The 72,089-nt window shown below is 46.7% G+C and overlaps 1 protein-coding gene and 1 long non-coding RNA gene across 3 annotated transcripts; one reads left to right on the top strand and one right to left on the bottom strand.

Annotated features, from left to right (window-relative positions):
* The first annotated feature begins 23,890 nt into the window (after nt 1-23,890).
* On the top strand, nt 23,891-47,331 carry LOC139247161 (uncharacterized). Of its 2 annotated transcripts, XR_011590835.1 has the most exons (5): nt 23,891-24,175; nt 32,051-32,179; nt 36,984-37,317; nt 43,027-43,066; nt 45,427-47,331. It is a non-coding gene; the product is annotated as an uncharacterized lncRNA (long non-coding RNA). The 2 variants fall into 2 exon arrangements; XR_011590837.1 differs by lacking the exon at nt 43,027-43,066.
* Nucleotides 47,332-52,813: 5,482 nt separating this feature from the next.
* Nucleotides 52,814-54,273, bottom strand: rpl18 (ribosomal protein L18). Its single transcript, XM_070864999.1, has one exon. It carries the CDS (start codon nt 54,271-54,273, stop codon nt 53,743-53,745), a length of 531 nt encoding a protein of 176 aa, XP_070721100.1. The 3' UTR covers nt 52,814-53,742.
* Nucleotides 54,274-72,089: the final 17,816 nt, after the last annotated feature.

Raw genomic sequence — 72,089 nt, 5'->3', positions numbered from 1 at the left:
CCGGTGAGCCCCATGGCTTCCTCCACAGCGCCAGCATGGTGCTGCTTGATTGGCCCCCCTCAGCGGACTCTGAGTTCCAGGATCCCTGGGCAGAGCCACGTTCTGCAGGTTTGTCCGTGGTGGGCGCTATCCTGTGGACAGTGCCTGCCGGGTTCGAGACTGTGTGGATCATTTCCTTGGTGCTGCAAGTCGAGGTCATATATGCCCGGCTGATGGCGATGGCCTTTGTCAGAGTGACTGTGGGTTCCGTGGCCAGCAGCTTGTGAAGGAGGCCCTCGTGACCAATCCCCATAACGAAAACGTCCCGCAAAGCCTCGTCAAGGTGTGCCCCAAAATCACATGGCGCCGCGAGTCTCCTGAGGTCCGCAGCATATTTGGTGACATCCTGGCCCTCAGGTCTGCAGTGATGGTAAAATTTGTATCTGGCCGTGAGGATGCTCTCCTTCGGTTTCAACTGGTCACGAATGAGTTCAGTCAGCTCCTCGTATGACTTGTCCCTGGCGCTCCCAGGTGCCAGCAAATCCCTGACGAGACAGTAAACCTCATCTCCACAACTGGAGAGCAATATCGCCTTACGCTTCTCTCTCATTGCGTATGTATCCTCTGTCAGGTCATTTGCTGTGAAGTAGTACTCGAGCCTTTCCGTAAAGGCCTCCCAATCATTGCCCACGGTAAAATCCTTTAGCGAGCCCAGAGTAGCCATGGTTGCGTGGAGTTCGTCCGCTTCCTCGTCGCCAATGTGGTGTATGTAGCACACAAATCACTGACTCCACACGGTCTGGTGTAAGTCTAACTGCTGTGACCTTTATTGTTCAGTTCCAGAGTGCCTCCCAGGTGTGGTGGTCACCCTTATATAGTCCTTGTTACAGGTACTACCAGGGTTTCCCACCACAGCGCCCTCTGTGGTGTGGCATAGTGCTTACAATACATTTAAGGTACTGGGACGATACACGCATCATTACATAACACTGTGTGTTTTTATCTATCTTGTCCCACCCTTCATAATTTTAAACACCTATATCAAACCACCTTGCATTATAATCCCTGGAGATATGGTGATTAGATATTTTAAATAATGAAGAAAATGAACAGAGTTGATAGGAAATAATTTTTCCCTTTAGTAAAGGAATCTAGAACAAAATTAAATAATCTTGAAATTTGAACTCAAGCTAGTTAAAAATAAATGTTCTTAAAAAGGATTGTGAGAATGTGTACTGTACTAACCTAGATTATGACAGGTGTAGAATAATTTGAGCAGTTTAAAAAGGAAGTAGCTACTTAATAAGAAACCTGCAACCTCCACCATCTAGAAGGACAAAGGTAGCATGTGCATGGGAACACCACCACCTTCAAGTTTCCATCCAGGTTATCTACCATCCTGACTTAGGCATATATTGACATTCCTTCATTGGCGCTGGGTCAAAATCCTGCAACTCCCTATCTAACAGCATTGCAGGATCACCTTCACCATACAGACTGCAGCAGTTCAAGAAGAAGCCCCACAACAGTCTCAATAGCAACTAGGGATGGCCATTAAATGTTGGCCTTGCCAGTGATGCCCCCATCCCAATTGTTAAAAAGGGATTTACAGAAAAGGTGGAGAATTGTCATTATAACGTACAGCTGCCATTGCTAACAAAATGACAGCGCAGGCTCAAATAGCCAAATGGCCTACTTCTGTTCCTAATATGTTGGTTGCCCACTACATTCTCCTCTCACCTTGAAAACTGAGAAATTGCATCATGAGGCTAAAACTACAGTCCGGGATTTATTAACAGATAAATTAATACAGTAGAGAAACATTGACAAGTTATCATACAGTACAATAATCTAAAGTATACTTCATACAAACTGTGCTGACTGTTTTAAACAAGTCCATAGTTCTTATAGATTCTCCCAGGAAACTCTACATATACATTAAAGGAGATTTTCATCTTTAGCATGTGCATAAAACGTGAGGTAGTGGATTAGCCACCCATTATACACCTGCCTGATTTTCCTTTCCATTAACTTCATATACATGCCGTGTTTAAAGTTTCGGCAGTAGTCTCTGGTAGTGCACACAAAAGATTCCTAATATGGAGCTCTATCCACCTCTACCCCTCATCTGATGGTGGAGGCACAATTAATAGAGAACCAAACACAAAAAAATCCCTTGCTTAAAAAGATGTTTTACTGTTGAAGTTCAAGCATATTCCTTGAAGAGGGTATAGCTCATTGGCTTGATTACATTAGGCATTAATGCAATAATGGTGTCTTAAATGATAACAACAGTGCAAGCCTAACCACATTTTCTATGCCTCTCCATTTGCTCAGCAATTGTGGGAACAAAGATTGTTTGTATCCAGTAGTTAATTCATAGGGTGTTGCCATGAGACCTTGTACTTGTCTCTCTGATGGAACAAGGTGTTGGCTATGACAAGACCATGTTCTAAGCATTTTGTCAGTGGGAAGGAACCGTTGGAGTTGGTTTTCTCTACCCCCTCTCTGCCGATCACTCCTCCCCGGAGGTCTGTGTCCTTTCCAACTCTGGCATTAAAGTTGCCAAGGAGGATCAGCTTGTCACCCGTTGGAACTCGGGTCAGGGATTGTTCAAAGCTGGAGCAGAATTCCTCTTTGGTCTCAACTGTAGCTTCCAGTGTTGGGGCGTACGCACTGATGACCATAGCGCACTGGTTCTGGGCTAGGGTGAGCCGAAGGGTCATGAGGCGATCATTTATCCTGCAACGGAAGTTTCTGAGATGCCCAACTATCTACCCCATGGAGGCGGCGTTCTTCCTCTGGTTTACCTTTCCAGAAGAAGGTGTTCCTTGAGATGGCCTTCCCCTGCCCGCTGAGTCTCGATAAGGGCGGCGATGTCTCTGTCAAATCGTCTGAGTTCCCGGGCAACGATAGCAGTATGGCGTTCGGTCTGTCGCTCTTGGGGTTGTCCATGAGGGTCCTGACGTTCCATGTCCCGAACTTAATTTTAAAGGTGGAAGATGCCTGTGCGCGAATTCTTTTAATGTGGGGTGGTAGAGCAAGGTCTTGGTCCAATGGCAAAGGGATCCAAGATGATTTGAGACCAGGCTCTGCTGCATGGACCTAGTACACACACACACACACTCCTACTGTCCTCCTCCCTCCTTCCCATAGGTCCTCTCTCCCTGGGTTTCAAAGGGCACAGTGTAGGTCTCCTAACCTCGCTGTCGGCTCATGCTGCACCTTCTCTGGGCCCTGACCCCGCTATTGGTCCATGCTGCGCCACTTCTGGGCCTCAACCTCACTGCTGGGCTCGACCTCGCTCCTGGGTCCCGACCTCGCTCCTGGGTCCCGACCTCGCTCCTGGGTCCCGACCTCGCTCCTGGGTCCCGACCTCGCTCCTGGGTCCTGACTTTGTTCCTGGGTTCTGACTTTGTTCCTAGGTCCCGTCAGAGAGACAATTACAAGGCCTCATGGCAACACCCTCGCTCCAAGCACTGGCATCTGCTAGATTACGCCATCGTCCGAGCGAGGGACCGCGCCATGACAGGAGCTGATGACTGCTGGATTGACCACTGCCTAATCAGCTCTGTCATTTCCATCAATGTAGCCCCAAAACAGTGGCGGCAACAGAAATGCTGCCGCAGGAAAATCAACGTTGGAGCACTCAAAGACCCTGCTAAGAAAAAGCCCTATTCAGCCAGCGACTCACAACTAACCTGACGACTTTCAGTGAACCGAAGACACAGAATGTCCACAGTGTCTGCCCTCAAGGCAGCCATAATTAGCACCTGTGAAGAAACTCCACCAGGAAACATCAAGACTGGTTCGACGAGAATGACCAGGGGATCCAGGAGCTAATAACCCACAATGCAAGGCATTCTTGAACCGGAAACAGCAACACAACTCGAGAGCAAGAAAGCAGCTCTACAGACATCTGAAGGCCGAGGTCCAACATAAAACTCACGACCTAAAAAACAGATAGTTGGTGGAAAAAGCATAGGAGATCCAGCAACTAGCTAACAACCATGATGTGCGTGGATTATTTAGCACAGTCAAGACCACCTATGGCCCAAGCACCCAAGGTCCTATCCCACTGAGGGTCAAGAACAAAGAGGTACTCATCAAGGACAGAGAGGCAGTCAGTGCCCGCTGGAAGGAGCACTTCGAAGATCTCCTTAACCGAGTCTCTGTCTTCGACGCGAGTGTCCTCGACTCCATCCCGCAGCATGCTATCCGCCACCATCCCAGCACAACCCCAGCCTGGCAATGACAACTGAAGAACAACAAGGCCTCAGCAGCAGATAGAATCCCCGGCGAAGCACTAAAGAATGGCGGAGAAGCACTATTGGCACGAATCCATGAACTCATTTCTCTTATTTGGAAGGAGGAGAGCATGCCAGGGGATCTCAGAGATGCTATAATCATGACCATCTTCAAGGAAAGTGACAAGTCCGATTGCAGTAATTACAGAGGAGTTTCCCTGCTGTCTGCCACAGGGAAAGTCATTGCAAGAATCCTCCTCAATCGCCTTCTCCCAGTGGCTGAAGAGCTCCTCCCAGAGTCGCAATGCAGATCCCACCCACTAAGGGGTACAATGGACATGATCTTCACCACACGTCAAATTCAAGAAAAATGCAGGGATTAGACCAACCTCTGTGGTCTTCTTTGACCTCACAAAGGCCTTCGACACTGTCAACCATGAGGGATTATGAAGTGTTTTCCTCAATTTAGGCTGCCCTCAAAAGTTTGTCACCACCCTCCGCCTGCTTCACGATGACATGCAAGCCGTGATCCTGACCAACGGATCTACCACAGACCCAATACATGTGCAGACTGGGGTCAAGCAAGGCTGTGTCATCGCACCAACACTCTTCTCGATCTTCCTTGCTGCAATGCTCCATCTCGCCCTCAGTAAGCTCCCTGCTGGAGTGGAGCTAAATTATAGAACAGATCCAAGGTTGTACCATCCTCTGTCATTGAATTACAATGTGCAGACGATGCTCACGTTTGGGCACACTCGGAGGTCCAACTCCAAATCATCGTCGACATCTTCACCGAAGCGTATGAGAGTATGGGCCTTACACTAAACATCCCTAAGACAAAGATCCTCTACCAACCTGCTCCCGCCACACAGCACTGCCTTCCGATTATCAAGATCCATGATGAGGCCTTGGACAACGTGGTCCTTTTCCATACCTCGGGAGACTACTGTCAACAAGGGCAGACGTCGATGATAAAGTCCAACACCACCTTCAGTGTGCCAGTGCAGCCTTCGGTCGCCTGAGGAAGAGGGTGTTTGAAGACCAGGACCGCAAACCCGGCACCAAGCTCAAAGTCCACAGAGCAGTAGTGATATCCGCCCTCTTATATGCTTCAGAGATATGGACTATGTACAGCAGGAACCTCAAAACACTGGAGAAGTACCAGTAACACTGCCTCTCCAAGATCCTACAAATCCATTGGCAGGATAGGCACCAATGTCAGTGTTCTCGCTCGGGCAAACATCCCCAGCATCGAAACATTGACCACGCTCGCGTCAGCTCCGATGGATGGGCCACATCACCGCATGACCGACACTAGACTCCCAAAACAAATGCTCTACTCAGAGTTCCGACATGGCAAGCGAGTCCCAGGTGAGCAGAAGAAATGCTTCAAGGACACCCTCAGAGTCTCCTTGAAAAAGTGCAACATCCACATTTCTGTGGTTGACCATTGGATAGCATTTAAGTGATTAATGTTTGAACAAATTTTCTGGGACTCTAATACAAGTCATCTCCAAGCAACCATTTCAATTTTTCAATTAAGCACTTTCAAGTTCATTTTAGGGTTCCCACAACTTTAAAATGATAGATATACAAGATAAACAAATCTCAGTGAAAAATTATACTTTTGATATATCAATTATATGCATATTTCATAATTTAATACTTTTTAAATCATTCAAATTAGAAGTTTTATGAAATTCTGGCTCTCTAAAGCTTACATGACAATTTTATGGGGGAATAATTAATTGAGCATATATGCTTCTGTATAAGGAATTGGCAGAAGCTCAGAAGTAATTTGCTTGTCTGCTACCTGAACCTTGGGATTGGTGGAAAGGACCAGAAGGTCAGAACATTTTAATGGAGGGGGTGAATACTTGTGCCATTAGGTAGGGAATTTCATCACTGGACAATGGAACATTTTCAGCATCATGGAGCCTTAGGGTAGATATAGCCAAGGCCAAATACAGAGCAGTCTAATAATGTACCTGACCCTTGCCATGATTAATATCCACCCCCTCCCCCTCCAAAACAGATACACTACCTTGGGTGCTGTTAGGGGTGGGGGAATGACTCACCAGGGGAGGGCAGCAGCAGCCAAGTTCATAGCACCATGGGTGGCTCTGCTGCACAGGAGGGCAGGAAAAAGAGCGGGAGAGCTATAGTGGTAGGAGATTCTATTGTAAGGGGAATAGATAGACGTTTCTGTGGCCGCAATCGAGACTCCAGGATGGTATGTTGCCTCCCTGGTGCAAGGGTCAAGGATGTCTCAGAGCGGCTGCAAGACATTTTGGAGGGGGAGGGTGAACAGCCAGTTGTCGTGGTGCATATAGGTACCGACGATATAGGTAAAAAAATGGGCTGAGGTCCTACAAGCTGAATTTAGGGAGCAAGGAGTTAAATTAAAAACTAGGACCTCAAAGGTAGTAATCTCAGGATTGCTACCAGTGCCATGTGCCAGTCAGAGTAGGAATTTCAGGATAGCTAAGATGAATACGCGGCTTGAGGAATGGTGCAAGAGGGAGGGATTCAAATTCCTGGGACACTGGAGCCGGTTCTGGGGCAGGTGGGACCAGTACAAACCGGACAGTCTGCACCTGGGTAGCATTGGAACCAATGTTCTGGGGGGAGTGTTTGCTAGTGCTGTTGGGGAGGGGTTAAACTAATATGGCAGGGGGATGGCAACCTAATCAGGGAGATGGAGGGAAATAGATTGGGGGCAGAAGCAAAAGATATAAAAAAGAAAAGTAAAAGTGGAGGGCAGAGAAACCCAAGGCAAAAATCAAAATGGGCCACATTACAGCAAAATTCTTAAGGGGCAAAGTGTGTTAAAAACACAAGCCTGAAGGCTCTGTACCTCAATGCGAGGAGTATCCGTAATAAGGTGGATGAATTAACTGCGCAGGCAGCTATTAACGAACATGATATAATTGGCATTATGGAGACATGGTTCCAGGGTGACCAAGGCTGGGAACTCAATATCCAGGGGTATTCAACATTCAGGAAGAATAGACAGAAAGGAAAAGGAGGTGGGGTAGCGTTGCTGGTTAAAGAGGAAATTAACGCAATAGTAAGGAAGGACATTAGCTTGGATGATGTGGAATCTGTATGGGTAGAGCTGCGGAATACCAAAGGGCAGAAAACGCTAGTGGGAGTTATGTACAGACCACCAAATGGTACTAGTGAGGTTGGGGACAGCATCAAACAAGAAATTAGGGATGCATTCAATAAGGGTACAGCAGTTATCATGGGCGACTTTACTCTACATATAGATTGGGCTAACCAAACTGGTAGCATTATGGTGGAGGACGATTTCCTGGAGTGTATTAGGAATGGTTTCTAGATCAATACATCGATGAACCAACTAGAGGGCTGGCCATCCTAGACTGGGTGATGTGTAATGAGAAAGGACTAATTAGCAATTTTGTTATGCGAGGCCCCTTGGGAAAAAATGACCATAATATGGTAGAACTCTTTATTAAGATGGAGAGTGACACAGTTATTTCAGAGAATAGGGTCCTGAACTTAGGAAAAGGTAACTTCGATGGTATGAGATGTGAATTGGCTGGAATAGACTGGCGAATGATACTTAAAGGGTTGACGGTGGATAGGCAATGGCAAATATTTAAAGATCACATGGATGAACTTCAACAATTGTACATCCCAGTCAGGAGTAAAAATAAAACGGGGAAGGTGGCTCAACTGTGGCTAACAAGGAACATTAAGGATAGTGTTAAATCCTAGGAAGAGGCATATAAATTGGCCAGAAAAGCAGCAAAACCGAGGACTGGGAGAAATTTAGAATTCAGCAGAGGAGGAGAAAGGGTTTAATTAGGAGGGGGGAAATAGAGTATGAGAGGAAGCTTGCTGGGAACATAAAAACTGACTGCAAAAGCTTCTATAGATATGTGAAGAGAAAAAGATTAGTGAAGACAAATGTAGGTCCCTTGCAGTCAGAATCAGGTGAATTTATAATGGGGAACAAATAAATGGCAGACCAATTGAACAAATACTTTGGATCTGTCTTCACAAAGGAAGACACAAATAACCTTCCGGAAATACTAGGGGACCGAGGGTCTAGTGAGAAGGAGGAACTGAAGGAAATCCTTATTAGTCAGGAAATTGTGTTCGGCAAATTGATGGGATTGAAGGCTGATAAATCCCCGGGGCCTGATAGTCTGCATCCCAGAGTACTTAAGGAAGTGGCCCTAGAAATAATGGATGCATTGGTGATCATTTTCCAAAAATCTAGCGACTCTGGATCAGTTCCTATGGACTGGAGGGTAGCTAATGTAACACCACTTTTTAAGAAAGGAGGGAGAGAGAAAATGGGGAATTATAGACCGGTTAGCCTGACATCAGTGGTGGGGAAAATGTTGGAATCAATTATTAAAGATGAAATAGCAGCGCATTTGGAAAGCAGTGACAGGATTGGTCCAAGTCAGCATGGATTTATGAAAGGGAAATCATGCTTGACAAATCTTCTGGAATTTTTTGAGGATGTAACTAGTAGAATGGACAAGGGAGAACCAGTGGATGTGGTGTATTTGGACTTTCAAAAAGCTTTTGACAAGATCCCACACAAGAGATTGGTGTGTAAAATTAAAGCACATGGTATTGGGGGTAATGTATTGACTTGGATAGAGAACTGGTTGGCAGACAGGAAGCAGAGAGTCAGGATAAACGGGTCCTTTTCAGAATGGTAGGCAGTGACTAGTGGGGTGCCGCAGGGCTCAGTGCTGGGACCCCAGCTATTTACAATATACATCAATGATTTAGATGAAGGAATTGAGTATAATATCTCCAAGTTTGCAGATGACACTAAGCTGGATGGCGGTGTGAGCTGCGAGGAGGATGCTAAGAGGCTACAGGGCAACTTGGACAGGTTAGATGAGTGGCAAATGCATGGCAGGTGCAGTATAATGTGGATAAATGTGAGGTTATCCACTTTGGTGGTAAAAACAGAGAGACAGACTATTATCTGAATGGTGACAGATTAGGAAAAGGGGAGGTGCAACGAGACCTGGGTGTCTTGGTACATCAGTCATTGAAAGTTGGCATGCAAGTACAGCAGGCGGTGAAGAAGGCAAATGGCATGTTGACCTTCATAGCTCGGGGATTTGAATATAGGAGCAGGGAGGTCTTACTGCAGTTGTCCAGGGCTTTGGTGAGGCCTCACCTGGAATATTGTGTTCAGTTTCGGTCTCCTAATCTGAGGAAGGACGTTCTTACGATTGAGGGAGTGCAGCAAAGGTTCACCAGACTGATTCCCGGGATGGCAGGACTGACATATGAGGAGAGACTGGATCGACTGGGCCTGTATTCACTGGAGTTTAGAAGGATGAGAGGGGATCTCATAGAAACATATAAAATACTGACGGGACTGGACAGATTAGATGCAGGAAGAATGTTCCCGATGTTGGGTAAGTCCAGAACCAGGGGATACAGTCTAAGGATAAGGGGTAAGCATTTAGGACCGAGATGAGGAGAAACTTCTTCACTCAGAGAATTGTTAACCTGTGGAATTCTCTACTGCAGAGAGTTGTTGATGCCAGTTTGTTGGATATATTCAAGAGGGAGTTAGAAATGGCCCTTACCGCTAAAGGGATCAAGGGATATGGAGAGAAAGCAGGAAAGGGGTACTGAGGTGAATGATCAGCCATGATCTTATTGAATGGTGGTGCAGGCTCGAAGGGCCAAATGGCGTACTCCTGCACCTATTTTCTATGTTTCTATATTAATATGAACATCCTTTATGTGGACAACAACAATTTGCATTTATATAGCGCTTTTTATGTATTAAAATTGACACTGAGGCAAAGAAGAAGACCTTATGAGAGGTGACGAAAAGCTTGGTCAAAGAGATAGATTTTAAGGAGTATCTAAAATGAGGATAGGTCGTGAGGCGAAGAGGTTTAGGGATGGAATTCCAGAGCTTAGGGCTTAGATGGCTGAATGGTTGCCAATGGTGGGACGAAGGAAGAGAGGCCAGATTTGGAAGGACGCAGAATTCTCAGCGGGTTGTAGGGCTGGAGGAGGTTACAGAGTGAGGCCCTGGAGGGATTTGAACACGAGGGTGAGAATTTTAAAATGAAGGTGGTGGTGGACCAGCGAGCACTGCGGTGATAAGTGAATGGGATTTTGTGTAAATTAGAACATGCAGTATGAGCTCAAGTTTCTGGAAGGTGGATGATGGGATGCTGGCCAGGCAAGCAATGGAATAGTTGAGTCTAGTGATAAAAAAAGCATTAAAAAATAGAATATAAACTTGTTCCTCATTAGTCAGTCTCATGTATAAAAGCTGTAGAAACTGAAGCCTTTTATTGTAAAACAGCTTTTACCAAATTTTTCGATTTAGTGAGATTTTTAGGGGCGATATTTGGTTGATAAAGCCAGCTGATAACACGGGTGTTAGGCATTGACTGTGCAGTAGCAGCTTCGCGCCAGTATTAGGCGGCATTGACGCCTGGTACGAAATTTGGTTCTGGTTTTTCGAGGGCATAATAAATTCTTGCCCTGCCGACAACCGCCATGGAAATCATGACAGCAGTTCGCGTGCAACGCCACGTTGGCGCCAGTCTTGCCAAATTCACTTTTGCCACCTCACTTACCGGCTGGCAGCCAACACGCCACAAAAAGTTGGCGTTCTGAATCCGGGGTAAGGATTCTGGGGCGGCATTTAAACGGAGTTGCAGCTGGGGCACACAGGTCGCGGTCAGTGCAGCATTTGGTCCTCGCACAGTGTGTAGGTGTTGGCATGCTGTGTCTGCTGACGACTCAGCTTGACTACTAGAATTTCTCAAACATTGGTGGGCTTCAGGTCATTGACATTGGCAACTCATATCACGCTGTTACCTCTGCAACTCAATGGGGGCAGTGATGGCACACCACGTCATCCTGCGGCGAAGACTTCAAAGGCGCTGGCTACAGAGATGGCTTATGGTGAATGTGGGTCCACGCCAGAGAGGCCCCAGACATCGGGGCAGGAGGCCGTACCCATGCAAGGTTTACCATGTGCATTACTCTTACCTTGATATGTCCGAGGAACAATGCATAAGACGGCTCCGGTTTGGCAACGAGGTGGTGATGGAGCTTAACACTGCTGTGGCTGGAAGGGCTGCTCGTCAGAAACTCATCGCGCATCGATTCCAGTGAATTACACTAGTTGAGCCAAATGGTCACCCTGTACACCTTGGCATCTGCTGAACACATCGCTCCCCACCCACAAGCCTCCCTATAAATAACTCTCAACACAATGCCAAAAATCAAAAATTCATTTATTTAACAGAAAAACCATAGACTGCTGTAAAATAACGCAACATAAACACATAAGAACCTAGAACAGGAGTAGGCCATTTGGCCCTTCGAGTCTGCTCCGCCATTCAATAAGATCATGGCTGATCTGATCATGGACTCAGCTCCACTTCCCTGCCCACTCCGCATAGCCCTTTATTCCCTTATCGCTCAAAAATCTGTCTATCTCCGCCTTAAATATATTCAATGACCCAGCTTCCACAGGTCTCTGGGGCAGAGAATTCCATAGGTTTACAACACTCTGAGAGAAGAAATTCCTCCTCATCTCAGTTTTAAATGGGCGACCCCTTATTTTGAGACAATGTCCCCTAGTTTTAGTTTCCCCTGAGTGGAAATATCTTCTTTGCATCCACGTTGTCAAGCCCCCTTCATTATCTTATGTTTCGATAATATTAACTCTCATTCTTCTGAACTCCAATGAGTACAGGCCCAACCTACTCAACCTATCTTTATAAGTCAACCCCCTCATCTCCGGAATCAACCTAGTGAGCCTTCTCTGAACAGCCTCCAATACAAATATATCCTTCCTTAAATACGGAGACCAAAAATGTACGCAGTACACTAGTTGTGGCCTCACCAATACCCTGTACAGTTACAGCAGGACTTCCCTGCTTTTATACTCTATCCCCCTTGCAATAAAGGCCAACATTCTATTTGCCTTCCTGATCACTTGCTGAACCTGCATACTAACTTTTTGTGTTTCATGCACAAGGACCCCCAGGTCCCTATGTACTGCAGCACTTTGCAATTTTTCTCCATTTAAATTATAATTTGCTTTTCTAGTTTTTCTGCCAAAGTGAATAAGCTCACATTTTCCTACATTATGCTCTATCTGCCAAATTTTTGCCCACTCACTTAGCCTGTCTATATCCCTTTGCAGATTTTTTGTGTCCTCCTCACAATTTGCTTTCCCACCCATCTTTGTATCATCAGTAAATTTGGCTACATTACACTCAGTGCCTTCATCCAAGTCATTAATATAGATTGTAAATAGTTGAGGCCCCAGCATTGATCCCTGCGGCACCCCACTAGTTACTGTTTGCCAACTGGAAAATGACTCATTTATCCCGACTCTGTTTTCAGTTAGTTAGCCAATCCTCTATCCATGCTAATATATTACCCCCAACCCCGTGAAGTTTTATCTTGTTCAGTAACCTTTTATGTGGCACCTTGTCAAATGCTTTCAGGAAATCCAAATGCACCACATCCACTGGTTCCCATTTATCTACCCTGTTTGTTACATCCTCAAAGAACTCCAGAAAATTTGTCAGACATGATTTCCCTTTCATAAAACCATGTTGGCTCTGCTTGATTGAATTATGCTTTGCCAAATGATCTGCTACTGCTTTCGTAATAATGGACTCCAGCATTTTCCCAACGACTGATGTTAGGCTAATTGGTCTATAGATCCCTGCTTTCTGTCTGCCTCCTTTTTTAAATAGGGCCGTTATATTTGCAGTTTTCCAATCCCCTGGAACCTCCCCAGAATCCCAGGAGTTTTGGTAGATTACAACCAATGCATCCACTATCTCTGCAGCCAGTTCCTTTAAGACTCTGGGATGGAAGTCATCAGGTCCAGGGGACTTGTCCACCTTTAGTCCCATTATTTTACCGAGTACTACTTCTTTAGTGACAGTGATTGTATTAAGTTCCTCCCTCCCTATAGCCCTTTGGTAATCCATTTTTGGGATGGTTTTAGTGTCTTCTACCATGAAGACTGATACAAAATATTTGTACAATGTCTCTGCCATTTCCCTGTTCCCCATTATTAATTCCCCAGTCTCATCCTCTAAGGGATCAACATTTACTTTAGCAACTCTTTTCCTTTTTATGTACCTGTAGAAACTCTTACTATCTGTTTTTATATAACGAAATAGTCCTCAGCAAATAATCAAACCCACAAAGACCCCTTCCAACATTGCCAATGACATCCAACTGAAACTATTTGCATGAGTTCAGATTTAAACAAGGTTTAACAAGGCCAGCATCCCCCAGTTGTTTAATGGGTTTTGCTGAGTGCTTTCCCACCCCTTCCCTTCTCCCCACTCCCATGCATACTGCTCCTCCTAAATGGGGTCTCAGGGCCTGCAGCAAGGCTGGTAGTCAGTTGCTCACTTTGAGCCCTGGAAGGCCCTCAGCTTGAGCAGCAGCACTCCGGTGTGGATGGGTTGCAGAGAGCGGCAGGTGCAAAGGCGGAATTATGTCGTCCTGAGAGGGGACATCAGGTTCCAACATGCTGCTATTCCCCTGGGGCAGAGCCTCAGCATCTGGAGCAATCTGGGTGAGTACAGATTGCTGACCTGCTTCGACAACATTCGGTCCCCGTTGAACTGATGGTGCCCCCATCACTGATGGCAGCGGTCAGTGCGCCGTGGCATCAATTTGCCTCTGCATTAACAGAGACTGTGACTGCAGCACACCACAGAGTTGATTGATGCCACAATGCACTAACGACATTACATGATGCAGGCCTCCAATAGCGTCGGTCTGGTGCTCAATGGCTACTGCAACGTCAGCCATAGTTTGTGCCACCATGTCTGAGACCCCATGATCATTTGTTGCATCTGGCATCCGTTGGTCTCTACTTAGGATGGGCTGCTGAGAGGCAGGTGCAAACCTTGAGGTGGGCTCCGCCATCCTCACAGCTAGTGCACCACAACTCTCGGGCACTCTTGCCAGTGCACCCAACAGATTGTGGTGCAACCGCATTGATTGTCTTGCAACAACCCGTAATTCGGCTTCATCATCAGAGTGCTGCTGAGCATCACTCAGCCGCGCACTCTCCCTCCGGGAAGCTGGCCCCTGGACTTCCCCTCCATTGGGTCCTGGAGCATCACCCACCTCCACCTCCCCAGCCATGCCTTCCTCCCGAAAGCTGCTGGCCCCGCTCTCTAAGGCCACTTTCTCCTCTGTGACATTCATAGAGGTGTTCTCCTCCGGCCGACGTGCAGGCTCCAGTCCGTCTGGTTGATCATCTGAAAGCACAAAGCCAGAGAAGAGTGGTTACCTGCAGGGAAAGGGGCCAGGACCGGGAAAGGCCATTCTCATGGAAAGAGCTGAAGGTTTGCGGTGTCAAGGCTAAATGGCCTGCTAAACGCTGCGAAGGAACTTAACATACCGTCACTGTCCGAAGAGGGTTCGGCCTCACCCACCCCCACCACACCAACTTGAGGGCCCATCAGGGCTGGGATGCGTTCCTCCAATGCAATAATGGGCTGGAGGTCAGGGTCCCCTCCTCCGGTCCTCATCTGCCCCCTTCGATTGTGGGCGAGTTTGGCCTGCAAGATTAAAGAGAATGTCAGAGTTAATGTCCTTCTTTCAGTCTGTCCCAAGTGCCTTACATAGTTGAGTACATGTTACTGTATGAGAGTCTTCACAGATCGAGGAAACTTAGATTAGCTGCGTGTCGCTGGTTTGCCAATGCTTGAATGAGGGGCCAGGACCTAACAGTAATGATGAGGCTACCACCCGCACATGAAGAGTGAGGAGGTAACAAGATGAGGGATGGGTGTGAAGAATGGATGAGGAAGGCTACCAGCGTTTGCAGGCCCTTGGAGTGAGCGAGGCTGCAAATGGGAACGTTACATCTCGCCTCACCCATGAAGAGCATGGGGCCCGACACATTCACATTGAGGACAGACTGCACACTGAGCTGACAACATGGTATGGTCAGGTTAATGTTAAAGATACTCACCCTCAGCAGTCTCGTCATGTCGTTCCACTTCTTGTGGCATTGAGTGGCTGTCCTGTGCACCGTGTCACTCTTTCAATCACTTCCCTCCATAGGCGTCGAATGACCTGTGGTTGTGGCCTCCTCCCAGCCTCTGTCCTCAGTAGTTCCCGACACCTCTCCAGGGCATGAAGGAGTGCATCGATGGCGTTGTCCGAGAAGCAATGAGCGCGCTGAAGTGTTGCTGCTGTATCTGCCATCTTCACCATCTGATTGAGTGCATAGGAAGCGAATATAACCACGAGGCGGTGAGGCACCCAATCACTGCCTCAATTGAATGCACATGGCGCAGCTCCAAATGCTGTTCAATGCATTGGCCGGAGATTTACTCGGCCGCATCCTCTGCCAGAATCAACTGGGAGAAATATTCCGGACTCCTGGTGGGTCAGTGGCGGGTGAACTCCCTGCCGGAGGAGCTCAGGCCTTTTGCCTGGAGCACGACCCATCTCCTCTATCTGGGAGTCTACCTTAGCCCCGACGAGGGAGCCTGGCCGGCGAACTGGCAGGAGCTGGAGGCCAAGGTCGCCGCTCGCCTAGGGCGCTGGACAGGACTGCTCCGAGTGCTGTCCTACAGGGGTCGAGCGCTAGTCATAAACCAGCTGGTGGCCGCCATGCTGTGGTACCAGCTGGTCACTTTGACCCCTCCCCCTGCGTTTGTTGCCAAGATACAGAAGAAGCTGGTGGACTTCTTCTGGAACAACAGGAAGCACTGGGTCTCTGCTGCGGTCTTGAGTCTTCCGCTTGAGGAGGGCGGTCAGTCGTTGGTGTGCGTCAGCACCCAGCTCGCGACTTTCCGTCTTCAGACCCTGCAGAGATATCTTTACGTCGAGCCCCCTCCTAGGTGGTGCGCTCTGGCGACGTATTTCTTCCGCCGACAGCGCGACCTCAACTACGACACGCAGCTCCTGTTTGTGAACTTGGGGGGTGTCAGGACCGCCCTCCGGGAGCTGCCTGTCTTTTACAGGGACCTCATCAGGGTCTGGAACAAAGTCTCCACCAAGCGCAGCTCTCCGCCGGCTGGAGTGGCGGCTGTCCTGCAGGAGCCGCTGCTCGGGAATCCGTACCTCCACGACCGAGGTTTTATGTGGCGGTCGGAAGAGAGGGCTGTGGCTGGTGAGGTGACCAGGGTCAGGGACCTGCTCGATGGCGGAGGAGCGGGCTGGATGGCGCCAGGCACGCTGGCGTGGCGCCTAAATTCAGCCGACGTCTGCCACGCGGCCGAAGCCATCGAGTCACTAAAAACAGCTTTGGGCCCTGACTCTGTTAGGTGCATCAAGGAGGCTCAAGCACGTGGGGAGATCCCGTCCAAACTGACCCCCGTCCGGACGGAATTCCTCATTGGCGCCAAATCCCGGAACCTCCCTCGGGGGCCGGCGCCTCACAACTTGAGCCGCCTCGGGGAAATCCCCTCCGTGCCTTTCAGTTCCGCGCGGAGGGATTTCCTGTACGGGCTGCTCCTGCACACTCTCAACTTTGCCATCCTCGCCGGCCGTCCGGACATGCCATGGCGTACCATCTTGCCGTCCGGAGGAGGCGGGGTCCCCGATGGAGGGCACTCTATGCGGGAGTCCTCCCACTATTCATCGGGGACTTGGCCTGGAGGGTGGTGCACGGAGCAGTGCCATGCAACAAATTTTTAAGCCGGTTCACGGACTCCCAGGCCGCCTGCAATTTCTGCGGTCTGGAAGAGTCCGTGTTCCATGTTTTTATGGAATGCACGAGGTTGCAGCTCCTGTTTTATTATTTGAAGGGGCTGCTCCTGAAATTCTGGCTGCACTTCAGTCCCACTCTCCTGATCTTTGGGCACCCTGTGCGGAGGGGAGCGGGTAGGTCCGAAGGCCTCCTCGTAGGACTGCTCCTGGGCACGGCCAAGGATGCCATCAGCCGGTCCAGGCAGCGGGCGGTCGAGGGGGTCGTTCAACCTGACTGCCTGCCTCTCTTCCGCTCTTACATCCGGTCCAGGGTGTCCTTGGAGATGGAGCACGCGGTGTCCACCGGTACACTCGCGGCCTTCCGCGAGAGGTGGGCACCGGAGGGACTGGAGTGCATCATCACGCCCGGCAACCAAATTTTAATTTGATTTTACGTTTTAAAGTTTAATTTGTTTTAATTGCCGGTGCTTTTAGTATCCCCCTCCCCTTTTATAGGGGGCACTGGAAAAAATTTGATTTTAGCGCCCAAAAAAAAACCCAAAAAAAAGAAAAACACAAAAAAAAAACACAAAAAAGGAAAAAAAAAAAGGGCCTTGTAAATGTCTGCTGTGTCATCCAGGGCGGGTGGCACGGTTTAATGTTTTTTGTTTTACAGGTAGACTCTAAAAGAGTTTCAATGCATTGGCCGTAAGTGGCAAATCATTAGCCAAAAAATGTGGCAATTTTGTAAAAATGCTGCTGTTGCTATTCCACTTAACGTCGTTTATGGCCTCCAGAGTAGCGTGCAAAGCCTGGATTTAATGCTGCAATCCACTTTTCAGGCAGCAAAACTGAATCTCGCAGTTCCAGGCGGCATTAAAATCTGCATTCAGCCGGTGTGACCAACTCAAAATCAGTAATACCGAATTTCGACCTCTTAGTTCCCAAAGCACCCTCTATAGAACCACTATGGAGTTTTACACTTTTCACTATCCTTGTTACTTCCGAGTAAGATTGCTTATTTGTGAAATAGTGGACAGGTCTGCACTGTAGATCCTGACACTCGGAATTAGGATTAGGTTTCCGAAACTCATTTTACTTTTGAATTCAACTAACAAGAGTTCAGTTGGTTTAAACTGGACTTAGTCTGATCCTAAAGGTTAGTCTGCCAACCCACTGTGTCACCGAATTTATCTGAAAAGTATGTTTGTATATCATGGCAGAAAAACAAAATGTGCTGGTTTTTTTCACGTTTGGCCAAGATGACAGGAAGATTATCTGCTCTTAAGCATCTGGCTCTGTGATATGTTGTTTGGTGTGTGACTGGAGTCCAAGGGAACTACCATTCCTCCCATCTAATGGAAGGTTACTTCCCTCTGCTTGAAGCATCCATCCAATAGCCAAATTCAGGTACAAAGCATGAAAGCATGAACTCACAGTTATTGCACAAAATAATGATACTATAGAAGAACACTGCAGTCCAAACCTAAAACATTAAATGATCTGTTATCTCCACAGATGCTGACTGACCTGCTGAATGTTTCCAGAATTTTCAGTTTTTGTGTTGGTGCACCAAAGCATTCCACGGGTTAGCTCACTTCCAGTAAATGGTTAGAAAATGGTATTGCTTTTATTTACTATCGTCTCCCATGTAATCAGGGTTACATATTTCTTTCCGTCATTGAGAGTTCTATCTGCAGAGACCAGACCATTTTGATTCATAGTTCATATCGTCAGTAAAGCATAGAACTGAGACATCAAAAGTTTCTGTGCAGCAGGCAAAGACCACTAACAGATAAAGGGGTCAAAATTCGGTTGCTAATACCTGCTGCTAATGCCGGTGTTAGGTGTTAAGTGGACATTAGGCAGTTCGGACTGGCGCTGGGTGCTGTTGTCACCTGCTGCAAAATTTGTTGTTCATTTTTTATGGGCGTTAAAATGTAACGCATTGCCGGCTAATGCCATGGAATTCATGACCTCAGTACACGTACAAGGCCTCCTTGGAGCCCTTCCTGCCACATTCACTTTTGCCACTTCACTTAATGGCTGGTGGCGATGAAGCCTGAAAATGTTGCACTACACAAGGTGGAGAAACGAATTCGGGGCGTTATTTAAAGGGAGTTGCAGCTGGGGCTCAGAGGTCTCGGTCAGTGCTGCGCTTGATGCGCGTTTAGAGAGTAGGGTGTTGTCGTCGTACTGCTGTTGACTTGTCAAATTCAGTACTAGTATCTCGGACACATTGTTGGCTTCGATATTGGAAAAATTTTAAGTTGCATTTCACTGTGACCTCTGCAAAGTTATGGGGACAGTGATCGCACACCACGTTGTCATGCAGCGATGACTTAAAAGGCACCGGCTGCAGAGACAGTTTAGGGCAAATGTGGATGCTCACCAGGGAAGAAACCCCAGACAGCAGGGCAGGAGGCCGTACAGACGCAGGGTTTGCCGTGCGCATTACTCTTATCTTGAGATGTCTGAGAAGCACTGCTTAAGAAGGCTGAGGTTCCACAAGGAGGTGATCACGGAGCTTTGAAACCTTCTGCAGACATACCTGGCAGCTGACATCGGCACCAGGACCTCACTGTCAGTGGCAGTGAAAGTGACAGTAGCACTCATCTTCTATTACTGGCTTCTTCCAGTCTCCTGTAGGTGATGTATACAACATCTTACAGTTTGCAGTACATTGCTGCAATCGCCAGGTGACTGATGCTCCCTACAGCAAACGAATGGATTACATCAAATTCAACATGTCCATGGAGACCAGGATGAGCGCACTCGTGGCTTTGCCAGGATAACAGGCTTCCGCAGGGTTCAAGGAGCCACTGATTGTACACATGTAGCATTGAGGGCCCCGCCCCACAGAGAGGTCTTTCAGAATCGCAAGGGATTCCACTCCCTCAATGTTCAGCTGGTCTGCGATCACAAGCAGATGATCCTCGCTATCAATGCCCGCTATCCTGGCCATATGTGGGCACCTTTCCACAGGTCTTTACTTCGTCTTGAAGAGTGCTTTAACACTCCTTCCATTCTCCCCCCTCCCTCGCCTACTGCTCCTCCTCAATGGGGTCTCAGGACCTTCAGCAAGGCTGGTAGTTGGTTGCTGACTTGGAGCAGCAGCCACACATGATGGCCTAGCAGGACGTCCCCGACCAGCTCGGGCCCTGGAAGACCCGGCTGCAGACTGCATAACCTCAGTATGGGCGGCAGCACTCTATTGTGGATGGGTTGCAGAGAGCTGCAGCTGCAATGTCGGAATGATGTCATCCTGAGAAACGACATCACATTCAAACTGGCTCAACAGGCTGCTACTCCCCCGGGGCAGAGCATCATCATCTGCAGCAATCTGGGTGATGTCAGATTTCTGCCCTGGTTCGGCAAAGTTAGGTCCCCATTGAACTGATGGGACCCCAGACAGAATGGCAATGGTCAGTGCGTCCATTGATTCTATTTGCCTCTGCATTAAGAGTGACTGCGACTGCAGTACACCAGAGAGCTGACTCAGAAAACCACTCACAGATGACGTTTGAGTATGCAGGCCTACAATAGCATCGGCCTGGTGCTCAATGGCCACTGCAATGTCAGCCATAGACTGTGCTACCATGTCTGGGACCCCATGGTCATTGTTTGCATCCAGCATCCGTTGGTATCTACCAAGGATGGGCTGCTGAGAAACATGAGCAATAGTTGAGACAGACTCCTCCATCCTCACAGCTAGTGCATCGAGACTCCCAGTCAATCCTGCTATTGCACCTAGCAGATTGCTGTGCAACTACAGGGATTGTTTTGCAACAACCTCTTGGTCGGGCTCATTGTCAGAGTGCTGCTGAGCATCACTCAGGCGCGTACCCACCCTCCGGGGATCTGACCTCCAACCTTCCCCTCCCCCATGGCATTGCTGGATGCTACTGGGTCCCGGTGCATCACCCACCTCTATCTACCTGACCACCCCTACGTCAACAGCGCTGCTGGCCCCGCTCTCAGATCGCGCACCCTCCTACGTATGGTCAAAAGAGCTGTCATCCTCCTGCTCCTCCTCTTCATCTGTGGAAGGCACCCGAGAAGGCCCCAGTGGATCTGGTTGATCATCTGAAAGCACAAACACAGAAGAGCGGTTACCTGCAGGGGAAGGGGCCAGGAGTGGGAAAGGCATTCGTGAATGCCAGTCTCATGGAAAGAGCTGGACGATGATAGTGTGAGGGCCAAGTGCCCTGCAGGTCGCTGCAAAGGAACTCAACATACCGTCATTGTCCCGAGGGGGGTCGGCCGCACCCACCGCCATCGCACCAACTTGAACACCCATCAGGGCAGCTATCCGTTCCGCCAACGGAGTGAGCACTTGGAGGTCTGGCTCCCCTCCACAAGTCAGCATTTGCTCCTGCCGGTTGTGGACGAGCCTTGCCTGTAACATTAAAGAGAAAGTCGGAGTTAGAGGCCTTCTAGCAGTGTGTCCCAAGTGCCTTACACACTTTACTGCATGCTACTCTATGAGAGTCTTCACAGCTCGATGTTTAGTACATTTAACTCTGAGAGTCTTCACAGCTCAATGTAACTACCATTCGCTGCATGGACTTGCTGTGGCAATGGTGGGATTAGGGGGCCAGGACCTAACAGTAATGGGGAAGCTACCGTCTTCGAGACGTATATGAAGACCTGAGCAGTGAACAGCATGAGGGGGTGGGTGTGCAGAATCAAGTAACAAGGTTAACAGCACACGCAGGCCCTTGCAGTGGGTGAGGCTTCAAATGAGAAGCTGGCATCTGGCCTTGCATGGATTTCGAAAGACTACATTGATCAGAGAATGCACATTGAGCTCAGAGCATAGCTTCTTGAATGATTACATTAAAGATACTCACCATCAACAGGCGAGTCATGTCGTTCCATTTCTTGCGACATTGCCTCGCAGTGCGTGGCACCGGTGTCACTAGCAGAGGCCAGCTCTGCAATTTCCCTCCAAGGTCTGTGGTAGACCTGCGGTTGTGGTCTCCTCCCAGCCTCCGATCAAAGTAATTGGTGCTGAGTCTCCAGGGCATCCAGTAAAGCTTTTACAGTGGCGTCAGAAAAATGGTGGGCACGCTGCTGAGCTACTCCCTGGTCCACCATCCTCACCATCTAAATAAGTTCGTATGAAGCAAATTTAAGGACGAGGCATAAGGCGTCCAATCAATGGGTCATTTGAATCCAGGTGGCGCAACTTCAAATACTTACAAGGCCCAGATGTTGAGGCCACGCCTAACGTCCCACTTAATGCCTCCAAGTATGACATGCCTATGAAGTTCTGCCCTGCTCTCGAAATTGGGGTTACCATCCCCAAGAGGAAGTGGAGTGCAAAAATACACACTCCATTTCCTCGCTGGGGCACTAATGGGGCGGATTGGTCGGGAGTGTGGCACTATGCACTGGGCCGCGTAGCACTGCCGTGTATGTGGGGCTCTCCCCTTCATTAAAGGGGAGGGCCCAAACTCCAACTCCATGGGCCCTACCTGGACCACCGGGTAGCAGGGTGCCATGCCAGCAGACCGGCACTCAAGCAGAGTGCCGGGCTGCCATATCGCATTGACACGCCCGCCACCTCCCCTTTAACTTGCGCCCCGTGAGTCTCCTGCCACCCCATTTACGTCCCCTGAAGCTGTCAGTGTCATCGCTTGGTGCAACTTCAGGGGGCGCGGGCCAATTTTTGTTCTGGGGCGAAAATGGGGCGCTGCGCACGAAGGTGACGTAGTCATTGCCAACACAGCGGTTCAGGGCGCTACTGGTTGCCACTGCACACTAATGGGAGTCATTAGTAGGGCCGTGCCCGGGCAAAATGTCGTTTGCGTCAGAGGCACTAACAAGAGGCGCAAATGACCCCAATTTCTCCCCCATGGAATTTGGAAACAAATCCTCCTCCATTTAAGAAAATGACTCGGCCGCACTCTAAGGGCTAGCTTAACGTGAACCTAAACCAGGATTACTCAATAGCTCTTTATTGTGGGTTATAATCTCAATATGGCCCTTTCCATCTCAATATATATCCTAGCTCCAGTAAAACCTCACAGCTGACAGAATGTGAATCAAAGCTCAGATATGTAGAAAAGCATCTGCTATAGTTGCTTCAAGACTCAGTACCACTGATCCAGACAGTGAATGTTGACAGCTTATTGAACAGTGGAGGGACATCACAACCAAGCCCAGTCCTGGATCTATACATACCTACTTTCCAGTTGCTAATTAATGAATAGTGAGTAATGATCCCTATTGGAAAGAGTATGTGTGGGGATTCCTTTCCAAAACTAAAAGATAATGAGGTTGGATCGGTACTGTCTTGAAACAATTGTACTGTGTTGAAGCTTATATGCAAGTATACTGATAGCTACCCACTTACCTGATGTCAGGTCTTGATTTAGCAACTGCAAGGATGGGATGGGGTAGGGGTTAGAACTCAGGCTGGCAACTGAACTAATTGCTGAAATCCAAAGTAAAAAACGTAGTTTAATTTATTCAAACAAGCCATGTTTCATAAATGCATTTATATTTCAGATGTCGCTATTGTAGAAATTAATCAGGCTGGACTCTCTGAACGTGTTCTCTGGGATTGATCCTTTCAAGTTTTGACTTTGGCTCTACGTTTTAAAAAGTTTGACTTTATACATTAAATTTATCGTATACTGACGATTAAAAAAACCAAACATTCTTTGAATCAACGCAAGGCAACTTTTAAAAAAAAGTTTGCAGATTGAATAAATACAATTTGTTATAGCTATCTACAGCCCACTGAATGCAATAACTAGCTGCTGACAACCCTTTGACACGAGCCCAGCAGCGCCCAACTCATTGCACGTGCTCTCCGGGACTCTTTCTCTCTGCGGGACCTGCCGCCGCTGGCGGATGAATGCGCGCCGATTCTTCACTGCGCGCGCCGAAGGCTGAGCCCCTTCCAATTGGCTGCAGCCGATAAGAATGACGTCACCGTCCAGCGACAGCCAGTCCGGCTCCTGCCGGGCAACTGGAGACATGAGCAAAGCGCGGAAACTCACAACTCCCATTCCACCCGCGCGCTTGCGCACTGAACGGTCGCCGCCCTCCCCCTAAAGAACCCGCCCGCTGGTCCCGTGGACGTTGAAAAAAAATGCATGCTTTTCTTCGATTTCTTTCAACACTATTATAAAACATTTTAAAGATAGGATAAAAGGCTGTTTGGCTGCATGTGACTGTTGAAGACGGCAGGTCATGTGATGAAACCAACAGGAAACGATCCAACCGGCGTTGGCAACCCACGTCCCTCGGGGGAAAAGGAGGTATCGCAATATCTTAGAATCTCCTTGTCAATTGGTGGATAATCCAGCCCTAGGCTTTCGAATAACCCCTTCCAAAGCATTTCTTATAGAACAGTACAACACAATGGAGGCCATTTGGGCCATCAAGTCGACGCCATCGCTTTCCAAGAGCGATCCAATTTGTCCCACTCCCCATATCCCTCTAATTTTTTCTCTTTCAAATATTTATACAATTCCCTTTTGAAGGTTACTATTGAATCTGTATTTCTTATAATCTGCCATCAAGCTTATGGTCCACAGGGCATTTGTGATACCTGCCTCCTGTATGGCTCAGAGCAGTGGCGTAACTAGAGGATGTGGGCCCCAATCCAAACATAGATTTTTTTTAAATCACAGAACGACAGGGAAAAGTGCAGCCGACCAGGAAAGACCCTGCACAGCCATCCTTCGAGTGAGGGGGTCCGGGGGCCGAAGAAAGAGTTCGGGGTCTGGGGGAACCGATGTGAGGGAGGATTTACGGGGTGGGAGGTTACCACAAGGTCCGGGAGCGGAGCTGAGCCGGGTGAGGACGGCGGGACGATGGCGCTCCAGGCTCGGGCTCTGCACGATTTCCAGAGCGAGAATGTGGCCGAGATCTCGGTGCGGGAGGACGAGGTGCTGACCATGTACAGCGAGCACAACATCGAGGGCTGGCTGGAGAGGGCCAACAGCCGCGGCCAGAGGGGCCTCTTCCCGGCCTCGTACGTGCAGATCCTGCGGGCTGGGAGTGGGGGCAGGAGGAAAGCCGAGAAGGACGACATGGTGGAGGGCAACTTCTTCCTGATGCTCAGCACCCCGCAGAGCTCCCTCGATCTGAAGGAGGTGGAGAGCAGGGTCGACGGGTTCAAAACTTTTACCAAGAGGATGGACGAGAGCGTATTTCAGCTGAGCCACACTGCCAATGAGTTCGCGAGGAAGCAGGTGGTGGGCCCCCTTCAGGTGAGGGGCCCCAATGCCGCTGCATTGGCATAGTTACACCACTGGCTCAGAGACGTGGACCATATACAGTAGACACTTCAAATCGCTGGAAGAATACCACCAACGATGTCTCCACAAAATCCTGCAAGTCCCTTGGGAGGACAAACGCACCAAGGTTAGCGTCCTCGACCAGGCCAACATCCTGACACAAGATTCCCAAAGCAAGTGATCTGCTTGGAACTCCTACACAGCAAGCGAGCCCAAGATGGGCAGAGGAAATGTTTCAAGGACACCCTCAAAGTCTCCGACACCTGGGAGTCCCTGGCCAAAGACCGCTCCAAGTGAAGGAAGTGCATCTGGGAGGGTGCTGAGCACCTCGTGTGTCGTAGCCGAGAGCATGCAGAATCCAAGTGCAGGCAGCGGAAGGAACGTACAGCAAACCAGTCCCACCTACCCTTTCCGTCAACAACTGTCTGTCCCACTTGTGACAGAGACTGTAATTCCCGTATTGGACTGTTCAGTCACCTGAGAACTCATTTTTAAAATGGAAGCAAGTCTTCCTCGATTTTGAGGGACTGCTATGATGATGATGATGATATAACATCATCCTTTGTTCTCATGATATTGCATAGTTTGTGACCTCTTGTTCCCAATTCAAAAACCGGTGGAAACTATCTTTTATTATTTACCCTGTCAAAATCATAGAACAGTACAACACAGAAGGAGGCCATTTGGCCCATCGAGTCTACGCCGGCTCTTTCCAAGAGCGATCCTGTTCATCCCACTCCCCTGCTCTTTCCCCATATCCCTCCAATTTTTTCTCTTTCAAGTATTTATACAATTCCCTTTTGAAGGCTACTATTGAATCTGTATCCACCGCCAATGTTCCCTTTAAGCTGCGCAGCGCTTCAGGGAACCTGCACAGCCAAATTGTCGGCTTTTCAATGTAAAAACCATGCACACGCAGTATTTTGAATGGCCCGTGCTGCCCCTTAAAGAGGCTATGCAGGGGCAAAAGAATTACAGAGAACATTGTCCACCACCCTATTAGGAAATGCATTCCAAATCCTAATCACTGTGTAGAAAAGTTTTTCCTCTTGTCGCCTCTGGTTCTTTTGCCAATCACCTTAAATCTGTTCCCTTTGCTCATCAACCCTTCAGCCATTGGAGACAGTTTCTCTTTATTTACTCTTATCTAAACCCTTCATGATTTTAAACACCTCTATCAAATCTCCTTTTGGGAGATTTTTACTCTAAGGTAATCTGATATGCACTGACCTCCTTATGGTCATTGAAAACTGTACTCAAGAATTGAAGAATTACCTCCACTCTTTCCCCTTCCTCATTGATTTGGTCAAGGAAACGGGAGGAAACAGCAGTTCAACATAGAGTAATATATTTTAGGAGTTGTTCTGACCATTTTGACCATTTTACATGGGGCAAACTCTTGAAATAGGCTTGGGTCATTCCATTTATCAATTTTTTCTGATATAGTTGTGCATCTGTTTTCTGAAAATATTTGAAAGCTGAATTCCAAAATTAGAGTTAAACTCTGAAACATTAGTGTTTCCTGCAATTCTATTTGGCATACAAAGTGCTTCATCTTCTCTCTGTACTGATGGGTAACATCAATGTACAGAATACTTCCATCAAGGTGTTGTGGGGGGCTGTGGAAGCACATCAGTTCTTTTCAGCATAATGTTTTCTGAAAAGAGTCTGAAGCTTTTGTATTTAAATGAAGCATTGTATTTATTCCTTTCAAAGTTGTTTTAGTGATCAAAACTGATTAAATCCAAAGGGAGAGAAATTCGGTCACACCTTATTTGGGGCGGTAACCCCGGCGGAGCGGTAATTTTAGCGCCTTGAAAAAGTTTGCGCCCTCCGTCCAGAAATTTGTCAGAATTAGTCGAAGAGCTGCCGGGTGCTAAATTAGCCATTGCACACTATAGCTGGAGGGGGGGTGAGGGGCGATAACAAAAGTTTGGTCACACCCCGGGAACAGTTGACTCGTAAAGGCGCGGCTAGTCAAGTATAAGCGTGCGCAGTTCAAGATTCTCACTCGCCTGAAAGGATGGAAGTGCAGGCAGGTTGACAACGTGTGCACCGCTTCTCGGCTGCGGCCCTTGAGGCACTCCTGGAGACCGTGAAATGGCACCAAGAAGCCCTGTTGCCTGGAGGGGGATGAAGGCCATCCCCCATAGTGTTCAGGAGGCTGTGGAGGGAGGTCGCATAGCACGTCTCTACCCCCGACACGGTGCACAGGACCAAATTCAATGACCTGACTAGAGTCGTCAGGGTGAGTACCTGTTACATTATCCTTGCAATGCCTTCATGTGACCCTCACTGTTTGACACTGCCCACACCTTCTCTATCTATGCTAGGCCATGCTCCTCGTTCCTGTAGCCTCTCCAGAAATGCCCCGCCCATCCAAGCGTCTCTCACCTTCTAACTCCTGTCTTAGTCTGAGGACACCAACGAGATCTTTTAACTCTCCATATGCGATCACAGGCCTTCAGCCTCATACTTACTCGTACCTCCTTGTGCCCAGACCCCACCTTTTACACATCCACTGTGAGCTGCCACACAGGCTGAGATGCAGACATTCACACCTCGTGACATCAGTAGCGAGTCACTTACTACAGACAGATGTTGTATACCAGTAGCCACAGACCCATAGATAACATCTTGTTTTGCTCATTGCAGGCTAAGCTCGCCCTAAATAGGTGAGAGCAGGAGCGGATGGGAGGAGAGAAGCCAGACTTCCAGGACCTCATTGCCATTGAGGGGTGAGTGGCTGCCCTCATGGGCCCACCAGTCGGAACGGTGGCGGCCGGACAAGCAGAGCCCCTGCAGGACACTGACGGTTTGTCAATGAGATGTCTGTTTTCTGTGACAGTCCTGACCCTTCATATCACATGCCTTACAACATGTATCTGCAAAATAACAATGCCCCCTCCTTCTTGCCTTCATGCCCCCTTTCCAACTGCTACACTTGTGTTGCTTTGTGCTTACAGATGATGAAACAAATGTGCTGCAGCCTGCCCGTCAGATAGCGTCCTCTCACGACGGGGAGGATGAGGAGGATGTGTGGAGGTGTGTGTGGCCACCGACCGGACCTGACTCCAGTGCCTGGAAGTGGGAACACCAGCTCGATGGAGGACACCACCAACTTCTGGGACTTCCCAGATGCTGACACTCCTGGTCCCAGCGGCCTGCAGCAATGCGCAGTGTGAGGGGTAGCTCAGGGGCCAGCTCTCCGGAGGGTAAGTTGGCCCACGACTCCTGTTACAATTCAGGCAGATGAGGACCTGGATTGGGAAACTCTGTCCAGGGAGTCATCGCAGATGCACCGTGAGATGATGGGTGCATTGGGGACTGTGCCGCAGAGCATGGCTGCACTTGATGTGAGTGTGGCGGAGGCCCCCTCCAGCATGTGCTGCATCTCTCAGCAATCCACTGAGACCATCCTTGTCTATCTAGACCAGAAAACGGCCTCAACAAGCGACAGTGATAGCGCAGCAGCCATGGCATCACAGACCGAAGCCACGCAAGGTCTTGTGATGTCATGCAGGTTGCTGGCATGCAATCTCAGACTGCAGCGGTTGAAGCGCAGACTGCAACGTTTCAGGTGCTCCCTGCGATCCTCTCTGTCTTCCCCACAGTCGGACGGGGAACAGACGGTGGCGCAGCAGGTCAGCAATCTGTGGGGGTACATATTGCTCCTGATGCTCTGGCACCACCCCGGAGGAGTGGCAATGTGCTGCTGGAAATGGAAGGTGCTCACGATGAAAGCATTCTGGCTCCCGCCACTGCCAGTCCGCCATTGCACCTGACAAGCCTTTGCACCCAACATGGCCTGCACCCCTGCCATCCCACACTGCTGCCGCCCATCCTGAGGCGGTGCAGTCAGCAGTCGGGCCCTCCATGTCCACAGCTGATCAAGGGCGTCCTCCTAGGCCATCTGACCTGCATTCCTCAGACACGCCAATCTTCAAGCTGCCTGGCTGCAGGCACTGAGGAACCATTGAGGAGGAGCAGGGAGTGGGGTGAGGCAGAGGGGCGGGAAATGCCAACGGAAAACACACTGATTAAAGGTGTCCCCAGGGGTTCTATTTACATAATGGTGGATATGTTATTCATATGTTGTATAATTTGATGGGGCGGGTGTTCCATTTTGTTTTATTTTGAGGGGGTGGGATTTTAATGAAAAAGGCCAAGGTCTGATGTTTCTTTGTTGTTTAGTTTGAAGGGACAGGTGCTCCACTTTGTTTCATTTGAGGGAGTGGGGTGTTTGGGGTTGTTGGAGGGATGTGTTGCAATTAAAAAGTAAGTTTGACCATTTCCTTTAGCCTCTGGTGTATGACGGAGGTGTGGCCTTATCGTGGCACAATGCGCGGTCATTATTAGCTGCATCCCTCAACTCCCTCCATTTAAGTGACGCGCTCCATTATGAGGTGGGCCTGCGATCCCCACTGGCAAGGCCTGGGCCCTCATGATGGCCAAGTTGTGCAGCATGCAGCACACAACAGTGAATAGTGAGACCTGTGAGGGGGAGTACTGAAGGCTGCTTCCAGAGTGGTCCAGGCATTGGAATCGCTGCTTCAGCAGTTCTATTGTCTGCTTTATGATGTTGCAGATGGTGGCATGGCTCACATTGTAGCATTTCTCCGGCTCTGTGGGTTGCGGAGGGGGGTCATTAGCTAGGTGGCCAGGCCGTATCCCTTGTCGCCGAGCAGCCAGCCTTGGCCTTCCCATGGTGGCTGAAACAGTCGAGGCACAGTGCTCTCCTGCAGGATAAACGCATCATGTACGCTTTCAGGATACCGAGCATTGATTGCGAGGATGCACTGCGTGTGGTCGCACATCAGCTGCACATTTAGGGAGTGGTATCCCTTTCTGTTTCTGAAGACCTCTGCATTGGAATGGTGCCATATGTGCAGTCAATTGCTCCTTACACCCTCGGGAAGCCCACTATCCTGGCAAACCCACATGCGTGCTCATCCAGTTTCTCCCTGGTCATCGGGAAGATAATGATGTCCATTTGACTGGTGTAGAGAGCCTGTGTGATGTCGCGAATGCAGCGATATGATGCGAATTGTGAGACGCTGCAAATGTCCCCTGATGCAGCCTGGAAGGATCCGGAGGCATAGAAAGTGAGTGCCACCGCGACCTTTACTGCGACAGGCAGCACAGTCCTGGTGCGATGTAAGGCTGCAGGTCTTCCTGCAGGAGATGGCATATCTCTGCAATGACCTCCTTTCAGAAGCGCAGCCTTCTGACACACTGCTCCTTGGACAGATCCAGGTATGAGCATTGCCTCCGGTAAAGCTGTGGGGGGTAAGACCTCCTGCCCCGACATCTAGGGGCTCTCTTCCTTCGGCCGCCGACATGGCCAACAGCCTTTCTCTCGTCACGACGCCTTGCTAGAGTATGTAGAGCGTGACACTGGCGAACTAGTAATGCCCCCAATAAAGTTTTAGAAATAAGTTTCTCTCAACTTCAATTCTTATGTCCGTCTGCCGCTGCAAACTCGGAGGCTCACCACCATGCTGTGTGTAAATGTTGCCCTGACTGTGACCTCCGAGGGAAACGCTTCTTCATCCCTTTAAGTAGCCAGCAGTTAACAATTTTCGGTCGGGGCGTTAAAAGCTGCGCTCTCGGGCAGTGTGCTCCCATTAACGTCCCCTCTGGCCGCTAACTGTGGCATTTGAAAACCGAAAATCCAGCCAAAGTTTTTCATAATTACAAATTTTTGTGATCTGAAAAACTGCATATTGCTTAGAGATGATTTCACCTGATTTTTTAAACACCATTCATGAACAAATAAAACTAGAATGTCAGAAATCTGCATGTAATTTGCCTCCCCTCCCTGTTGTAGGAATTCGATCCATAGGCCTGATGAGTGCCAGGTTAGAATGATATATGTTACTCCTTTTTTTGTCCCCTTGGTCCCCCTTCCACCTCCACAACATCAAAAATGAATGAATCCTAACAGCTCTAGAAACACTCTGGGCTAGACTTTGCATTGGTGTCCAGATCGCCCAAAAATGGGCAATATTTCCGATTATATATTTTTTCGTGATCGCCGGAATATCGACCATTTTAAAACCCGTTAGTTTCCACTTTTTAATTTGGGCGTTAGCCGCAGCGATGTGAAATGGGCGTTTGCGATTTATTCCGTCGTGCAAGGCCGGCTTCCATAGCAACGGTCTTTTCCCGTGTTTCGGGAGGTCGGGTCATCTGCACATGCGCAGAGGAGAGAGAGCGAAGGAAGCTTGTGTTTGTGGTTGGTGTATTATTGGTATTGTTGAAAATGGAGAACATTCAATAGTTGAAGAGGTTAATATGAGTGAAGAGGAGGATGTGGGTGAGGTGGGAGAAGAGATGGGCGGACGAAGGCATGCAAAGTGCTGCCAATGCTGCCTTGGTCTCCGAGGTGGAGAATCAATGGGCCCAATTGACCCAGGGTGTACCAGAGAATCTGGTTGGAAATCGCGGAGGTCGCGTCATTGACAACGCACAAAGTTAAAGAGCCGAACCAGTGCCGCAAGCGCCGGAACTATCTTGTTGGTTCTGGCAGAGTAAGTATTACATTTATTTATTGAATAAATTGTAATGATGCAATGATTAATTTAAATGTAGATCTGCTGGATAGTAGTCAGGCTGGTAATCTTGGTGTCATGTGTTTAATCCTAAACTCGATCTTATTCAAGTTATTCTCGGACGGTAATAACCATGCATTTAATTGCATATGAAGTTTTTTAGCATATAACGTTAACGTTGATGATGATTAGCATGGGATGACTAATTGGGGATTGTCTGCGTGTTGTGTTGTGTAATAGTAATAATAATATATCTGTTAGTAATCTGATATGTCATATCTGTAATAGTACCTAGGCAATGATCTTATGCCATGCCATGCTCTTGTCACCTTTGCAGAAGAAGCTTTTGAAGAATCGAGCTGAGCAGAGGCGCACTGGTGGAAGACCAGGAGATGCCATCTCGCCGACCAACCTCGAAGAGCGGGCGTTGGCCTTGGTGGGGGTGCTGAATCCATTCTTGTGCCATGTGAGTAATGTATAAACCATTGGTGATTTAAAGTAATTTAATGCCATTTCCGTATAATATGATTGATGTAATGTTTTGTAATGAATGATGGGATCATGAAATATCATTGTAATGCAATGCAGATTCTGTACTATCATGATATTAATTATATGTGATGTCTGTCAGTATATTTATAGCAGTAGTGTTGCTCCTCGTGCATATGCCTGCATATAGCATAAGCATTCTCATGTGACCCTGGCATCCCCTTCTCTTAAATAGAAACATAGAAAATAGAAGCAGTCGAATGCCATTCGGCCCTTCGAGCCTGCATCGTCATTCAATATTATCATGACTGATCCTCTATCTTAACACCATATTGCCGCTTTTTCCCCATATCCCTTTTGTGTCTAGAATTCTATCTATCTCCTTAAATATATTCAGTGACTTGGCCTCCACAGCCTTCTGTGGTAGAGAATTCCACAGGTTCACCACCCTCTGAGTGAAAAAATTTCTCCTCATCTCGGTCCTAAATTTCCTACCCCGTATCCTGAGACTGTGATCCCTTGTTCTGGACTTCCCAGCCAGGGGAAACATCCTTCCCACATCTAGTCTGTCCAACCCCATCAGAATTTTATACGTTTCAATGAGATTCCTTCTCATTCTTCTAAACTCTAGTGAAGACAGGCCTAGTCGACCCAATCTCTCCTTATACTACAGTCCTGCCATCCCAGGAACCAGTCTGGTGAACCTTCGCTGCACTCCCTCTATGGCAAATGTATCCTTTCTTAGGTAAGGAGACCAAAACTGCACACAATACTCCAGATGTGGTCTCACCAAGGTCCTGTGTAACTGTAGTAAGACATCCTTGCTCCTGTACTCAAATCCACTTGCAATGAATGCCCACATACCATTTGCCTTCCTAACTACTTGCTGCACCTGCATGTTTGCTTTTAATGACTGGTGTACAAGGATATTCAGGTCCCTCAGTACATCGATATTTCCCAAGCTATCACTATTTAACTAATACTTTGTCTTCATGTTTTTCCTACCAAAGTGGATAATTTCACACTTATCCACTGCATCTGCCATGTGTTTGCCCATTCACTCAACCTATCTAAATTGCCTTTGCATCCTCCTCGCAACTCACAATCCCACCTAGTTTTGTGTCGTCAGCAAACTTGGAAATATTACATTTGGTTCCCTCATCCAAAGCATTTATATGTATTGTGAATAGCTTGGGCCCAAGCACTGATCCCTATGGTATCCCAGTAGTCACTGCCCGGCACCCTGAAAAAGACCTGTTTATTCCTATTCTCTGTTTCCTGTCAATTAACCAATTTTCAATCCATGCCAGTACATTACCCCCAATCCTATGTGCTTTAATTTTGCACACTAACCTCTTATGTGGGACTTTATCAAAGGCCTTCTGAAAATCCAAATACACTACATCTACTGGTTCACTCTTATCTATTCTATCAGTTACATTCTCAAAAAACTCCAGTAGGTTTGTCAAACGTGATTTTCTTTTCATAAATCCATGTTGATTTTGTCTAATCCCGTTGATATTATCTAAGTGTGCCGTTAACACATCCTTTTATAATAGACTAGCATTTTCCCTATTACGGATGTTAGGCTAACCGGTCTGTAGTTCCCTGTTTTCTCTCTCCCTCCTTTTTTAAATAGTGGGATTACATTTGCCACCCTTCAATCTGCAGGAACTGTTCCATAATCTATAGAATTTTGGAAGATGACAACCAATGCATCCACTATTTCCATGGCTACCTCTTTTAGTACTCTGGGATGCAGATCATCAGGCCCTGGGGATTTATCGGCCTTCCGTCCCATTAGTTTCTCCAGCACTATTTTCTTACTAATAATCATTTCCTTTAATTCCTCTTGCTCACCAGACCCTTGGTTCCCTAACATTTCTGGGACATTATTTGTGTCCTCTTCCGTGAAGACAGAACCGAAGTATTTATTTAATTGTTCTGCCATTTCCTTGTTTCCCATTATAAATTCTCCCACTTCTGTCTGTAAAGGACCTACATTTATCTTCACTAATCTTTTTCTTTTTATGTACTTGTAGAAACTTTTGCAGTCAATTTTTATGTTCCTTGCAAGTTTACTCTCATACTCTCTATTTTTGCCCTCTTAATCAATCTCTTGCTACTTTTTTGCTGAATTCTAAACTGCTCCCAATCCTCAGGCTTGCTACTTTTTCTGACAACTTTGTATGACTCCTCTTTTGATCTAATACTATCCTTAATTTCTTTTGTTAGCCATGGTTGGGCCACTTTTCCTTTTGTGTTTTTATGCCAGAAAGGAATGTATAACTGTTGCAATTCATGCATTTGTTCCTTAAATGTTAGCCATTGCCTATCCACCGTCATGCCTTTTAATGAATCTTCCCAATCTATCATAGCCAATTCATTCTTCGTACCTTCATAGTTTCCTTTGTTTAGATTTAGGACCAAGTTTCGGATTGGATTACTTCACTTTCCATCTTAATAAAGAATTCAATCATGTTATGGTCCCTAAAGGACCCTGCACAACAAGACTGTTAATTAACCCCTTCTCATTACACAATACCCAATCTAGGATTGCCTGTTCCCTAGTAGGCTCCTCAACATACTGGTCCAAAAAACCATCTCATACACACTCCAGGAATTCATCTTCCACAGTATTATTACTAATTTGGTTTGGCCAGTCTATATGTAGATTAAAGTCACCTACGATTATTGTAGTACCTTTGTTACATGCATCTCTAATTTCCCGTTTGATGCCATCCCCTACATTACTACTACTATTTGGAGTCCTATAGACAACTCCCACCAATGTTTTCTGCCCCTTGGTGCTCCTTAGCTCCACCCAGACTGATTCTACATTTTGATTTTCTGAGCCAATATCCTTTCTCACTATTGCTCTGATTTCATCCTTTACTAACAACGCCACACCAATCCCTTTTCCTTTTTGCCTGTCCTTCCTAAATATCGAATATCCTTGGATATTCAGTTCCCAACCCTGGTCGCCCTGCAACCATGTCTCCATAATTGCAACTATATCGTATCAGTTTTACATCTATTTGCGCTGTTAATTCGTCTACCTTATTACGGATGCTTCGTGCATTCAGATACAATGCTTTTAGATTTGTCTTTTTAACATTATTAAACATCTTAACATTATTTTGTACTATAGTCCTATTTGTTTTATCGCTATTTTTTTTACCTGGACCCTTTTTGTTAGTGCACTCTTTTGTTTGTATGCTCTGTCCCTTCCTGACATAATCTGGTTATCCTGACCACAATCACTTTCCTACATTGCTCTTTTCTTTTCTCTTTAGCATTCTAGACTTCGTTCCACTGCAACCGTTTCCGCCCCCCCCCCCCCCTCACCTTATTTAGTTTAAAGCCCTATCTACCTCCCTAGTTATTCAGTTCGCTAGAACTCTGGTCCCAAGATAGTTCAGATGTAGTCCTTCCCCACGGAACAGCTCTTTCTTTCTCGAGTATTGGTGCCAGTGCCCCATGAATCGAAACCCACTTCTCCCACACCAACCTCTGAGCCACGCATTCATCTCCCTGATTCTATTGGCTGTATGCCAATTTGCTCGTGGCTCAGGTAATAATGGAGAGATTATTATCTTTGTGGTTCTGCTTTTCAATTTAGTGCCTAGCTGTTCAAACTCTCTCAGCAGAGCCTCTTTCTTAATCCTACCTATGTCATTGGTACCTATGTGTACCGCAACAACTGGATCCTCCCCCTCCCCCTCCCACTCCAAGTTCTTCTCCAGCCCGGGGGAGATGTCCTTTACCCTGGCAACACAGTCGTCGGGACCCATGCTCTTGGTTGCAGAGAACCCTATCTATCCCCCTAACTATACTGTCCCCTTCCTCTACAACCACCTTCCTCTTTACTACCTCTACTTGAATAGCTTTCTGCACAACGGTGCCTTGGTCAGTCTGCTTGTCCACCCTGCAGTCTGCACACTTGTCTACAAGGGTTGCAAGAACCTCAAATCTATTGGACAAGTGCAGGGACTGAGGCTCCTGCAATATTACCTCCTGGATCCCCGTACCTGCCTCACTCACAGTCACACCCTCCTGTCCCTGACCACGTGTCAATTCTAAAGTATTTAATCTAGAGGGTGTGGCTGCCTCCTGGAGCAAAAGGTCCAGGTAACTTCCTCCCTGATGTCTCGCAATGTCTGCAGCTCGGACTCCAGCTCCTCAACTTTGAGCCGAAGTTCATCGAGCCGCAGACACTTACCGCAGATGTAGTCGCCCTGGACTAAAACATCCCAGAAGCTCTCACATATTGCAGCAGCAACACATCTCCTGTTTTCCCATTATTTTATTTAATTAATTATAGTGGTAATCAACGTATTTACCCTATATAGTTGATTAAATTAGTTAAACAAATAAAGATTCGTTTTTAGAATTTAGTCATATGCTATATGTTAATTTAAAAGAAAAACTTAGCCCACAATCACTACCAAACACTTACCTGCCTTACCTGTGATGTCACACAGCAGAGTTCTCCCCACCTTGTGATCTCCTGGGAGAGGCAAAAAAACCAGTAAAAACCTAGGCCAATTGGGGAAAAAAATCTGGGAAAATTCCTCTCCGACCCATCCAGGTGATCAAAACTAGTCCAGGAGATCATCCTGGCCGTATTAGATTCCTTGAATTTGCAGGTCTGCTGCAGCTTTTAATCCCCACTCTCGGGCCTCGGTCTGCTCCCGCTCAAGTACGCCACCTCTCAAACTCTGTTTTCTCACTCTGAGCTGCTGCACTCCTCTTCTACTAACCTAATTTATGTTTTCTAGGTCACCAGGCCTCACAGGCTTTCCAGATTCTCCAGGCACCCCAGATTCCCCATGCTTGTCAGCCTTCACAGGATCCCCAGGTTCCCGTGGTCGCACCTGTTGTCTCCGGAGGCGAGGAGGCAAGAGCCTCTCTGGTGATTCTGCAGGTCCTCCTATCCACTGAGGATAGTGAGGAGGTGGAGGAGGAGCCTGCAGCCCTCTCATCATGTGTTCCTGCGGCCATGTCCTCTTCCACCAAGGAGGTAGCCGGGCTAAGCTCCTTACTTGATGCACCCCGATTGTTTCCATATGGAGGTTGGTTCGGCGAGGTCGGTCTGCTCCAAGACCGGCAGATGTAAGTGTGATATGGTGAACCTGTTCAGGACGAGCGTCGACATAGGTAGAGAGCTCCTCCAGGTAATGGGTAGGTTAACTGGCCAGGTTGTCGCTTTAACCGCGATCGTCTCGCAGGAGATGTCGCGGATGGAGAGGATAGCCGAGTCCATGGATGCCAGAGGGCAGCTAGTGGTCCCGGAATATGGCACTGTACCTCAAGGTGCCATACTACCATTTCCACCGACACATGCGAGTCAGGAGGAAGCTCTTGCTTCTGACTCAGAGGACGCAAGGAAACGTCCTCTCCATCTCCAGCCCAATCTATTAATCTGCCGTCACCCCCCACACCGCAGCAGCGTTCAAGTTGCCTTGCTGCAAGACGGCTTGGAGTTGGCAGGGGAAGAGGTGGGGTACAGATAAGGGAAAGCAAAGGAAAGGAGAAGCGTGGCCGCAGGTAGGGAGGGTGGGGGATTGTTGTTATAAAATTTGTTGAATATCGGGTGAGTGGGTGTTATATTTATAATTGTTTTTTAAAGTATGTTGCTGTTTTTATTATTTGTCATTTAAAACATTTTCACTGTTGGGGTTGCGGGTGGGAGGGTAGATGGGTGTTAATAAAATTCGCCGTTATTTATAACATTTTCACTGTTGGGGTGGGGGTGGGGGGGTACATGGGTGTTAACATTTAATGGTGTTTGTTTAAAAAAAAATTATTTAACACTCTTATAACATTAACATTTTTTTTATTTAACTTAACATTGTTGTGCAGTGTCTTCAAATAGCAGAAACGTTGAGCATATACAAAGTTTGCAAACACTGGTGAGACCAGGAAAGGCAAAGGTGAAACGTAACGTAACACAACTATAACTGTCACCAACATAATGTAAAGCGTTCATTATGAGCTGCTGACACAACAGTCTTGCTGTTGCGTAACTACCACAAGGCTTTACCTGCGGTCTAGGATGTGGTGGGGGCATGGTTTCAACGCCAGCTTAATTGTCCTTCCCGAGGTCATCGTCCACCTCCTCGTCTTCCTCTTCCGCCTCTCCTCTCTCCTGAGGTGGACCGGCAGTCCCATCTGACAATTCTTGTCCCCTCCTGATAGCTAAATTATGCAACATGCAGCACACCACAATGAACTGAGCGACTTGCTCAGGTTGGTATTGTAATTCGCCTCCTGAGTGGTCCAGGCATCTGAAGCGCTGCTTAAGCACTCCAATTGTCTTTTCAACGATATTGCTTGTGGCTATGTGGCTTTCGTTGTAGCGCTTCTCGACTTCCGTCTGGGTCTTATGTGGGGGGGGGGGGGGTCATGAGCCAGCTGGCAAGGCTATATCCTTTATCCCCCAGCATCCAACCGTGACCTTGTAGCTGACTCTTAAACAAGTCAGAGTCAGTGCTCTCACACAAGATGTGCGCATCATGGATGCTCCCCGGAAAATTAGCATTTACTGCCATGATTATTTGCTTGTGGTCGACAACGAGTTGCACATTCAGGGAGTGGAATCCCTTTCGGTTCCGAAACACCTCTGCATGCGTAAAGGGCTTCAGTCACCTGTCGAATGCAGCAATGTGTGGCGTGCTGAGAGATACTGCAAATGTCGCCAGCTGAGGCCTGAAAGGAGACCGATGCATAGAAGGAAAGTGCCGCAGTAACCGTGACCTCAACGGGCAGTGTGGTCCTGATAGTGCTGCTAGGCTGATGACCTCCTTTCGGGAGCGCAGCCTCCTAAGGCACGTGTTTTCGACAAGTTCAGATATGACCGCTTATCCCTGTAAGTTCGTCGGGTGCTCTTCAGTATACCTTCTCCCATCTCTAGTCTGCAGCATATGAGTAGTCATCAATACTGGCTGAGAAATTACAGGCCCCATTACTAAATATGTATTCAGAATTATTAAATTGTCCTCTTAAAAACGCAATAAAAAAAATGCAAATTCTCCACAATATGTTTATATGGTTGTCAAGAGATTTTAAAACCACCTTAAAAGCGCTCACAAATTATTTCAAAGCTCCCATGAACTTGAAGCAGGCTTTTATGAAAAGTACTCTGATTTACAAAATGGTGTCCATACCCATGGGTTAAGGTCAGGTGAGTGCAGCTTTTTTTGGGTGAGCGTTTTTTTGGGCGAGCGATCTTTTGGGTGGTATATGGGCGAGATGCTGATAGTAACGCTCGGCGATTTTCTGGGCGCTACTTTCCATTATAAACAGTCTTCTGGACGGTGCACGATTGCTGACGTCATCATTTTTAAAAAAATGGTCACCTTATTCTCGGCGTTAACTTAATGCCGAAACTTACGCTGGCGATAATTGGGCGTTAGTTTCCATTTTTATTGAAATATGGGCGTTAGACTAAATCTTAGTGGTTAAATGGGCGGTAACTGGGTGAACCCGATGGAAAGTCTAGCCCAGAATTACATAGGATATACAGCACAGAAACAGGCCATTCAGCCCAACCAATCCATGCCGGTGTTTAAGCTCCACTTGGGTCTCCTCTCATCTTTCCACATCTAACTTTACCAGCATAATCCTCGATCAAAATCTTTCATAATTTTGAAGACCTCTATTAGGTCATCCCTCAGCTTTCTCTTTACAAGAGAAAAGCGACCCAGCCTGTTCATCCTTTCCTGATTGGTACACTCTCGTATTTTTGGTATTATCCTTATAAACTTTTATTGCTCCTCTCCAGTGGCTCTATATCGTTTTTATAATATGGCGACCAGAATTGTACGCAGTACTCCAAGTGTGGTCTAGCCAAGGTTTGATACAAGTTTAGCATAACTTTTCTACTTTGCAATTCTATCCCTCTAAAAATAAACCCTAGTGCTTGGTTTGCTTTTTTACGGCTTTATTAACCTGCTTCGTTACTTTTAGCGATTTGCTGTGTTTGTTCTCCGAGATCCCTTTGCTCCTCTACCCCATTTAGATTCTTATTTTCCAAGTAATATTTGACCTCCTTATTTTTCTTACCAAAATGTAATACCTCACATTTATCTGTGTTGAAATTCATTTGCCAATTATATACCCATTTTGCAAGTTTATTAATGGCCCAGAAATTCCTCTGGCGGTCTTCCCGTGGGCAATTGCCTTGTCGCCGGAGATTTTTTACGAAAGTACCTGGTGGTCTAGGAGGCGCGCTGGATTCCGATGGTGAGGTCTTCTCTTCCCACGCTGCGAAGCATGCGCATTGTGCGCTGAAAACCGGCTTTTTCGATGCATTCCTGGGTCCGTAGAAACATCGTACGGGCCCAGTTCGTCAGAAGTTTGGGGCCAATGTCGTCTTGTAATTTGTTGTAGTCCTTCTCAGTATTGACTATCTCACCTCCCCCCACCCCTAAATTTGATGTCATCCGCAAATTTAGAAATTGTGTTTTTGATTCCAAAGTCTAAATCGTTAATATAAATTGTGAACAACAGTGGTCCCAGCACTGATCCTTGTCTGACTCTACTTTCCATCTATTGACACTCTGAATAGCCACCCTTTACCTCTACTCTCTGCTTTCTGTCTTGAAGCCATTGTGCTACTTGTCCCCTGATTCCACATTCTCTGACCTTATTAGTCTATTATCGAGGCCTTTTGGAAATCTAGATATATTACAACTACTGCATTATCCTTGTCTACTCTTTCTGTTACTTCTTCAAAGAATTCAATGAGGTTGGTCAAGCAAGACTTTGGGCTAGAAATTCGGGTATTAGCGATTTCGTCCATTTTTGGGCAATAATCGTGGAGTTATTTTTTTTAACGCCGGGGTACTGTTATCGCTGGATGTCACAAAAATTTGTAAAACGGTGACTAGCAATAGTGCTAAATCTGGCCTTGCATGAGTGAATTTGCGCGCCAGAGCCGAAACTTGCGATCGAAAAAAAAAACTGACCTGCGCATGCGGGAGTTTTTTCCCCCCCAATTTCTTTTTTTCTCCAATTTTTTTTCTTCCCACGATTCTGGTCAGCTGTCAGGATCTGCCCACTCATGCGCAGTACATCCAGGGCTGTCGCAGGTATTTTCACAGACCAAGTAGCCACGATGGAAGGGGACTCCAGCAGGCAGAGAGCCCAAAATGTAGTTTTGAGACAAACAAGGCCCTGATTGCAGCTGTGCAAAGCAGATAGAGGGAATTTAATAGGAAGGGTGCTGGTAGTAGGAAACTCGGGAAGCTATTCTGGGGCGGGTGGGGGGCGGGGGGGGGGGGTGGTGGGGACGATGCAATCGACACCTTTTTTCCTTTTTTGCCTGCGGCCAGTAGCTCTGACTAGGAAGACACATTCTTGGGCATTGGCCAATCTGAGGTCCCAGGTCCAAGTGGCGTGCAGTCATGCACTCCCAGGGTTGAATCCCATATGACATCTCTCCGCAGGGTTAATCGGCAAAGCCAGTCTGCTGACAGACAGGCAGACGCACACCTGGACATGGTGGGACTGTCCAGGGAGAGCATCCAGCTCAGCCGACAGCTCCTGTAGGTCTTGGGTGCTTTTCCCACAAGCATTGCAGCACAATCGGCGCACACGAGGGAGGGCATGTCACAGATTGTTGCGGCTTTCAGTGACCACGCCCAATTGATGGTCTCCACCTTTGGCACAGCAGTTCCCAGTGTCACAGCACCCAGACCCACATCACCTGTGAGTGGCAAGGCCGAGCAAGAGACTCGCCACTCTGAAGCCAGGCCTTCCATACCCCAAGCTTCTCGAGGAGATCCACACATGCCATTGTCTATCCCCCTTTTAGAGCTGGACTCTGGCTGCGTTGCTGCACGACATGTTGGTACCACCTTAGGTACGGTCATGGCACGAGGAGGGTTAGGGGAGGGAGGAGGGGCCGCAGGTAAAAGACGTTTGGTGCAGGGGTTCTTTTGTTTTGTTGCTATTTTATAAAAGTTTTTAAAATTTTCCAATTCTGTTAAGTTATTAAAAGTTCACAATAATGTTTAATAAATTTAATTCCAGTTTCCAAATTACGTTTACAATGTTTAATAAATCTTATTCAAATTACTGTATGTTAAATAAATTCTTTTGTTCACCTTAACCAGTCCTGTGTAGTGTCTCATTTGTAGAATAAGAGGGGGAGTAGTCAACATGGTGGGATAGAGTGGGTAGGCAGGCAACAGTGAAACGTGCCGTTCACTGTTCAAGCAAAGCAATGAATTATGAGCTGCTGACGTAAGACTTTTGCAGAGACAAAGGCTCCATGAGGCCTCCCCTGTGGGGGTAGTGGGATGGGTTCATCGCCGGGCTCCTCATCTTTCTCGTGGTCCTCCTCCTCCCCCCCCCCCCCCCCAATCTCCCCTCCCAAGGTGGTCCTGCAGTCCCCAGTGGCAACTCCTGTCCCCTCATGATGGCTAAGTTGTGTAGCATGCAGCGCACCACAATGAACTCAGAGACCTGCTATGGGGAGTATTGGAGGTAGTATTGGGGGAAGGAGGAGGAGGACCACGAGGAGGAGGAGGACGATGAGCGCTGTTTCCTGTAAACCCGTGGGGGGGTAAGGCCTCCTTCCCATACTTCTGCAAGCTCTTCGATTCTGTCCAAAATGCTCTTGAATGAGCCTTCCAGCTCGATGCTGCTTCGAAAAAGCAGCCAGGAATAATGATAGAGATATTAAAGCCCCCATTTTTTTAAATGTCCTTAAATATCCTTAAAAACAAAACATGAACTAACATAAAGCTCATTGTGTAAAACGCAGCCTTCCCTTCAAATCCTTTTATACAATGAACTTCTGCTCTGTTTTTCAAGATGGCGCCATTCGCACCGAGTGCTCCCTGGATCCGACCTGGTAAGATTTTTTCGGGCGTGTTTTTGGGCCAGCCATAAAAATGGCAATATCGGCATATTTTCTGCCCCCGGCGATAGCGTAGCGGTGCATGACGATTGACATCATAACAATGGCTAAAAATAACGGGCTGGCACAAAACTGATGCCGAATTTTCCACCCGGGCGTTAAATTTTGTGCGACTCATTTAGCGCCGAAAAAAAATTACTTTTTCAGCTTTGCCATGGCGCTAAACCGGTGCAAACCTGCTGAATTTCGAGCCCAAATCCATGCTGAATAATCATTATTATATTTTTGGCATCTAAATGTTTTTCTATTTTCTCTAGTAAAGGTTTCATTATTTTTCCTACCACCAATGTCAAGCTGACTCGTCTTTAGTTCCCTGGACATATTCTACCTCCTTATATATAGGTATTACGTTCACTATCTGCTAGTCCTCTGGCACTACACTTTTTTTAAAAACAAATTATTAAATATGTACATCTGCTATCTCTTCCCTAGATTATTTTAAAATGCATGGATGAAATCCTTCCGGACCACGGGTTTTATCCTCTTTGAGTTTGATTAGTTTATGTAATATTTCTCTTTATTTAAATGTGGTTATATCATTTCGAATCTGATCTTCTGGTGTCATGTCCCACCTGATCTGTCTCCCTGGTAAATACTGAAGCAAAGTAATTATTTAATATTTCTTCTATTTCGTCAGCACAACCTGTGATTTTATCCTCTTCATCCCTTAGTGACCCTATTCCTGTCCTGACTTTCCTTTTTTTATTTATGTGCCTGTAGAATATTTTACTATTTTGTTTTAGGTTCCTTGATAATTTAATTTCATAGTTCCTCTTTGCCGCCTTGTTTTTTGTTTGCTTCTCTCCTAATCTCTTTGTATTCCCCCTGACATGCTTTCCTCTGCTTAGTGTATGCTTCTCTCCTTACTTTCAGTTTTTCCCCTTATGTTTTTATTCATCCCTGGTTTCTCATTAGTGTTTAGTCTGTTATTTTTTAGCGGAATATCAATTTCCTGGACTCTGTTGAACATCTTTTTAAATATTTTCCATTACTGTTCTACATCCTTGTTTGCCAATATTGTTGTCTATTTTAGTTTCCCAAGTTTTATTCTCAGCCCCTCAATATCAGCTTTTCTCTAATCTATTGCCCTGATGGTCTTTCATACTTGTGTCCTTCTCAATTATTATCTTAAAACGTATTATATTATGGGCACTATTGCCTAGATATTCCCCACACTTTCACTTCTCTTATCTGCTCTGATTCATTCCCCATTACTAGATCCAGTAGTGTCTCCTCCTGTGTTGGGCTTCTTACATACTGGGTTAGAAAAGAGTCTTTTACCCACATATTAGGAACTTAATTCCCTTATCCCCTTTACCTACCTCTTCTGGCCAATTAATTTTTGGGTAGTTGAAATCCCCCATCATGATTATTCTGTATTTTACTCATTTCCCTAATTTATTTGCAAATTTTTCCTCTACTTCCCTTCCACTATTTCCATTGAAATAAAAAAATCGAGAAAGATGTAAAATGAGCTGCTAATTCGCTATCACCCATTTTAGCCTAAAATAAAAATAGAAAATACTGGAAATACTCAGCAGGTCAGGCAGCATCTGTGGAGAGAGAAACAGTTAACGTTTCAGCTTGATGACCTTTTGTCAGAACTGAGTATTTCCAGCATTTTCTGTTTTTATTTCAGATTTCCAGTATCAGCAGTATTTTGCTTTTGTATTACCCATTTTAGACTATTGCTCAAGTAATGATCTACTCCATTTACTCCATTACTGGGTTACAATTCCCCATCATCCTCCAGCATCTCGCCTTGTGGGTGAGCCTTGAACTTGAGTACTGGCAGCCTATCTGATTGTGGAGCCCAAGCTTGCCCTCATCCAGCTTCCACACACGTTTGAAGCACAGGCTATACAGGAATCTGATTTTGCCTTCCATAACCCAGCACAACTATGGCCAGTTGCAGCATCCATACCGCTTTCTCAGTACAAATTGGAGATTCAACTTGAAATCTTCCTAGTTGTATGGAGAATAAAGTATATTGTCAAAACATCTTGACACTTTTTTTCCTGCAACATTAATGTCAATATTATGAAATGTACATCTGAACATTTTAGTTAAAAAGCTTTGGAAGTTCAAAGACTCCATTTGTCTAAAAATATGGGCTAGAGGAAAAAAAGCAAGGTGCAGGAAATCAGTGCCCATGGGTCAGGGTGGAAACGACATATTGTGCTTTGATTAAAGTTTCTGTCATCACAATTCTGCTAGTACATCTGGCCTGAAATTGTAAATAAAGTTTGTGTTTAATTCCACAAGACTGGTGCTCTCTTTTGTTCCTTCTACAGCTTTCAAACACAAGGAAATAAGAATGGGACCAGCAAAGTCTCACAGCGGCTTTTGATCTGATTCAGCAATGCTGTCTTAGTTAAAGATAAAGCAAGTCATCCTCGACTCCGAGAGACTGCCTCAGAAGAAGTAGCAAACAGTTCAGATCTGAGGCTTTAAAGCTGTGATATGCTATATTTAAACAGGGATTGCTTTCAACTGTTCCAGAGGATATGTGATCTGTGTAACTGCTTACAGCACAGCTGCTCATTTGGGATTGTATGTATCCTGCAGCTGTTCAGATTTAACAGTCTGTTAACCCTGTTCTTACTTTAGGGTTAATATGGACATATTGTGCCACTGATTTGAAACTGGGTAAGGATCAAAATGATTTGATTTTGAATCAGGCTGTGTAATCACTCTGATTATAATCTCTGATGGATTTCAGTTCCTCACTGCCCTTCCCCCATCACCCAACACGTCAGTGGGTTGAATTGTGAATAGATATGATCTGATGCACATCATCTTTAGGCACTGTAGAACACTGAAATATCTGAACTCCGAATAGATTTGAACTTAAATTCAAACTTTCATAAATAAGGTATTAAGCACAGAGTGGCACTGTAGTTATTAGAATTTGTATGCCCTCAAACAGTCAAATTGTGCATTGGAATGTACAATGTTTTTTTCATTTATAGTGGTTAGTTTATAATTCATATTTTAAAATCATTGTGGTGCACTGAACAAAGTAAAGAAGGGTATGATGAGAGTGAAAAGATGACATCTGATTTAGCAACTGAAGATATATAATGTCAAAGTGACCAGAGCTATATGCATGACTGAGAGTTTCTGTTTACAAATAAATATTATAATAAATGTAAAATTATATTACAAATGTAAGCATTGATATAGAAATTACAGGCTAATAACTGGAAATGTGTCAATAAATCTGCAGTAACAGTGTCAGTCTTTACTCCTTGAATATTAATGTCATGGAACAGATTGCCAGTCATCCTCACATTTAGTACAAAAATAAGCCGAAAAGTGAATAAAACTACTCTGTAAAATTAGGAGTAATGTACATCACAAAAATAAGTGATTTCTGGAGAGTAATCAAATCAAGGAATTAAAATGATAGCTATGAACCACAGAAGCTTTGCTCTTGCAATTTATGACGTTTTCTGAACCACTTAATTAGATTACTCTTATATTTATTCCTGGTTATCCATTAGCATGTTTTTTCTGTCTTCTACTATTGTAACAGACATTTGTGTGATACATATATCTTTAGTTCTTAAATCAGATGCTATCTTCTCATTCTTTATACCCTTCTCTGCTCTGTACAACATAATGATAAATATTTAAAAAATATAAACTATACACTACATAGAGAAATGGCAGGCATTGAATTTTAGAGCAGTAATTCAATCTGTTGGTTCTGCTGATGTTCATATAAATGGCTCAAGCTTCTTTCTGATGGTTTATAGCGATGATGTCATCTGAACTATTTGATTGAATGCCTTGTAACTCACTGCCAGCCATGTAGGATGTAGGATCATTATTTAGTTTCATTGTAAAAGTAATACATTGCAAGCATAAAACATGTTTGTGTTCGTTTGTTCTGCAAAATTATCTTTTTTGAGTATTATGAATGTTTCTATCAATTAAATAATATATTAATTGATGCTGTCAGTCGTGGTTCAGTGGTAGCACTGGCGCCTTTTGAGTTAGAAATCCGTGTTTGCCTATATTACAACAGTGACTACATTTCAAAAATAATGGCTGTAAAATACTTTGGGATGTCCTGAGGGCTTGAAAAGCACTATATAAATGCAAGTTCTTTTTAAAATAAATACAGAAAATTTTAGAAATGCACAGCAGGTCAGTCAGCGCCTGATAGATAAATATACCATTTTGAATGTAACCCTTCATCTGAATTTATTCTATTGTAAATGCATTAAAATAACAGTCTGATTGGTTAATGAGTAGGCATTAATTGGTCAGCAGAATCACATGTTTTAAGGACTTCATTTAATGCTTTTAAATGTTGCTGATGAAACAGTTGTAATAGGTGTAAACAGGTATAGTGGTTAGTGAAATAAAACCAGTAAAGAAATCTTGGGCACAAAGAAAAAAAGACCCGACAGCACCCTTGTCAACAGACACATATTTTGGGAAATGAAAAGTGTACCTTCTGCATCAATGGGTTAACAGTCCTCTAGCAGCTGAAAGAGAAAAGATCTTGATGATGAAAAAAAAATTAAAGCAAAGGTCTTGTTGAATATTTAGTCTCTTTTAGGAACACCAGGGGATAAATTCAATTCATGGCCACTCCTTTTGTACTTGAAAAACAGGCGGTCGGTAGTTGACATTTTGGAGGGGATGGGGGCACCTCAGCTGCTCCATTGATGCCCAAAGCCCACATGTTGCATTACTCAGGCTGTTGTGTAAGTGAAACAGGAGTAAGGCTGCTTTAATATACAAATCGGGGTCCTATATAGGTTATAGGACCCCGATTGCAAATGTATGAACAAATAGTAGGCAAGAGCGCCATGTAATACAGAGAACGAGGCTCCAAAAAGGTAAATGAAAAATAATTTTTGTGAGGTCAGATGAGATGTTAAACCAAGGTCTTCTCAGGTGGACACAAAAGATACCATGGCACTATGTGAAGAAGAGCAGGGGTGTTCTTCCTGGTGTCCTGGCCACTATTTATCCCTCAACCAACATCACTAAAACATGATATGGTAATTTATTTGATTGCTGTTTGTGGGATTTTGCTGTGCAGTTTCCAATATTACAACTGTGACTACACTTCAAAAGCACATCATTGTATGTACAGTGCTTTGTGGAATCCTGAGGTCATGAAAGGCACTATATAAATGCATGCTCTTAAATTAATGACAAAGAAAAAAAACAAAAATGAACATGTTTGTAAAATGTGTAAAGAATTTATTTTATTTGTAGCAAGAAGCTCTTACTACATTAAGTTACTATCATATTTTCCTCTATTACTCTTAATACAAATTTTCAAAAAGGTGTAATAGAATACTTCAAATATAAAGTTCAAGATTTTTTTTTAAACTTTGGGATATATTACTGTTCATCCGAATTGCTTCCTAGCTAATTTAATAATGTCAAAAGTATTTTAGCATCCATAAAGCAGAAATACATGTAAAGTACTTACCCCCTTATATTCCCCACGTCTGGATTTTTAACATTTTGTCGTTTATTACAAACTTCAGCATTTGAGAATATCATCTAGCAAGATCAAAAACATAGTTTTAAATCAAGAGAAAGAAAAGTGAGCGGACTCAACTAACATCAAGTAAGGCAGGAGTGGTGAGGGAAGGCTCCCTCCAAGATGGAAACACATGTTGGCATTGATTTTAGCACCAATGATCTTTTACATAACAACCAGGAACCACCATTGCATAAATAAAAACTGAGTGCAGGAAACAGACAGCAGATCAGAACCTTCTTTTTCGTTGCAGTTCCAAATACATTGGACCCGATTATACTTCGAGGAGTGTTGGGAGCGAGGGGGTCTGACATCATGTGGAAACACAAGTAATTTCAGTGTGTTTGTGGCATTTTAATGCAGGCACCTCATTATAATTTTAAATCCAGGGTTGGTGTTGAATGCGCGGCAACAGGTGTGGTGTGGACCCGCATGAGGCAATCTCAACTCAAGTATTTAAGGGGCCAATCCAAAGATGGAATTTTGAGGAGTTGGAGGGTTTGGCACAGAGACAGAAATTGCAGAATATGGACTCGGGACACTCAAAGGCTGCGCCTTGCTTTAATGACGCCTCTCTTGATGAACAATCCGAGAAATATACCCTTGCCCAGCATCTGGAAGAAAAAACCTGCTGCTGCTATAAAGCAGGCGTCGCTGAAGGTGGGCCAGGAGGTGAGCAGCAGGAGTATTGTGCCATGCTCCAGGTTTCAGTGCACAAAATGATCTAACAGGGAAGGAAAGGTTAGTACAGTTGCACAATCACCTATATCCTGCTGTGCACATCACCCAACCCCTTCACTCTGCTTTGTCAAGCCTACTCCATCACATCATTCCTCACACCCACTTAACTTGTAAGTGAACATAAGAAATAGGAAAAGGAGTAGGCCATTTGGCCCCTCGAGCCTGCTCTGCCATTCAATAAGATCATGGCCTCAGCTCCACTTTCCTGTCTGCTCCCCATAACCTTTGACTTCTCTGTCGTTCAAATATCTGTGTCTCCACGTTAAATATATTCAGCTTCGACAGCTCTCTGGGGTAGGGAATTCCAAAGATTCATGTACCTCTGAGTGAAGAAATTCCTCATCTCTGTTTTAAATGGGCTACTCCTTATTCTGAAACTATGTCCCCTAGTTCTAGATTCCCCCTCGAGTGGAAACATCCTCTCTGCATTCATCAGCTGAGGGAGGGCGATAGATGGTAATAAGTAGTAGATTTCCTTGCCCATGCTTGACCTGAAGCCATGAGACTTCATGGGGTCTGGAGTTAGTGTTGAAGGCTCCCAGGGCCACTCCCTCCTGACTGTATACCTCTGTGCCACTACCTCTGGTGGGTCTGGTCTGCTGGTGGGAAAGGACATACCCAGGGATGGTGACAGAGGAGTCTGGGACATTGGCTGAAAGTTATAATTCTGTGAGTATAACTATGGCAGGCTATTGCTTGACTAGTCCGTGGGCCAGCTCTCCCAATTTTGGCACAGGTCCTCGGGTGTTAGTGAGGAGGACTGGGCTGAGTGTTCCGTTTTCATGTCTGAAGCCGGTGTCTAGGTTGATGCCGGGTGGTCCGTCTGATTTTATTCTTAATGCTTTCCGTAGTGGTTACAACTGAGTGGCTTGCTCGGCTATTTCAGAGGGCAGAGTAGTCATTTTTAGTGTGGAAGCAAGTCATCCTTGACCACGAGGGACTGCTTATGATTGATGGATAAGAGTCAACCACATTGCTGAGGGTCTGGAGTCACATATAGACCAGACCAGGTAAGGACAGCAGATTTCCTTCCCTAAAGGACATTAGTGATGCAGATGGGTTTTTATGACAATCCGTGTAAGTGGTTTCCCTTAGGTGTTTTCGAAGCACCCCCACTTTACAATAGTTCTAACACTGGAAGTGATTACTATACTGAACAGATGAATGAGTACTTTGGTCCGATTACCGGCAATGCTTTTGTTATGTATGGAGAAAGAGCCAGACTGAACACTGAGCTCTAAGTAAAGTGTGACCGTGGTCTTTTATTGCAGGTCTCCAGAGTGTCTCTCCAACCTGTGAGGCCTCCTTAAATACCTGTGCTCCCAAGGGATTATGGGATCCCTTGGGACTCCAGGGATGAGTCCTCTGGTGGCTGTACAGAGTATATACAAGTTTACATATATAACAGCTTTTATTAAAGTTAAAACACACACCTGCACCCAGTAAAACCACACCCTGGTGTGTAAAACAAGCAAGTGCAGCACAATACAGTCTGGCCCATCTAAACAGGCCCCTATTGCTAAGTACCCAGATCTAAAAATCCTTGCTGGATTCAAAATTGCACCACTAAATCTGTCCAACAGAAATGTGCTTACGCTTATGATCCTTGCAAAAACCTCCCCACTAAAACCTCTAAAGCTTTCACACTATGCGGTGGTCTTAAAGATCCGTGGGCTGGGATAAATGCTCACCAATCACCCCTCTGACTTACTCGCTGCTTCTCCCATTGAGGTGTATTTTCTGGGTCCGTACCAAACTGTGGTATTCAAGTCCAGTCTCAAGATTAGCCTCCCAGTTCAAGTAACAAGGCTCTCTTGCCTCGTAGATGGTGGTTTCTTCTCTCCATTCCAGATGGAGTGCTCGGTCCTTGTGCATTGGAAGCAGACGTAGAAGGGGAGAGAGAGAGATGGCTTCCAACTGCCGTTCTCTTATACCTGCAAGACTGCTTAAAGTCCAACTGTCCTTCCCGCCTGAGGCTGTCCAACTGAAAAGCAAGTCACATCTCCCGCCTGTCTCTTTGTTACTGGGGCTCTCCCTGTGGATCTGATTCCGAAAAGTCTGGGTGGGCACATCGTTTCCTTTGTCTTTCGATGGCCTGAAACACTGGCCACTTTACTTAATGCCTCACTAATGGGTTCCCATTCTATGACAAAAGGCGCCCAATTAACTATGATCCTGCATTCAACCTTTTAGGAGACAAAAGTAAATATTAAATCAAGTGCTGGGGGACACTCCAGACACTTTTCAACTGCCCTTTTTTTTTTAAACATTTTTTTTTGTTTTTTTGGGGGGATTTTTGTGGGGTTTTTTGGGCTTTAAAATCATACATTTTACAAGTGCCCCCTATAAAAGGGGAGATGATCCTGCTTTCAGCCATTCTCATTCCTGCCCAGCTGATGTGTATTCTAGTTAAAACATGTTTGGACTTGCCCAGGTTAGCTCTTCTGTTGTACAGTGAATGTGTCCCAGCAAAGTTTAAAACTTACAAGTCCAAAAGTTTACACCGATGTTTTCACTGAATTTTTTATGGTTACCATTACTGATACTGGCTTTTTATTCCAATTTTATTTAATTCACTGAATTTAAATTCCCCAGCTGCCAAGGTGGGATTTGAACTCACTTCTCTGGATGATTAGTCTAGGCCTCTGGATTACTAATCCAGTAACATATTCCTGTTGAACTTGTCAATTCAGTTGTTTGTTGATGAGTGGGAAGATATGAATTGACGGGGACCAATGTGGGGAAGTGCAATGGGTGGTTGGTTGGTAACAGGAATGCTTTGTGTTGGGGGGGAGGGAGGGTGGGGAGAGTGTGGCCATTTGACGTGATTGTTACATGGGTCCAGTGGTGGTAACTAATTTAACTTTACAGCTATAAGGGAATCCCGGGCAGCAATCTGAGTATCTGGCGTTGCGTACTTCGTCATCTTTCTTCTCCTCCTCGAATTCATCCGCAGACAATGTGTGCTGAGCGCCATGTTCCCCTGCAGCTGCAATCCTCGCTACTCTGCATTGTTGTGCAGAGCGCAGCACACCATAACCTTTCTCGAGACCCTGGCTAGTGAATACTGAAGGGTGCCTGCAGATCTATCCAGGCATCTGAAGTGCATCATGAGCATGCTGATCACTTGCTCAATGACACATCTGCTTGTTATATGTCTTTCTTTGTACCAATGTTGGGCTTCATTGGTTGGATTTCCCATGGCTGTCATCAGCCTAGTTTGAAAGGGTATTCTTTTCTCTCCTAACAGTCACCCCATAAGTCTGTTAGCAGGTTCAAAGAGGTCAGGGAGCTTGACGCTGAATGAAAACATCATGGCAGCTCCCCGAGAGTCTGGTGCACGCCTGCATAATCCTTTACTAGTGGTTGCACACCAGCTGCACAGTGATGGAGTAGAACCCCTTGCGGTTTAGCAATACTCCTGGTTGATCTTGGGGGGGGGGGCCGTTGTGGATTGCCATGTGTGTACCGTCGATGATGGCCTGCACTTCTGGGAAACTAGTCAGAGATGCAAACCTGAGTGCTCACTCATTCTGACTGAGCTCATCTCATGCGAAGTTGACAATTCCGGCCACCCTGGCAAACATCCCATCAGTGATCTATACATTTGTGTGCAGCCAACTGGGAACCCTGGATATGTCTCTGGCAGTGACCTGGAAGGATCCGGAGGCAAAAAAAGTTGAGGCGATGGTCACTTTCACAGTCACCGGTAATGCGTGGCCACCAGGTCCAACAGGGAGCAGGTCTTCGTCTCGGAGGCTGAAAATGAATACCACCATCTGAGGCAACAAGCTCAGCCTCCGGAAGTACTGCTTTTCCGAGAGGTCTAGCAGGCTGAGCCTCTGTACATCCTGTTTTGCGGGTAGTATCTCCTGCGACTTTGATTCCTCTGCTGCCCCCCTCTTTGCTCACCACCTGCAGGTCTCTCCACAGCAGGCTGTTGCTGCTAGTGTTGGTCATCTTGCTCCTTGTCCGATGTCCAATCTATGGCAGCCAAGGCACCACCCATCCTGAATGAGTCTGAAAACCTCCAAAGTATGGAAACTAATCTCTCACCACAAGTACTCTGAACAAATCATTTCCCAGTGGTAGATGAAGAAGCAGTTGTGAGCACTGTATTTATTGCAGCATTTGCCTGACTTTTAATGAGCCCTATAAATTGCGGTTGTGTTTTCGTCTTCGTTTCAGTGGCTATTTTCAGGAAGACGGGAAACCCTTGAACGTGCCGTTAGATTTGAATGTAGGTTACAATGGAGCAATTAACATATTTAAATTGGTAACCCGCAATCCAAAGGTTTTTTTTCAGGGATTAAACGACTTTATTTGTTACAGAAAGAGATGGTGGAGAATTTGCTCAGTTCTTGTAACCCTGACTGGCCCTGCGACCCCTGGCTTTCTCGAACTTACGGCCCTTCGAGCAGATGTAAGGCTTGGTGTGGCTGTGTGGAGCACTAGGAGCTGGTCCAAAATGTCTGTACACCTCACGCCCTTTCCCGGGTCCCGAGAGAAGCACTGTACCCTGACTCTTCGAAGCGGCCAAAGCTAACTGATCAGAGGTCATGATCTGACTTCCAGACTTTAGGATACGAAGTCTGACCCCATCGGTCACTCGCAGTGTGCACACCTTCAGCTTGGGAATGTCCCAGATGCGAACGTCATCGGTTATTGTTCCCACGACAACTGCAGTTTTGTCCTCACGGCTCGACATCTTCATTTTGCGTATCAGTCTTGCCAGAGACAGTGGTGGACGATTGGTACGGCTCACGAAGAGACACTTCAGCACGACATTATTGAAGGAGGCGTTCAACCGATGGGCCAGAAATCTGCACAACTTGACCAGCAGCCGCAGGTAGATGTCCTGGCTCTTGGACTCCTTCCGGTGCATCCGAAGGGGGTTACTTGCAACCTGTCTAATGCGACGTTAAACCCGGAAGCCAGCACTTTGGAGCCGGCTTCCAGACACACATGCATGTTAGGCCACTTTAACCCCCTGCCTGCACCTAAACCCACGCGCTGCTCCACGTTAAAATTTCCCCCATTAACTTGAATGTGGCATGTACAAAATAAAGATTTAGAACTCCTTTAAGAGTCGATGTGAAAATGCTTACCCTTTACAATGTACTTCTGCTTTTGACTTGTCAAAGTAGGTGATACGTAAATGGTGCACATAATTAGTTACAATTAGATAGAGTATGGCATTGTGACAAAAAGCAGGCAAGTACATAATATTGTTTATATTCTAATGCGATACTTGCATCTAGTCAGGTTTCAATGGTCATCTTCATGGCTTGGATTATAGTCTATATAACAACATTTTCTACATTGCAGTAGTGACTACACTGTGAAACACTTTGGGATGTCCTGAGGATGTGAAAGGCGCTATAGAAATGCAAATTCTTTCTATAGAAATGCAACAAAGCCCTTGCAGAGAGAGTAAATAGAACAGTGGGAAGGATTCAGAATAATATCACAGTGGGTAGGGCAAGTCAAGGCTTGGATATGAGGGGCAGAACAGGATTAATAAAGCTGTTGGAAGAGAAGCAAAAGGCTTAACATAAACAATGAGAAAATATCAGGGGAGAAAGAAAAATACTTTAATACAGTGATAGATAAAAACGCTGTTGTCGAAGGGGCAAGGATATCAAAATGTTAAATGAGAAAATAAGGAAAAAGAATAAAAGTTAACATTCCAAAAAATTGGAGTCAGAATTGAATGGTTTTATATGTGTGAAAACATATAGCATTCAAACAAAATTAAAGTATTAAAAGCATAAACAGGAGAGATGCGATATAGTAGCTATAAAAAAGGGACATGGCTTACATTTGGACAAGATGTTTTCAGGAGCGATTAGAGAGGAAAAAAGAATTAATAATGATTCTATTACAGTGTTAGAATGTAATGATGCTTGGGGGCTTGTACTATGACAGATTCCATATGGATAAAGTTAAGGAATTGGAAGGTAAAGACTACAGTTCTTGATGTGCACAAAAGTAGGGGGTTTGACAAATAGCGAGCAGGCCTGTGAAAGAGTTCAGGAGGATGCGGTTGGGTTAGCAACTGTGCAGAAAGGTGGCAGATACAATTTCATGAACGGACAGATCAAGGGGGGTTGGGGTTATGGTCACAGGTGGGGAATTTCCTTGGAGCTTCTTCCACTCTACCACCATCAAGTTACAGGAGGTGCAGCAGTAACTTCACTTATGAGGATAGTTTGAGATATAGTCTTAAGTCATGAAGATCAAAGTAAGATGTGAAGTTTGAGGAGCTAGAGTTGTATCTATTCCAAACATCCATGCCCTAGTTTCAAACAATGATAGTTATGTGTTTGCCTTGGATATTCTAGATGGGTGGCGGGAAAGGCTTCCAGGCAGCTTATCAATTCAAGGTTACATATTACATAGGATTACATAGGATATATGGCACAGAAGCAGGCCATTCGGCCCAACCAGTCCATGCTGGTGTTTATGCTCCACTCGAGCCTCCTCCCGTCTTTCCTCATCTAACTCTATCAGCATAACCCTCTATTCCCTTCTCTCTCATATGCTTGTCTAGCCTCCCCTTAAATGCATCTATACTATTTGCTTCAACCACTTCCTGTGGTAGAGAGTTCCACACTCACCACTCTTTGGATAAAAAGTTTCTTCTGAATCCCCTACTGGACTTCTTGGTGACTATCTTATATTGATGGCCTCTAGTTATGCTCTTCCCCACAAATGGAAACATTTTCTCTGTATCCACTCTATCAAAACCTTTCATAATTTAGAAAATCTCTATTAGGTCACTCCTTAGCCTTTTTTCAAGAGAAAAGAAACTCAACCTGTTCATCCTTTCCTGATATATATTTCTCGCATTTCTGGTATCATCCTTGTAAATATTCTCTGCACCCTCTCCAGTGCCTCTATATCCTTTTTATAATATGGTGACCAGAAATGTACATAGTACTCTTAAGTGTGGTTCGATACAGGTTTAGCATAACTTCCCTACTTTTAAATTCTTACCTCCAGAAATAAACCCTAGTGCTTGATGTACTTTTTTTATGGCCTTGCTAACCTGTGTTACAATTTTTAGTGATTTTTGTATTTGTACTCCAAGATCCCTTTGTTCCTCTACCCCAACTAGACTCACACCATCCAAGTAATAAGTCACCTCCCTATTCTTCCTACCAAAATATAATACATCAAATTTCTGTGTTGAACTTCATTTGCCAATGATATGCCCATTCTGAAAGTTTATTAATGTTCTCCTGTAATTTGTTGCAATCCTCCTCTGTATTGACTATCCCCATAAATTTGGTGTTATCCGCAAATTTAGAAATTGTGTTTTTGATTCCAAAGTCTAAATCGTTAATATAAATTGTGAACAGCAGTGATCCCAGCACTGATCCTTTTGGAACACCACTTCTGCCACTACCCTTTACTTCTACACTCTGCTTTTTGTCTTGAAGCCAGCTAGCAATCCATTCTGCCACTTCTGCTACAATCCATTCTGACTCCTCATTCTCTGACCTTGTTCATCAACCTATTATGGGGTACCTTATCGAAGGCCTTTTGAAAATCTAGATAAATTACATCGACTACATTATCATCGTCTACTCTCTCTGTTAGCTCTTCAAAAAATACAATAAGGTTGGTCAAGTAAGACTTTCCCTTTTGAAATCCATACTGACTATTCATTATAATTTTTTTGGTTTCTAGATGTTCTTCTATTTTCTCCTTTTAGTAGGGGCTCCATTATTTTTCCTATCACCGATGTTAAGCTGACTGGTCTATAGTTCCCTGAACATGTTCTATCCCCCTTCTTAAATATAGGGATTGTGTCAGTCCTCTGGCACTACACCTTTTTCTCATGCCTCTGCTATCTTGTCCCTAGATTCTTTTAAAATGCGTGGATGCAATCTATCTGGACCACGGGTTTTATCCTCTTTGAGTTAGATTAGTTTATTTAATATATTCCCTTTTTAATTTTAAATGCACTTATCTCATTACTAATCTCATCATCCAATGTCATGTCCACCTGTTCTATCTCCCTGGTAAATACTGAAGCGAAATAATTATTTAATATTTCTGCCATCTCTCTATCGTTACCTGTGGCATTACCCTGCCTATCCCTTAATGGCCCTATTCCCATCCCAACTTTCCTTTTTTTATTGATGTGCCTGTAAAATATTTTATGCTCCTTGATAATTTAATTTCATAGTTCCTCTTTGCCTTCCTGACTTCTCTCCTAATCTCTTCATATTCTCCCTTATCATGCACTCCCCAGCTATCTTTGTACTTAATGTATACCTCATTCCTTACCCTCAATTGTTCCCTTATGGCTTTGTTCATCCATGGAGTCTCGTTAGTGTTTAGTTTGTTCTTTTCTTTTAGCGGAATATATTTTTCCTGCACTCTGTTGAACACCGTTTTAAATGTTTCCCATTGTTGTTCTACATCGTGGTTTGCCAATATTGCTGCCCATTTTATTTCCCCAAGTTCTATTCTCAGCCCCTCAAAATAAGCATTTCTCCTATCTATTAACCTGGTTTTCATCATACTTATGTCCTTCTCAATTATCATCTTAAAGCGTATTATATTATGGTCACTATTGAATAGATGTTCCCCTACTTTAACTTCTCTTATCTGCTCTGGTTCATTCCACATTACTAGATCCAATAGTGAATCCTCCTTTGTTGGGCTTTTTACATATTGGGTTAGAAAAGAGTCTTGTTATCATTGTAGGAACTTAGGGCTCTATTTTCCTCTTTGCTGATTTTTGGCATCCAGGAGGATGTACGGCCGATCTTTTTGTTCCCGTTTGCGGCGATAAAAAATCAGGACTCAAGTCTGCACCAAAAACTCTCTGGCCATGCATGAAAAGCTGAAGTTGCCAGGACAACCAGAGACGCTGAAGCAAGCTGAAGCCCACTCCTGTCTTGATTCATAATGACATTCACACTGGGGGATTAGCGATCGTAAGACAACTTTACCAAGACATAGACATCATTAGCAGTTGATTACTGCTGTATTCTGTACCCCAAAATGATTAACCTGTTAATTTCTATATCATACAATCCAGCATTTAAAAAATGAAATCCGCTGGACCCACTGCAATCCCGGGCCCCCGAAGGACTTCACCCCCCCCCTGCTGGACCCACTGCAATCCCGGGCCACCAAAGGAACTCCCCCCCCCCGCCTCCCCGCTTGCTGGACCCACTGCAATCCTGGGCCCCCAAAGGACCTCCCCCCGCCCCCCTCTCCGCTTGCTGGACCCACTGCAATCCCGGGCCCCCGAATGACCTCTCCCCCTGCTGGACCCGCTGCAATCCTGGGCCCCCAAAGGACCTCCCCCCCCCCCCCCCCTCTCCGCTTGCTGGACCCACTGCAATCCCGGGCCCCCGAATGACCTCTCCCCCTGCTGGACCCACTGCAATCCCAGGCCCCCAAAGGACCTCCCCCCCTGTTGGACCCACTGCAATCCCGGGCCCCCAAAGGACCTCTCCTCCTGCTGGACTCGCTGTAATCCCGGACCCCCAAAGAACCTCTCCCCCTGCTGGACCCACTGCAATCCCAGGCCCCCAAAGGACCTCTCCCCCTGCTGGACTCGCTGTAATCCCAGGCCGCCAAAGGACCTCTCCCCCTGCTGGACTCGCTTTAATCCCGGACCCCCAAAGAACCTCTCCCCCTGCTGGACTTGCTGTAATCCCGGGCCCCCAAAGGACCTCTCCACCTGCTGGACCCGCTGCAATCCCGGGCCCCCGAAGGACTTCTTTCCTCAGCTGGACCTGCAGCCACCACTCCCCCGCCACTGGAACTGCTGCAATCCCTGGCTGAATGGCCCTCCTGCTCCCGAACTTCAACTCGCAGGGGGAGTGGGACTGAGTGGTGGGGGGTGCCATTCGGCCTGGGATTGCAGTGGGTCCAGCTGGGAATTGCAGCAGGGGGAACAGTCCTTTCAGCCCAGAAATCTTCCCTTGCTCCAAAAAGAGTTCCCTGTGGAAAAAAAAGGTCTTTTATTTTGTATTCTTATTGCCTCGCTTCTGTCCTCTTGTGTGCCGCACCAATTCTTTATGTTAACATACGGGTTTTTTTTGTGGGGCTATTGGGCAGTGTGCGCCACACTGAAAAAAATCGTGGATGGCCAAAATCGATTAAGTCCATAAAAATGGTGCCCAATCCAGTTTTGACTCGTGTCTGCGGCAAAAATTTTTCAACTGCCGCACATGGTCGGCGCCGGTGTCCAAACGTTGCCGAAAGTTGGAAAGTGAATATTTCCACGCCAAAAAATGTTTGGATGCTAAAAAATGGTGCACAATCGTGGTGAAAATAGAGCCCCATATTCCCTTATCTCTTTTACCTACCTCTTCTGTACAATTAATAGTGGGGTAGTTGAAATCTCCCACGATTATTATTCTAAGTTTTTTACTCATTTCCCTAATTTGTCTGCATATTTCTTCCTCCACCTCCCTTCCACTATTAGGTGGTTTGTAGACTATGCCTATTAGTGTGAGGTTTTAGGACGCAGTTAAAATTTCATAGAATTACACAGCTCAGAAACAGGCTATTCGGCCCAACTGGTCCATGCCAGTGTTTATGCTCCACATGAGCCTCTTCCCACCCCTCTATATCTAACCCTATCAGTATAACCTTTCATTTCTTTCTGGCTCATGTATTTAGCTAGCTTACTCTTAAATGCATCTATGTTATTCATCTCAACTACTTCTTGTGGCAGTGAGTTCCATATTCTAACCATTCTCTGGTAAAGACGTTTCTTCTGAATTCCCTATTGGATTTATTAGTGACTATCTTATATTCATAGCCTCTATTTTTGGTTTCCCCTACAAGTGGAAACATCTTCTGTATGGCTACCCTATTTCACCATTTCATAATCTTAAAGACCCCTAAAGAGCCCCAGCCGGTACAATTTCACCTGATAGGTATAATCCTTCAGTTCTGGTATCATCCTTGTAAATCTTTTTTGCATCTTCTCCAGTGGCTCTATATCCTTTTTATAATCTGAAGATCAGAACTCTGCACGGTACTCTGTGTGGTCGAACACACCACCTCAGCATGAGCGGCAGCAGTCTCGGCCGGCTGGCTGACAGGCAACAACGAGGGCACTGGCAAAGTGGCAGTGGTGGGAGGATGAATGCTTTTATCCTGAGAGAGTACAGCAGGTTCGTCCTTCATGGAGCCACTGCCACTCCCCTGTGATGGCATCTCGGCAATCCTAGTAATCTGCTGGAGGACAGACTGCTGGACAGCTGTAACACCCTGAAAGCCCTTTTCAACACTGGTGAACCCAGCCATGATGGCAGCAGTCTATGCTTGCGTGACTTCAGTCTGAACTTCCATTGCAGCACTCAGACAATGGGTGACTTCTGCTTGTGCTGCAATGGAAGTTGAGACATCGTCAGTCAGATGCTGTGTGATGATTTAATCCACAAGTACGCTAGTGGATCTGCCCATCCTTTCCATGCTGGAAAGGATGGGCTCCATGCTGCGCCAAGCCCTGTGCAAGCTTGGTGCAGGGCTCCTCTATGCTCCTTGACATTGCATTCAGGCTTTATGGCAGGACTGCCAATGCACTAAGCATTTAATTGTTCATACCCAATAGTGTTCTGTATACCGCCCCATCGAAGACCTCATCAGAGTCATGTGCAGCAAAACTCTTATGCGATCTCACTCTCACTCTCACTCACCTGCGCTACCCTTTCCCCCTGCCCTGGTTGCAAGCCAGTCTCACCACATGCAGATCCCACGTATAACCTATCCTCTATGTGGAATGTCAATATCTGAGCTGGTGTCTGGGAGTGTGAAATCGAGCGATGGTGCTGTGTGTTCTGCATCACTGTGTTTTTTCTCTTGCATTTTGTCCTCCTCCACCAGTGCCTGGCCAGTTTGCATATCTTGGCCATCTGAAAGGAGAAAACCACAAGGTTAAGGTTGTAGTAAGGAGAGGGGGGAAAGAAAGAGGTGCATGCTTACACCATCTGCAGCTTGTAAATCAGAAGAGATTGTGGGATGCGGGGGAAGTGGGATGTGAGAAGGTGGCTTAAATGTGAGGATACCGTCACCTCCAATTATGATGATCCAGATTCTGACAACTATTAGAATATGAGCAAGTATTTGCTGTAATCCATAAAGTTTAACCTTGTGATGATATTTGTGTTATCATAGATGCTGTTAATAGCAGTGTTAATTAATGCATCTTAGTGCCCAACTTCATCTGTGATGATTCTGGAAAAACTGACAGGAAATCAGGATCTCGTCCCCCCAAAAAACACCATTCAGTATTATACAGCATTTCTGTTGTGGTTGGATTGGTTTGCATAATGATTAATATAAGTTGGTCTTAGTTATTTGAGACAGTCCAAAGGCAAGCTCATTTAGCATCCTGTAAGCCTTAGATATAAATGGCAGATGCCAAACCAATTTTTCTACGTGGACATTAATAAATGTCTGATATTCTTTGGGCTGGATTTTCAACTATTTTGCACCTTGTTTTGCGTCCCGGTGGGGCGGTAAATGGTGTTTCTGGGTGTCAAACGGGGCATCCAGGATTTAGTGTCCGGCCGGAATTTTCGGCAATGGTTTTGCAGCAACGCAAAAACTTACCGCCCTGACTTCCGTTTTGACCATTATTATGACGTAAATCGTCGTGCAAGGCTGCGTTAGCACCCTGGGTGGAGCTTTCAGCCCTAATGCCTGATTTAGCGACCGCCCCAGGAACCGACCGAAAAAATTAGGCAGTCCCAGGGTACAACAGGCACAATTGGCGGCATATTTAAAGGGAGGTTAGAGGATCTTATATCGCAATTGTCAGTGACTGCCACAGTTGTGCGCAGAACGCTGCGTGAGTCTATAGTTTAAAGCGGCACTTTTATGTGCCTTAATCCTTTGTTTTCAAGATCAGTAAGAGATTTCAATGGGAGCAATGCTAGTTCGCCAGCAAATCATGCTGGTTGCTATTGGCAGGCGGCTTCAAGCTGGAAGAAGGATTCTTGTCCATGGTGTGCAATGGAATCGAAGAGGTCGCAGACGTTTGGGGAGGAGGCCTCACCCCCCACGGGTTTACAGGGAACATCGCTCATACCTCCACATTTCTGATGCGCAGTGCGTTCAAAGGCTGTGCTTCAGCTCCAACAGGCAAACCTACAGTCTACCAGCGTCAACAGGACTGCGCTGCCCATCAAGGTGAAGGTTACAGTAGCAATGGCCTTCTATGCCTCCCGCTCCTTCCAGGCAGCAGCAGGGGACATATGCAGCATCTTGCAGCATGCTGCACATTGCTGCTTTTACCAGGTAACAAGGGCACTGTGGACTCCCATTGAAATCTCTTACTGATCTTGAAAACAAAGGATTAAGGCACATAAAAGTGCCACTTTAGAGTATATACGCACGCAGAATGGACTTCATAAAGTTCCCAATGAGCAAGACAGCCAGAATGTGAGGGCTCCAGGGTTTGGACGATTTGCAAGCGTCCCCAAGGGTTCAAGGTGCCATTGACTGTACACACGTCGCCTTGCGAGCACCAACACAGAATGCAAAGGTCTTCTGAAATTGAAAGGGATACCACTCCCTAAACGTTCAGCTAGTCTGCGACTAGCCACTCAGTGCATCCTCACAGTCAATGCCCGTTATCCAGGGAGCACACATGATGCTTTCATCTTGCGTGAGGGCAAATGTTTCAGCGACAAAGACAAGGACAGAGCTGGCTGATTGGGGATAAAGGATACGGCCTGGCCACCTGGCTCATGACTCCCCTCCGGAACCCTGCCACAGAAGCCGAGCAATGCTATAATGACAGCCATGCAGCCACCCGCAACATCATTGAACAGACAATTAGTGTGCTGAAGCAGCGCTCCCGATGCCTGGACCGCTCTGGAGGCAGCCTTCAATATTTCCCTCAACAGGTCACAGAGTTCATTGTTGTGTGTTGCATGCTAGGAGCTCGGCGCCCTCCCGGATGCGTTTTCTCCGCCTCGGGCGGTCTTCGGCCAGGGTTTCCCGGGTGTCGGTGGTGGTGTCGCACTTTGCCGGGGAGGCTTTGCGGGTGTCCTTGTGGCGTTTCCGCTATCCTGCTTTGGCTCGTTTACCGTGGCAGGGGTGGGGGGGTGGCTCCGCATGGAGCATTTGCTTGGGGAGTCTCGTGTCTGGCATGCGAACTGTGTGGCCTGCCTGGCGAGGCTGATCGAGTGTGGTTGGTGCTTTGGTGCTGGGGATGTTGACCTGGTCGAGGACACTGGTGTTGGAGCGCCTGTCCTCCTGGGGGATTTGCGGGATCTTGTTGGTGGTGTGTCTCCGGCGACTTGGGGTGTCTTCTGTGCATCGTCCGTGCCTCGGATCCATGCAGGGGGGCGGGTGTTGCTGCAGGCCTGTGGACCATGGGCTTGGTGGTGGATTTGGGGGCCTGGTCTTCGGGCACTCTTTTCCTCGGGCGGCCGGGGGCTGCACTGGTGCACTGGAGGCGATGTTGAATCTCCGCATCGGTGTCTGCCTTTGTTGATGGGAGGCTCCTGGGGTGTGGGGGTGGTCCGCGTTGTCGAGGGCCGCGCCATGGATCTTGGTGATTGGGGGGCAGTGCTGTGCGGCGGTGACGGGCGGGTGGGGGACCTTTGTCTTGCAGATGTTGGGCATGGGGCCATGCCCCACCCCACAGCCAACAAACTCCCCGCCGGAGCGGAACCAAACCACAAAACGTCGCCCCCCCAGGCCAGGCCCAAGACCATCCCAACCTCCGTCGCCGAGCCGCAGCACGCGGACGACGCCCGCATCCGCGCACACCCAGAGGCTGAACTCCAGGACACAGCCACTCAACCTCCTGAAATTGGTTTATTGCCGCAATTGACTCTTGCCATGCATTTTATTACTATAACACACAGGTGACCAAATTGACACATTCAATTATGGCTGAATGACTCTCACTCCATTTAGCATCTTCGTTTCTGTAGATACATCCTCTGCTTTGATCTTGTACCCAATTTACAACCCATGCTCATCAGAAAGTTGCTTGAACTTTGAACCCAGCATGTGTTATCTTACAGATTGCGCAGAAAGCAAGGTATTCGGGTAATACGGGCTTTCGATCCCACATAAGCTGCTTCCAATGATGCACACAAATTTGTCCAAGACCGGAATGTTTTGAAAAGAAAGAAATTCATGGTTTACAATAAATTAACTGAAACTTCACGTTAACATTGAACAAATCCCCAAGTGGCAGTCTTTGTGAATCTACTTATGTGCCATCTTTCTCTTACCCATGCTTCTACGAGGTGTTACCCCTATGGATTCAGCAGAGGTAGAGACAGCCTCCTCACATCCCTGCTGCAACTACTTAGACACTTTGGGCAGTCGCCCTCTGGGTTTTGGAGCATGTGATGGCCCCGCCAAAGCCTGCGCCTCCTGCGACTGTGCAGGGGCAGACTCAGCCATCACTGTTCAGGGAGGCATCTGGGCTCTGACTGAAGGTGTGACAACAGAGGAGAAATGGGAGCGCTTTGAGAGGAGCCTCCACTTCCATCTCCCCTCTCATGATCATTACTCTCTCATGGGCTACCCACACTTCCCTGCTAGCAAGGAGCTGGACAGCACCTTGCTACACTTCAGTGGGGCCATGAGGACTCACGACTACACTGACACCCTCCTAGAGAGGACGTCTGAGCCTCTGCCATCAACTCTCCATAGATAGCCATCTTTTCTCCATGTGCTCCTCTGATTGGTGCATTAGCTGCTCCTTGCAGATGGCCATCCTATCCATGGAAGAGCCTACCATTGCCATGGTCTGCGACATGGTGGTGTTCATGTTGGAGATGGAAGCCTCCATTCTCTGAACACTGGCAGTCATCGCGCTCGCAAAACTTGTCAGAGCCCCCTGCACTTGTTCCTGCAGGATCACCTTCTTTCTAGATGGCCTCCAAGGCTTAGCATCTGCATGCAGCTGAGCAGAGCGGGGAGAGTCCTGCACCCTCTGACGAGGAGTCTCCACTGCTGTCCCTGACTCCACCATCTCCTCTTGCTTACTTGTGAGTTGTGAGATACCAGGTGACAACACTACTCTATCTCACAACACACAAGGTATGCATATCTGCACTAGTGCAGGGCATGTTTCTGTCTGGCTGTGCCTCAGAGACTGCGGACTCTGCTGAGGAGCCGTCTTTCTCTTGCTACTGGACAGTGGTGAGGCCTCTTGATGGACATGTGGGAGAGTAAAGAGATGAGTTACAAGGTATTAGAAGGGGAGAGAACAGCTCTGCAGGTCGGGCTATAAAAGAGCTGGAGCAGCATACCACTTCAACCTCCAGCTTGAACTGCTCCAAGTGTGCGACGATTTTGAGATGGGCGACGTCATCAAAACCCTGGTCGCCATTTTGGAGTGTGGGCAGGAGCATCGGCAGGGCCCAGGTATAGAGGAGTGGGAAGGTCGGGGCGAATGAGCGGTGAATGTTTGTGGCGGAGGAGTGGCGAGAGATCGTGGCGGAGGTGCGACAGATGAAGGCACGGGGCCCAGAAGAGCCGAGGGCCCAGGGGCAGCATGGGCCAGCCCACACTGCGATGTGTGTGCACACTCGGTCCGTGCAGCAGAGCAAGTCTTCAGTCGTCCTGGTTAACCCTTGCCACTGGATAAAGGCCGAGCTCTGTCTAACCCATGTGGTGGCTGGTGTGCAACGGTCACCACACGTTAAAAAACTTCACGCACAGGCATCTTCCACCCCCTCAATTGGAGTTCATCGGGTCCTTCGTCGAAACATCTGTGAACTCGTGGAAGCAAGTCATCCTCATTCGAGGGACCGCCTATGATGATGAATTAACATAAATCTGCTCCCTCCGCTCAACAACATCTAAAGTATCACAAAGTTGCTTCATGCAGTGAACAAAATGTGAAAGAACACAAGGCAGCTTCATGTAGTGACACCATTGAACAGGAGTGCATTGTTATCACACATCAGAGCAGGCCGGGGAATGGAAAGAGCAGCGTGGCAGCATACCACTCCAGGGAGCAGCACGTGCTGGAGCAGGAGAGGAAACACTCCAACAGCAGTGAAGAGCGACGTCACCAAGATCCAGGTCGGTGATTGGAGCGTAGGCAGGTACAGTAGGAGCGGCGAGGTCAGGGCGAAAGAGCAGCGAGAGATTGTAGAGCGATGTGATCTGGGCCCAGAAGAGGCAAGGGCCCAGGGGCAGCAGCAGAGCTGGTCTCCAGTCGTCTTGGCACTGGACCAAGACCTAACTGTGTCAAGCCCGTGCGGTGGCTGATGTGCAACGGCCACCACACGTTAAAAAAATCCATGTACAGGCATCTTCCACCCTTCAAGATGTAGTTTGGGACCTGGAATTTTAGGTCTTTCATTGAAACACCTGTGAACTTTTTGACGTGGAAGCAAGTCATCCTCGATTCGAGGGACTGCCTATGATGATGATGATCACACACTATGGTACAGAGATTTCTGGCAATGAAGAGTTGCCAGCCCTTAATGGGTCTTCACGAGACTTTCCAACCTCCTTCCCTTCAACCTCCTCCCATGCCTCATGCTCCTCTGCAATAAGGCCTCAGGGCATACAGCAAGGCTGATAGAGGGCTGCTGTGTTGGGAGGGCCAGACAATGCAGACGGCGTCTGAGGATGCACTGGACCAGTTCCTGGTCTGGAAGACCTAGCTTTCAACTGGGGCGCCTCTTCCTCGGCGTTCAGGCATGGGCGGCTGGGGTGTCAACCAGGTATGGTGCATGGTTGGCGAGTGGATGGTGGGAGCTGGAATGCTGTCATCCTGAGGAATAAGACCACCTGCCATTCCCCTGGAGCCACTGACTCTCCGACGGGGCTGGACCTTAACAACTGGAACAATGACTATGCACAACTTGCTGGCCTGCTTTGGCACCATCACTTCCCCAAGGAAAAGCAGGGAACGTAGAGTACAGAATTACACATGGACTGCATCACTTGTCCAAAGCTTGAGCCTGTGATGCGCCCAAGTTGACGACGTGATCAAGGGCACGTGCCACACCCTCTGGAACTCCACTGTTGCTGCTCTAGGCCACCAGCCTCTGTATGTGGGCATTGATGGCCTTGTTGGACCCACCACTCGCAATGACAATCTGCGACGCTGCCTCTGCAATAGTTGCCGTGAGCTTGTCAATGCTCGCTGGGATCTGTTCCAATGCATCCTGAAGGTCACTGTGCATCACTATGGTTTCCCTGGACATTTCCACCAGGCCCAGTTCAATGTCTGCGTGTCTATCAGCAGACCGACTTTGCCGACTTACCCTCCGGAGAGCTGGCCTGTGAGATTTCACCCCGGCATTGCGTTGCTGTACACCATTGGGGCCAGGAGCCTCCGAATCCTCAAACCCTGAGAAGTCAGCATCGTTGCCAGATGAACTGAGTGCCAACGGGGCAACTGGTGGGCTCTGATGCTCCGCCAGAGCAGTCTTCTCCAGTCCCTCATCATCTGCAGCATGGCCTGAAGTGGAGGCTGCACCTCTGGTTGGTCATCTGGAAGTAGAAAACAACAGACAAGTGGTTAGCGGTAGTGGAGGGGGCAGGGACGTGAGGAAAGTGGTATTGCACAGATTCATTTGAAGGACCGCCGCAATTTCTTAATATCTCTCAATGCAGTATCTTGAATCACGCCATCCATTTACATACCCTCACTACCCGAAGGGGGCTCAGCATCACCCTCGGCAATTGTCTGAGCTGGGACTCCAATCAAGGCAGAGACCCTCTCCTCTACATCCGTCAGCGGGATTTTTTGAGGCGTGCCTGTCCGCAGCTACTCCCTTCGGTTATGGGAGTGCTTCGACTGCAAAGAGAAAAATAGGAAGGGTTCAAAAAGAGTTTCTCTGCTGTTGTGCTACATATGCCTGCCAGTGTAGAATAGGTGATAGTGTGTGAATGTTCTAGTGGCCTCCATTCAATCGGTTTGGATCTTGCATGTGCTTCGTCTGTATGTATTCGCAGGTTAGAGGCATCTAACATGGGGACTGTAAGTGATCTTTCAGAAAGCGATCGGAGCAGTTGGAGTGTATTGCAAGGAATGATGTTAATGATACAAATAATGTGCATAGGCCATTAAAAGCCAATGCGTGCCGAAGTAAGCCTCCAACTTTGTTATGCATTGTGAAAGCCACTCCACAGAGTGTTGAGAGGGGCCAAATGCATGACAAACTTCAAAGAGTGTATGAGGTTAATGTTAAATTCATGGAGGCATGGATAGATGCAAAAGGTACTCACCCTGATGATGCTCGTAAGGTCATTGAACTTTTGCTGCACCGTGTGCCAGTCCTGGGCACAGTGTCTGCAGCAGACACCTCCATATGTGTTTAAACACAGGAAGGAGTGGTCTGGCTCCGCAGCAAGAAGGAGTGAGGCCCACCTCCTCTCCAACGTGCTCACCAACGCTTCACTAACCTCCTGGCGGAAGCACCTGGCACGCTGTCTTCCTTCCTGCTCCTCCATCTCAGCAGAAGTGGCTGAAGTGGGGCCGCTTAAATGCGCATGCGCGCAGGAAGCTGGTGCGCCCTGCATTTGTGTTTAAGAACATAAGAACATAAGAAATAGGAGCAGGAATAGGCCATTTGGCCCCTCGAGCCTGCTCCGCCATTTAATAAGATCATGGCTGATCTGATCATGGACTCAGATCCACTTCCCTGCCCACTCCCCATAACCTTTTATTCCCTTATCGCTCAAAAATCTGTCTATCTCCACTTTAAATATATTCAGTGACCCAGCCTCCACAGTTCTGGGGCAGAGAATTCCATAGATTTACAACCCTCTGAGAGAAAAAAATTCCTCCTCATCTCAGTTTTAAATGGGCAGCTCCTTATTCTGAGACCATGGGCTAGACTTTCCATTTTTGTGCAGATCGGCCAAAAATGGGCGTTATTTCCAGCGTGGGTGGTAAAAATGGGTTTTGAGATCACCGGAGTATCGCCCATTTTCAAAACCTTAACTTTCCATTTTTGAAAATGGGTGTTACCACGAGCGATCTGAAATGGGCGTTAGCGTTAAATTTTTTTGACCTTCTGCCGTAAAGTGTCACCGACCATAGCAACAGCATGGCAACGCTCATTTTCCATGTTTCAGGAGGTCAGGGGTCATCATTACATGTGCATAAAAGAAGACAGAGAGAGAGAGAGGGAGCAGAGAGAGACTGAACGTGTATGTGGGGGTGATGTGTACTTCTTTGGCTGTTGTGGGAGGCAGGAGGAAGAGTCACCAGCAGCAAAAAGCCTACTTGGCACAAAGAAGGTAGTTGGCACCATGTTTTTGTGGAAAAAAAAATATTTAACATGGAAGGGATGGAGGAGATGACCCAGCATGCTGTGGAGACTGAGGACGCTGGTGAAAGCAGTGAGCTGGGAGAGGAACAATTGGGAGGACGCAAAAGAGCAAGGAGGTTCTCGGATGAGGCAAATGCCTCCCTCATGCAGGAGGTCGAGTCACGCTGGGGTCAATTGACCCAGGGAGGGCGTGGGAAGCCCATCCCAAAGGCCTACCAGAAGATATGGGTCAAGACACCGAGGTGGTCTCCTCAGCAATCAACGAGGTGCGTAAGGGCAACCAATGCCGCAAGCGATGGAACAACCTTGTCGGATCCGCCAGAGTAAATATTGCATTTATTTACATGTACTTATCTATTTATATAATTGGAATTGCAAGTGTAATGAGTGATTAAAATCAGATGTGATGTTTGCACTTATGCCGGGAAGGTTGTACTCAAAGCCAATGTCTATAGGTCAAGTATAACAATTTTTATGATAATCATGATTACATCTGTCGGTTATGTGTTATATCAGTCTCTGTGACAGTACCTAGCAATGATATCACGCAATGATCTCATGCCATGTTGTCCTGTTGTTACCTTTTACAGAAGAAGCTTTCCAAGAATAGGGTTTAGCAGAGGCGAACGGGTGGGAGGCCACCAGCCATCAGGGAGCTCACTGACATCGAGGAGCGGGTGCTGGCACTTGTGGGGACCCACTCCTGGTCGGCCACGCAAGCAGCAGAGCCTGATGTGATGCCACGTGAGTAAAGTATATACCATTGCGTGATGTAAAGTCAATAGGTGCCACACCCACTCATACTTGACCAATATTATATGATAGATGAATCATAAAATTCTTCTCTAAATAATGTAATCTTGAGAATCATTGCAATGCAGAATTTGGTGATGAAATGTGATGTCTGTGATGATCTTGATAGCGGTGTTGCTTTTGTCCTGCATATGCTGTGTGTAGTGCTGGACTCACCTTGTGACCATGGCACCCCCTTCTCCTCTAATAACCTTGTTATATATTTAACCCTTGGTAACCTGTATCACACCACCACCAGAGGCCCTACCTGTTGGAGTCCCAAGGGATTCCAGCATCCCTTGGGAGCACTGTATATAAACAGACCACCCGCACAGTACCTGCACTCTGGAGTCTTATTAAAGGAGCTAAGGTCACACTTACTCATTGCTCACAGTACTCAGTTTCATCTTTTATTATGAGCGTATCAATTGGCGATGAGATAACGAACAACCGTGCGAAAATGCAAAGAACAGTTGGTATCCTGGAGAAGTTCTCAGACTGGGACGATTGGGAGGCCTTCGTGGAGAGACTCGACCAATACTTCATGGCCAACGAGCTGGAAGGGGACGAGAACACTGCCAAACGAAGGGCGATCCTCCTTACCATCTGTGGGGCAACAACCTATGGCCTCACGAAGACTCTTCTAGCTCTGGTAAAACCAGCGACAAAATCCTATGAAGAATTGTGTATGCTGATCCGGAAGCAGCTAAATCCTAAAGAAAGCATTTTGATGGCGAGGTATCGGTTCTACACATGTCAGCAGTCGGAGGGCCAGGAAGTGGCGCCCCACAGGACATTGTGAATTTGATGGGTTCCTAGAACAAATGCTGAGAGACTTTTTTGTGCTTGGCATTGGTCATGAGGTAATCCTTCGCAAACTATTGACTGTTGAAACTCCGAATCAGAGCAAAGCCACAATGATAGCCCAGGCATTTATGTCCACCAGTGACAACACCAAACAAATTTTGCAGCATGAAGAGGTTTCGGCCAGTACCGTACATAAAGTAACGTTGTTTTTGAGCAGGAATATACATGGCAGAACGTACATGCCAGCTGCTGCATGACCTCAGATGACCCAGAGTTCGCCATCAATTGTTAATGTGAGGCAGTTAACACCCTGTTGGCGTTGTAAAGGGGATCATCGGCCCCATCAATGCTGCTTCAAGCACTATGTGTGCAACGGCTGCAGAACAATGGGACACCTCCAGCGAGTGTGCAGGCGAGCTGCAAACCCTACAAACCACCATGTTGAAAAAGAAGATCGATCCACTGGGGATCAGGCTGAATTGGAGACTCGAACCGAGGAGGAAGACGTGTACAGGGTACACATCTTCACCACGAAAAGTCCACCAATAATGTTGAAAGTTGAACTGAACGGAATTCCAGTATCCATGGAACTGGACACGGGTGCGAGTCAGTCCATAATGAGCTAAAAGGCCTTCAACAGGCTGTGGTGCAACAAGGCACACAGGCCCAAGCTCAGCCCCATTCACACCAAGCTAAGAACTTACACCAAGGAACTGATCCCTGTAATTGGCAGTGCAGAAGTCAAAGTCTCCTATGATGGAGCAGTGCACAAACTCCCACTGTGGATTGTTCCAGGGGATGGCCCCACACTGTTTGGCAGAAGCTGGCTGGGAAAGATCTGCTG

The sequence above is a fragment of the Pristiophorus japonicus genome, chromosome 2 (genome assembly GCF_044704955.1).
Source record: "Pristiophorus japonicus isolate sPriJap1 chromosome 2, sPriJap1.hap1, whole genome shotgun sequence".
In the NCBI taxonomy this organism is placed as follows: domain Eukaryota; kingdom Metazoa; phylum Chordata; class Chondrichthyes; family Pristiophoridae; genus Pristiophorus; species Pristiophorus japonicus.
This window is presented reverse-complemented; position numbering and strand designations above follow the sequence as displayed.

Excerpts from the sequence above, each read along its gene's own strand:
- rpl18 (XM_070864999.1), bottom strand. The coding sequence starts at position 54,273 with ATGCACCGGAAGGAGTCCAAGAGCCAGGACATCTACCTGCGGCTGCTG.